The sequence below is a fragment of the Asparagus officinalis genome, chromosome 2 (assembly GCF_001876935.1).
Source record: "Asparagus officinalis chromosome 2, Aspof.V1, whole genome shotgun sequence".
In the NCBI taxonomy this organism is placed as follows: Eukaryota; Viridiplantae; Streptophyta; class Magnoliopsida; order Asparagales; family Asparagaceae; genus Asparagus; species Asparagus officinalis.
In genome coordinates this window covers 21614263-21686351 of record NC_033795.1, presented here as the reverse complement: position 1 = coordinate 21686351, position 72089 = coordinate 21614263, and the positions used below count along the sequence as shown (strand labels likewise).

General features: G+C 38.8%; 2 long non-coding RNA genes across 2 annotated transcripts; both read right to left on the bottom strand.

Moving 5' to 3' along the window:
* Window positions 57213-64609, bottom strand: LOC109830496. The gene is made up of 2 exons (XR_002244319.1): window positions 64371-64609; window positions 57213-57567 (listed from the first exon to the last, which is right to left on the bottom strand). It is a non-coding gene; the product is annotated as an uncharacterized LOC109830496 (long non-coding RNA).
* Window positions 65973-66619, bottom strand: LOC109830497. Its single transcript, XR_002244320.1, has 3 exons — window positions 66479-66619; window positions 66283-66379; window positions 65973-66180 (listed from the first exon to the last, which is right to left on the bottom strand). It is a non-coding gene; the product is annotated as an uncharacterized LOC109830497 (long non-coding RNA).

The following is a 72089-nucleotide window of genomic DNA, read 5'->3' as shown; positions in this document are numbered from 1 at the left end:
GGCACCTAGGTCTTCATATTTCCCCCATAGCCGAGAGGCGACTGTGAGAGTCGGCCAAAGGGTTGTGTCTTGGATTTATTCCTGATAAGGTACAAAGGGCTTTTAATCCGACTGATGAGTCGGACGCCTAGAACCCTTGACAGTTGACTAGGTCTTTGGGGCTGTAGGTTATCTAAACTTGGCTTGTTAACCGATTTTTAGGTTCAAATCAACTCTTCTTACAAGAGTTTAAAGTTGTTCTGATAAGGTATGATGTGTAGTCAAACGCCTATAACCCATGAGAGTTGACTAGGTCTTTGGGGCCCTAGTGGGCTTGATGACAACCCGTGGGTTAGGTGCCTAGGTCTTACATAGGCACCTAGGTCTTCATATTTCCCCCATAGCCGAGAGGCGACTGTGAGAGTCGGCCAAAGGGTTGTGTCTTGGATTTATTCCTGATAAGGTACAAAGGGCTTTTAATCCGACTGATGAGTCGGACGCCTAGAACCCTTGACAGTTGACTAGGTCTTTGGGGCTGTAGGTTATCTAAAAATTACTACAGATAGATGATCCCCATTAAACACCGATGATGGAAGTTATAATTTGACGGCTTTCAGAAGGCTATAATTTAAGAATTTTTACATAGATCGAGAAAGGTTACAATTCAATGGCCTTCACAATGACTGATGAAAGCTCTAATTCAATAGCCTTCACAATTAATATCGGGAGTTACAATCTGATGACTCTCATATGTCAAGGAGCCAAGGCAAAGATTACAAAACGACGATCTTTGTAATGCTCTAGCAAAAGAGACTATAAATTGACGGTCTCTTCAAAACAAATTGCAGAGGTCCTCCCTGTGTTGCAACACCAAAATGTGGAGGTCCTCCCTGTGTGTCAACAACAAAACACAGAGGTTTTCCTTTTGTTACAATATCAAAACGCAGAGGTCGGTCCTACGTCGTAACAACAAAACGCAGAGTTCATCCCTAATGTTCCAGTTGAAAATGCATAGTTCATGGACTCAAAACACAGAGTTCATCTGTGCATCCTAACTCTGTATTTCAGATTTACAACGCTGTGCGAACATGGTGTTTTCAGCCTAAAACAGGCCTAACTTTGTGTTTCAAATCTAAAACGCAGAGTTCGGGCCCAGAATGCCATTTTTGGCATTTGACTCGTTCAAGCTCAAGCTGAACGGTTCCAAAAACCATTTTTCCCCATGATTGGAGGGATTTCTGCTCTACTTAGGAGTAGATTAAGGAGGCAGTTACACCCCCTTAATCCCCCTATAAATATGGGTAAACTCAACTAAGTTTGAGACTAGAATTTTTAGAGATCAAATCACCAGGAGATCGGCTAGAGAGATTTTTCTTGGCAACAAAGAGATCTTGAAGCATCCTTCAACAACAGCAAACTTACTTGGCTTGTTAACCGATTTTTAGGTTCAAATCAAATCTTTTTACAAGAGTTTAAAGTTGTTCTGAGATATAAACTCGTCAAGAGTTTTTTTTCATACTTACCACGCAAGTTAATTGTTCCAGTGAGTTGAGACGTGCGGAGAGTCAAGGAAAAGCAAACTCGACGCGAGCATTCGAGAAAAGCATTCCATCGCTACCATGAAGAACTCAATTTTAAACAAAGGGGAGGATTTGCATCAATTCTCTTCTTTTTTGTAACCAAGAATTTAAATGGTAATCGAGATTGAGAGCGTTGTAAACATTCTTTTTCTAAACACTTAGAGAAAATAAATCAAATTCAATTCTTTTATTTTCTAAATTGCAAATTTTCCAACAGAGGTGCATTTCTCAAACATAATGTATCTCTCAAGAGTGCGTTCCTAGTTCCAAATGCAGGTTTTAGGAATGCGTTTCACTAGCAAAACACAGACCTTAGGCATGCGTAGCGCGAGACCCCCGAATACTCTGCATAGCGCGACTAGATTGATGGGCGAATATAAGAAGTCTATAGATTCAAGGCATCTCAATCAGATCCATATTCACTAAGAGAGAGTCATGTCCAATTATGGACTGGGGGTTCCAAATCAAACCTCGCAATCAGCGAGTAACTCTTCTCGAGTTTCTGCAACAGATTTGAGAGAGTTCATATCGGGAGAAAGGCTGATACAACAAGTTGCTTGTTCATGCCAATGCAAATGATTGATTTTTGCGATTCTCTCAGGAGGCCAGTGCTGCTCATGCGCAGCCAATTTGTAGATGTTCAACCGACTAACGAACGTTACTTTGCCCAACCAACAACGACGTTTTCACAGGAAGAAGACTTTAGTGGATGAATACCTGGAGTTACTTCCAACATGATCGATAGAGGGAAGTCATCCCTAGTCCTGATGAGTCAGAGACAAACCGGTCTCCAAATTTCAAAGAGACCGTGAATGAGTTCGAGGGAATCTACCAACATACCCAAACTCGAAGGGGAGTCATACCTCCTGTCGATTATCAAAAGCTGGCTAAATGAATTGGGTCTGATGACAAGCATTCAGCCATTGCAAAATCCCAATCCTCCAGTTCTTTTACAGAACATGAGAGCTCTGCTCTTATGAAGGGAAACCCTAAAGATCTGGTATGGAGAATTGATGAGCAGTAAGCCATGATCAAAGCATAGCAGGAGGCTATCGATGAACTATGATCTTGATGACTCAATTCGTCGCAGACAGGGTCAAATCTTAGAAGACATATTCGCCACCTAGGCAAGAATCTTCCCGAAGAGGAAGAACGTCTTCATCCCGACCCCTCACAAGCAAAGGGAAGGAAAAAGTGATCAAGACTTCTGATCAAGAAACTCATCACATAGAATCCTCTTCTGAAGATGGGAAAGAGACTAAGAACAAGCAGAATCTCGAGTCCACTAAAATGAAAGAGCTGGAAGCCCTCCTTAATGCTATAACCCACAGAAGCGAGCTCCAAGATGAGGGAGTTGTTAGGTCCTATCTTGCTGAATGGAATGTAGCCCCTTATCCTCCAAAGTTCGAAGTCCCGATGCTACAAACTTTTGATGGCACGAGATTGCCAAACCAACATATCTATCATTTCAAGTCACAGACTAGGTATGTGATAACGAACGACGCTATACTATCTTGTTTGTTCATTGGAACCCTCAAGGGGGTTGCCTTTGAATGGTTTATAAAACTGCCTGCGGGATGTATCCGAAAGTGGGCAGATCTAGAGAGACTCTTCCTGTTAAGATTCTTTAAAGATGATATAGAAGTATCCATCCATGCCCTTCTCGCCACTAAGTAGAAGAAGAGGGAGTCCGTCAAAGCCTTCGTTAAGAGGTTCCGAAGCATGGCTCTCCGATGTTTGTCAGGTATGACACAGTCTACCCTGGTGAAAACCTGTCAACACAATTTACAAACCAAACTCCTAGCCCGAATGGGGGTTGCAGAATGCCATTCCTGGAGATAACTAATCTCTCAAGGTGAACAGGATCAAAAAATTATTGTCAGGATTAAAGCTGAAGAGCAAAGTAAGTAAGATCAACCTGAGCAATGGGACCAAGCAATCTTCCCAATCATAAAGAGAAGATACTACGGCCACTAAAGTCAATCCACTTCAGTAGGATGGTGGGTCCACATAACTATCAAGTTAACAATACACCTCTGATAGTTCATTTTCTCCAAATTCCCCTTCTAATCCTTTTTAGTAGGATGGAGGGTCCACAAAACTATCAAGTTAATAATACACCTTTGATAGTCTATTTTCTCCAAATTCCTTTGTCGGTCCTCTTCAATAGGATGACAGGTCTACAAAACTATCAAGTTAATAATACCTCTGATAGTCCATTCCCTCCAAATTCTTCTGCTAATTCTCTTCAATAGGATGACGGGTCTACAAAGATATCACGTTAACAGTTACCTTTGATAGCCAATCTCCTCAGATAACGGCCTACAGCGTGACGTGCCTCTATTTCAATCATAGTCGTTATACTCCAATATCACTGAATGACTTAACGGATAGTGGCCCACTAGGCACTGTGCCCTGTCTACCCTTCCCCCTGCACTTGTAGTCCACTAGATTATGAGTAATAAATCTTCTAAGTTGTCATGTTCAACAAAACACCTCTGTCAACTGCAAAATTCTTCCCCAGCTATGTCTTAATCAATACTAGGGGTTGGTTACTTGAAATCCACTGGGTTAAGAGTAATAAATCTTCCTATCAATCTTCTTCAATAGGATGACAGGTCTACAAATATTTTCCTGTCATGTTAACACCACACCTCTGACAATCAACTTATCGACTCTCTTCAATAGAGCGATAGGTCCACAATATTGTCACGTTAACAAAACACCTCTGACAATCAACTTATAGACTCTTTTCAATAGAGCGATAGGTCCAAAAAAATCCGTCAAGTCAACATTACACCTCTGACGACCAAATCAACTTATCAACTCTCTTCAATAGAACGATATGTCTATAAAATACTGTTAGGTTAACATCACACCTCTAACAGTCAAACCTCCCAATGTTAACTTGTTAATCCTTTTTCAACAAGAAGAGCAAGTTTTCATTATAAATCCCCAGCGGATTAAAGGTCTTCTGGAATTATCGTAGTGATAATAAAGAAAATTTCTGAATTTCACTACGATAATTCCAGAATCTATACTTCGCACGTATGAGAAATTTTATCCTAAATTCTAAGTAGGGATAAGTCAACGCCTAATACGCGTTGCCGGTTAGTCTTCTACCACAAAAGGACAAAGTCTATGTATTCAAAATCATAGCACTAAGTCTAAGAGAGTTTATTCTCTTAGCACAACACTACATACAAAACGGATTTAAACAATCCGCATGCTGGCCCGATTTAAATGGTAATCGGTAAAGGCATATCAAATCTGTTTATGGCTGATGATTAGCTAAAAATCCTAAGTCAGCGCCTAATACGCGTTGTCGGTTAGTCTTTGACCATAAAAAGGACAAAAGATCACGTATTCAACATCGTGGTAGGTCGTTATTAATAACCCCGAAATCCATATCTTACACGCATGGGGATTTTATCTTGATCCCTAAATAGAGATAAGTCTGCATATGACACATGCTACCGAGTGGTCTATTCTCGTAATAATGGTGAAATCTACGTATTCAATATCGTAGCACTAAGAGAGTTAACTCTCTTAGCATAATGTCACATGTAGAACAGACTTAGACAATCCGCAGGCTAGCCCGACTTAAACGGTAGTCGGTAAAGGTTTATCAAATCCATTGATGATTGAGGGTTTGCTAAAAATTCTATGCGTGTTTGTAGGCCCATCAGCTTAATGGATGTGAGTAGAGACTTGAAATAGATGAGCTAAAGACAAATCTCAAAGACTTAGTCAAAAATACATGAAAGACACCTCCGTGTATCAAGTCAAAACGCCGAGGTCAGACCCGTGTTGCAAAAACCACAATGCGGAGGTCACACCCGGGTTCCAAATTTAAAACACAAGGGTAAGACCTGCGTCTCAAGTTCAAAACGCAGGGGTCTACCCCCACATTCCAAAAGCAGGATTATGACGCATACCCTCAAACGTGTCATGCATAGTAAATCCCTTTAACCAAGACGCCTTCGAAGCGGGTGCAGAGAACAACTCTTTTTTGACAAGGAATTAACAGCTCCAAGATCAGAGTTGAGATTTAAAATATTCTAAAATTTTATCCTAGTCAACGATGAACTTTCAAAAACTTTAGAGGGGGTTCTGTAGGCTGTCTAAAAATTACTGTAGATAGCTGATCCTCATTAAACACTGATGATGGAAGTTACAATTTGACAGCTTACAGAAGGCTACAATTTAAGGATTTTCACGTAGATCAAGAAAGGTTATAATTCAACAACCTTCACAATGACTGAAGAAAGTTCTAATTCAATACCATTTATAATTAACATCAGGAGTTATAATCAGACGACTCTCATCTGTTAAGGAGCCAAGGCGAAGATTACAAGACGACGAACTTTGTAATGCTCTAGCAAAAGAGACTATAAATTGATGCTCTCTTCAAAACAAAACGCAGAAGTCCTCCCTGCATTGCAACACCAAAATGTGGAGGTCCTCCCTGTATGTCAGCAACAAAACACAGAGGTTCTGCCTACGTTACAATTATCAAAACACAGAGGTCGGTCCTACGTCGTAACAACAAAACGCAGAGTTCATCCCTAACGTTCCAGTTGAAAATGCATAGTTCGTGGACTCAAAACACAGAGTTGATCTCTGTATCCTAACTCTGTATTTTAGATTTACAACGCTGTGCGAACACGGTGTTTTCATCCTAAAACAGGCCTAACTCTGTGTTTCAAATCTAAAACGCAGAGTTCGGGCCCAGAATGCCATTTTCAGCGTTTGACTCTATAGACGGTAAAAAATACCTCCGTGAGCTTGTAAGAAATTCACCTGCAAGGGGAAGTTGCCCAAAGCCACGGGAATTCACCTCGCCCGACCGATTCTGTATTCAAATCCGCCAAAAAACCTCAAGGCCGCCAATATGGCCGGGTATCTGCTGCACCACGTGCTGAGATGGGCTTTCCCACCCCTCTCGACTCGAAGGGAGAGGGCACAGTACTCCAAGACCGTCAGGCGGCCGCTCACAGTATGAATGATTGGCCAGGTGTCGAGTCGACCTGAACGTTCATAAATGCAGCTCACCTCGGCTGTCCGAGTCAAGAGCTGGATCCGCCGGCATTCGGCGAGCTGTCCAAGCCCACTCGAGTACCAGGAACCCGCTTTCCCACCTCTCTCGGCCTGAAGAGAGAAGACACGGTATTCTAGGCCCGCCGAATGGCCGCTCACAGTACAAGTGGTCAGACAAACACCAAATCAGCCAGCACCCTCATAAATGCGGCTTACCTCACTTGTCCAAGCAAGAGGCGAGAACCGCTGGCACTCGGTGAGTGGGTCAGATCCACTCGAGTATCCGATAGCCGTTGTCACGCATACGAGGAGGGGTTTTCCCACTCCTACGTGACGTGATGCAAAATACGGCCCCTCGAATGACCACTCATGGTATAGGTGGACAACAGGCTATCCCTGAACAGTGTATGGTCACATCCCATAATTCAAGGAACAGCCAAACTGTCTCTCTTCCATTTAAAAGCCTCTTCCAGCAACCTTTAAAAGAGGTCGAAAATTTTTGGAAAAGGGATCGAGACCAAGCTCTCTGCATAACTTTTGCATTGCAGCACCACTTCTTAGTTCTGAGCCCCGATCGCTGGTGAACTAGAAGATCCGAACTCTATCGACTTGAGCTTCTACTGTGTACTAAAGCTCCCCAGCAACCTCGGTCGAATGATCCAAGGGAAGCAGACTCGACACGAGCATCGAGCGAATCATCCTGTAGCCACCGAAAGTCCCCACACTAAACAAAGAGGGCATTCCCTCTGCTTCTGTTGTAATTTTGATTTATTAGTTTGTAATAAGCCTTCTTATCAATACAAACGAAGTTCCCTATTTTCGGGAGATCAAAATTTACACCTACAGACTCGTTCAAGCTCGAGCTGAATGATTCTAGAAACCATTTTTCTCCATGATTAGAGAGATTTTCGCCCCACTTAGGAGCGGATTAAGGGGATAGTTACACCCCCTTAATCCCCTATAAATATAGGTAAACTCAACTTAGTTCGGGGCTAGAATTTTTGGAGATCAAATCACCAGCATATCAGCTAAAGAGATTTTTCTTCACAACAAAAAGATCCTGAAGCATTCTTCAGCAATAGCAAACTCATTTGGCTTGTTAACCAATTTTTTGGTTCAAATCAACTCTTTTTACAAGAGTTTAAACTCGTTCTAAGATATAAGCTCATCAAGAGTTCTTTTTCATACTTTCCACGCAAGTTAATTGTTCTAGTGAATTGAGACGTACGAATCGTCAATGGAAAGCAGACTCAACGTGAGCATTCGAGTGAAGTATTCTATCACTACCGTGAAGAACCCAGTTTTAAACAAAGAAGAGAATTTGCATCAATTCTCTTCTCTTTTGTATTGTAATCGAGATTGAGTTGTAAACATTCTTTTTCTAAACATTTAGAGGGAATAAATCAAATTCAATTCTTTTATTTTCTTAATTGCAAATTTTCCACCAAACAGGGGCCCTAGTGGGTTAGATGACAACTCGTGGGTTGGGCACCTAGGTCTTACGTAGGCGCCTAGGTCTTCATATTTACCCCATGGCCGAGAGGCAATTATAAGAGTCGGCCAAAGGGTTGTGCCTTGGGTTTATTCTTGATAAGGTACCAAGGGATTTTAATCCGACTGAGGAGTCGAATGCCTAGAACCCTTTAGAGTTGACTAGGTTTTTGGGGCCCTAGTGGGCTAGATGACAACTCGTGGGCTGGGTGCCAAGGTCTTACGTAGGCACCTAGATCTTCATATTCCCCCATGGCCGAGAGGTGATTGTGGGAGTCGGCCAAAGGGTTGTGCCTTGGGTTTATTCTTGATAAGGTACCAAGGGCTTTTAATCTGACTAAGGAGTCGAACGTCTAGAACCCTTGAGAGTTGACTAGGTATTTGGGGTCCTAGTTTTGATTTCCTTTTGTCCATCTTTTTGGTGGAAAATTTCATTGGTTATTAAAATTTGTACATCATGGGGTACGAATCACCGATGTTGATGCTTGAGGGCGTCAAATTCTTGATCTTCTCTTATATGTGTACTGAAGGAAGCTTTTATAGGGGACGAGGCTGCCGAAACAGAATTTCCTTGATTGTTTCTTGCTGCCTTTATATTTGTAAACAAGGATGAGCCATAGCTTTGTTGGCCATCTTCGTTACTGCTCTTTTTTTTTAGGGTGAGCAGTTTGGATTTAGATGTCGTTGAGTTGTCAGCACATTCAGCATTTCATCAGCCAGGGCCTTTCTAAACTTGAGTCTTTGTTGAGGTTTTGCAGGCCGATGGTGGATGTGTTGGTTTTCAACAGAGCTTTCTTCGCCATTGTAAGTTCCCCTGAATGGCCATCGTCCTGTTGATTGAGATTTTGGAGGATGGTGCTTAACAAAAGGAGGCCAGGCAACTTTTGTGATGGGTGCATCCATGGATGAAACACCAGACGGTGATGCCTTGTTTCCTAGAAGTTGACAAAATCATGGTTTCCCCATGGGGACTCCAGGAATAGCAACGGCAGGACCATCCTGTTGGTGGAGGAATCATCCTTTTGCAGGGATATTGCGGGTCGCATGCTTTGACCACCAGTGCTTGCTTCGACTTTTGTGGGTCAAATATCTTTTTAGGGGGCCAGGGCTGTTAATCTTCCTGAGAAGACCAGATGGTGAGCCCCCGAGTTTTTCCCGCAATCTCATCCCTGGCAAATAAGAGCTCTCCTCTGAAGGCGGTTATGGTCTGAGGAGGCTGCCATAGATTTGATCACTGCTTCTGAGCTCAAATAAACTATTGCCAATAGGAGCTTAAGAGATATTGGATCTGGTCATAACCCTCATAGGAGGTAGGGTTCTAGTTTGTGATCCATCTCTAGGCTTCTTGGCTGTCCAGAAGGTGGAGTTCATCTGTGGCGACGATAAGAAGCATGTGATGCATGTTCAAGCCAGACAATCACCATAGTGGTGTGTCTTCTCCAAGAGGGCTTTCAGGATTCTGGAAGCGGTTCCATCCTCTGGTGGATGGCCTGCTTGGCAAATACTCCCTGAAAAGATGTAAGGGCCCTTGAGGGCTATGCCTATGTTGGCTCCTCATAGCCATAGGCTAATCCCCCTTAGCTTGAATGATGCGATTCTCGACTTCATTTAGCTTAAATGATGCAATTCCAGTGGTGTTCTTCAGGGATGAACATAATCAGGCCCTTATTCAGAATTGGGCATGTATTCTCAGAAAATAAAGTGGGTCCCACGATAGACGCCAAATTGTTGATGTCGAATATCTCAAAGCCAATAAGAGCTATCCACAGATGAATGCAGCTCGGGTCTTCGTGCCGATGACGAAGAGGGAGCAGATGAGAGATGGAGCTGACTCCTCCTCCGACTTTATGCCTGATTTTTGAACTGGGATGTCTGATTCTACTACACAAACAAGAAGAAGAAACCCGTAAGAGGGCGGGGACTTATTCCCCCGTTGTACCTCTGACGGTTAAGTCAACTTGTGAGCTTGAGTGGAGTATGAGGGAAAGTCCTAGGACCATTGAGGTCCTTGTAAGGAGCATTTTTTGAATGAGGAGTTTTTAGTTTACTCTTACTAATCGATGAAGAAGAAGAGGTGGCCAAAGAAAAAGATCCAGCCTCCCTCCTTTTTGCGAGGGAGCCCTTTTTATATTGGATCCTCCTGAGGTGTTGTACCCTTGCTTTGATTATGCACAGGAGGGCGGTTGTAGGATGAGCAAGCTGGCTGCTGAATCATCCTCTGCTTTACAGATATCGGGAGGCGACTGGAGGGGAAGTCATTCGAGCACGGGAGAGGATGTCTTTGTAATATCCGGGAAGTGATAGATGGGCATGGCAAAAGGCATGCTGGGAGCTGAGTCATCCTTCCCTTTACAGGTGTCTGCTGGAGACTAGAGGGGAAGTCATTCAAGCACGGGAGAGGATGTCTTCACAATATCCGGGAAGAGACTTGTGAGTGAAGTATGAGCAGGCTGGCTGCTGAGTCACAAAGATTGTTAGAGCTGTGGTCTTTGTTATGAGATGTCGACTGACTCCGCATTTCGTGTTGACACATATGACACATCATTTTAACGGGTCAACATAGTTGTCCTTGGTTGGGCTTTGGGCCATTAAGGTGGTTAGGGTCGTGCCTTTTAGGCCTACGATGACATTATTTCACCAATATCTTTATTTTCATATGGTGAATTACCATAAAATTGCTGGAAATTTCAAACTCCTTCATGTTAAAGTCCTTGCAACTTGACACCAGAAACTCTCACTATATTGACACAACATTTTTACAAATTAGCACTCCCACTGTTATTTGTATCACTCCACTCCCACTTGGTCAAACCTTTAAACAGTTGGGACCACAACCAAAATCCCCTCTCGATTCCTTCCACGAACGAGAGGTCTACCAAATATTGAATGGTCAAACTTTTAAACAGTTAGGGTGAAAGTCAAAATCCCCTCTCGATTCCTTTCACGAACAAGAGGTCCCCTTTTGAAATTGGATAATTAAACCTTTAAACAGTTAGAGTCGTTCCAAATCTCATTCGGTTAAACCTTTAAACAATTAGAACTGCAACCAAAATCCCCTCTCGATTCCTTCCATGAACGAGAGATCCACTTCCAAATTGAGTGATCAAATCTTTAAACAGATAGGGTTGTCTCGAACTTCCACTTCGTCAAACCTTTAAACAGTTAGGACCAAAGTTGGAATTCCATCTCGATAAACGAGAAATCCACTTTCAGATTGGATAATCAGACCTTTAAATAATTAGGGTCATCTAAATCTTTTTGATTCTCAGAGTGGAGATCTCTCTCTTAGTTTTACCTTTCAAGATTCTCGAAATGAAGATCTCACTTTGAGTTTTTTTATTTGCAGCAGGAGATAGAATATAAAATTCTTCCTTTGCAGCATCGGGTTTGTCTTTGCCCCAAGAGAAGACACAATCTTTCCACCATAAAAATCCATGCCTTTCATACATGGGGTACTTTATCTCGATCCCTAAATAGAGATAAGTTTGTATCTAACACATGCTGTCGGGTAGCACATTCATAAAAATGGCAAAGCCCGTGTATTCGATATCGTGGCAGGTTGTTATTAATAACACTGAAATCTATGTCTTACACACATGGAAGACTTTATCTCAATGCCTAAATTGAGATAAGTCAACGCGTAACACGCGTTATGGGTTAGTCTTTTTCCATAAAAAGACACCAGAATTCATGTATGGGTGACATTATCTTGATCCCTTATCAGAGATAAGTCTACGCCTAACACGCATTGTCGGGTGGTCTGTTCCCGCGAAAACGACCAAGCCTATGTATTTTGTTGGCCTTTATGTTTTGATGATGTTTTAACAAATAATTTATAACTAATGTTATTTGTCTAGTGTTTGTGTTTTCCTATTTATTATAGACAAACAATGTGTTGGAGGTTGGATGGAATTGCGCTTCAACAATCATATCCAATTGAGGTTGGCGACATAGTAGTTGAAGCCTTGCAATTCAAGTTGAAGATCCAAGTTCAAGCTTTATCCGTAAAGTTTACCAAGAAGAGCTCAATGAAGATCAATCAAGCTTGGGTAATTTAGTTTAGGAGTTTATACTTGTGTGTTGATACTTTAAGCTCAATCATATACACACATACACGTTTTAGTTATATATATATATATAGTTTTGGTTTTTAGTTTTCAAGTTTAAATATGAAAAAATTGAATATAATTGGAAAATATATTCTTGTTTCATGTTTATATGCCTACACATGATTTCATCAATATCAAGTTTATGTAATTCAATAAAATCATGTTTTATTGCATAATATATGTATTTTGATAAAACAATGTGTTTTTGGTTTATAGACTTAACAACTATAGTTTATACCTTTTATCAAGTTTATAAAGTCATACAAGAGTTTTCAAAACTTTGGTTTATGTCAAAACATCAAAATTCAAGTACCTCATGTTTTCATGTTTTGGATATTTTTGAAAAATAATGATATTTCTCAAATGGGAAGTGCTTTTTGAAAACCAATTTTTGTAACATGTTCATTTTCATGTTTACAATCATTTCCTAAAGTTTTATATTTTTCTAAATTTATTTGCTATATTTAAAGGTAGTTTAAAATTTAGTTTTACTATTTAAAACAGGCTGATAACATGTTATCAATCGACTGATGCAAATGTTCATTCGACTGAAGAAAACGTCTGGAATAATCAAAACTATCTGTTTTTATATTGGTCGACTGATAAGTCGACTGATGAGTTTATTAGTCGACCGACCATGTTTATCAGTCGACCGATGAGCTGCCAGTTGCCTAAATGGTCAGCTCATCAGTCGACTGATCAGTCGACCGACGACATAACGGTTAGTTTTTTTAGATTTTTATGTTTCCATTATTTTGTCTTTTTACTGAGATTTCTTGGGTTTTTGGGCTTTTTCTTATGATCCTATATATACCCCTTACCCTCTAACTTCTGAAAAAACTAGGAAATTTGTTTATACAAGTTTGCAAAAGTTTAAACAAGGGTTTAAGTTTGTTTAGTGCTTGTTTCAAGTTTGTGAATAAATTTTCACAAGAGCTAAAAGAGATCATCATTTGGTGTTTGAGCTTCAACTCATATCTCTCTCTCTCTCTCTCTCTCTCTCTCTCTCTCTCTCCCTCTCTTGTCATCATAGAGAAGTTTCATTAAACTCAATTCTAGCTATTTATCATTTTGATCTTAATTTCCATAAGCTAGTTTTCAATATTGAGTTTAATTATTTTATTGACACTCTTTGTTCACACACAACCTATTGAGCTTATTGTATTTCTCTCTCTCTCTCTCTCTCTCTCTCTCTCTCTCTCTCTCTCTCTCTCTCTCTCTCTCTCCCTCTCTTGTCATCATAGAGAAGTTTCATTAAACTCAATTCTAGCTATTTATCATTTTGATCTTAATTTCCATAAGCTAGTTTTCAATATTGAGTTTAATTATTTTATTGACACTCTTTGTTCACACACAACCTATTGAGCTTATTGTATTTGCATACATAGTATAATTTAGGGTTGTGGATTTGTGACTGAGAGAAAGCCTACATTGTGTTCGCATCCATTGTAGAGAACAAATTTGTCGTATTCATATTTAATTGTGATAATCACTTTGTAATACACTTGTACACCGAGAGGAGTGTGTGGTGAGAGATGGGATCGTGCCAAGAGGAGTGGGGTAGGTGGTAATGCCTAGAGGTAGGTTGTAATTTCTAACACTTGAGGGAGATACGGGCTAGAGACCAACACTTAAAGGGTGTAAAGTGGGATTGCAAGAGTGTGAGATTGTAAATCTTCGGTAAACTAGAAAACCGAGTGTGAGGTGTAAACGTTATTCGGGTGAGCGTATAAAACCCGGTTGTGATAGTGGAGATCTCCTCAAGGTGAGGAGCGGAGATGTAAGTCAAGTGGTTGACCGAACTCCGTGATCATATCGCTTATTTGCATTTGTCTTTGGCGTATTTTTCTATTTGTGCTCTTTGTTTATTTTGCCATTGCTTATTGTTTATATTTTCCACTATCTAGTTTATTTTGTTTTTGTTTATTTTACCCTTGTGTTATTTGTATATCCTTGCACATATATTGTTCATATCTCATTTGCTAGGATATATTTGTAAATAGTTTTTAATTTGGCATTAAATCGGACTAGATTAGCATAAACCTTATTAACCCCCCCCCTCTATGGTGCTTTCAATTGGTATCAGAGCGCTTCCTAGTGGCATTAGGGTTTTTCATATTCAACATCATAGCATCAAGTCTAAGAAATTTTATTCTCTTAGCACAACGTTACATGTAAAACGGGTTTAACAATTCACATGTTAGCTCGATTCAAACAGTAATCGGTAAAGACGCATCAAATATGTTGATGGCTGAGGGTTTGCCAAAAATCCTATGAGCATCTCGTGAGGGATGAATAAGTCTATGTATTTAAAATTATAGCACTAAGTCTAAAAGAGTTTATTCTTTTAGCACAACGTTACATGTAGGATGAACTTAAGCAATCTACATGCTAGTCCTCAAATGGTAGTCGGTAAAGGCACATCAAACCCGTTGAGGGTTGAGGGTTTACCAAAAATCCTATGAGTATTATGCTTATCTGTTCTAAATAGAATGGGTAACATAATAAGGTACAAAAGTCATTGACATATCAGCTTATTCAGTTGGTCTCGTGACTTGAACAGGCGAGCTAACCTCAACTCTAGCCAAAATTTCTGTAACTACGGAGAGGAAGGCTTGAAAACTCTATTCCTTGGGTTTTGAAGAAGTTTCAAACTCAAAGAGGGACAAAGATGATCAAGAGGACGCAAGTTTCAGACTTAAACAAGTTCAGTCTGATTGCAACATCATTGACATTTGTACCTGTTTCGCTCATGCGACGCAAAAGAAACTGTCTCCCACAAAGAACTCAACCTGGCGGGCCTCCGATGTATTCCCAGCTTGCTCTTCCCAAACTCCGAGAAGTATATGAGTATAAACTACTCCTTCACGCTCCAACGCCTTAAGAGTTTAAACTGTGTAGGCTCTAGTTAACGTATAAACTGTGTTCACACCGGTCAATGCATGACGATGAGAGTCGATGCCGATCAACGCGTTGCACGCGTGACGATGAGAGCCAACGCCAGTCAACGCATTACAATGGAAGTCAACACCAGTCAATGCCAATCAACGTGTTGCGATGATGCTCAACGCCAATCAATGCGTCGAAAATTTTGTCAAAATAAGGCTCAGGAAAAATTCCAGGTCAAAGGATAATCCCCGAGAGTTCAATCGTGATTCAAATCCAAACTCCCAATGAAGATGATCAGTTCAACGTCGATTCAACGACATGAGCTAATTCAGAAATTAACTCACCAGTTTCAGTTTAAGACTGAGATAATGGTCATACGATAAACATAGCATTGGATGAATTTTAGCTATTCGACAAAATACTGAATAGAATGAAAACTAAAGAAGTTAATGAATTAAAGACTGGGCGTATCATATCCAAAGTATTCCAGCCTCCTCTATAAAAGAATAAGGTTGAAACACTTTGGATGGGGTATCTGTAGGCATAAAAAATTACCTATAGATTCTCGTACAGAGCTCGAGATAGAGAAAAGACGATGAACATCAGTTATCCGAGTCAAGGAGGATCATCCAAGTCCAAGAGGATCATCCAGTGTTGTAAAAAAGTTAACAAGCACACAAAGCGAGTCGGCAAAGTGTATGAGTCAACAGAACATCGAAATGCATAAAACGGCTAAACAAGACCAAACTGGAAAGTTCAGAGAAGCCCCTGGTAGCCGAGTCGCATCAAAACAACTTGGCCAAGGTCAGGTGCTAGGGTGGCTCACGCCCAGAAACGTCCAAAACGCATTTTCGATGATTTTTTCAGGATCTTTCATTCTAGAACCTCCCTAACTACATTGATATCATCCTTAAACATGGTTAAGTAGTTATTAACTGAAGATAACACCAAATCATTAATTCTTCTCCGAAAACACTATAACCGAAGCCTATAAATACAAGCCTAAGGCCCCTATTCAAGGAGATCTGAAATAGAGATGAGGTGTTGTCAAATTGGAGAATGAACTACGAATTTCAGAGGATGGCTAGCAGATCTTGGTGAACTCCAGCATAAAAAGGGAGCTATTTGAAGGATCTGAGGCTCGTTTCATCATTCCTTGATATCAGACTTTGTTTTGATCTCGAGAAGAGTAGAAATCTCATTTTGTTAAGATTATTTACTTCTGTGATTATTTTCTTTGTAAAGCAAGAGCATTGATCTTTTATTCCGATCAACCGAATCTGATCCACGATGGTCCACGGATAAACCCCGGCACATGCAAAGATCTCACGCAAGCAGCAGGTGATAAACGTCCTCTACGTGTATTTCTAGAGAGTTATAATTTTTGTTTTATTCATGTAAGAAAAGTCTTATAAAAAGACCGACTCTTTTGAACTTGTTGTAAACGATTAAAGTTGTAATAAGTTCCATGAATAAACCAACTTTCGACGCAAAAAGCTATCACATAGCTGTAGTCCAAGGTGAACCTAGAGTCGCCGTCAAAATTAGTATCAGAGCTAAAGCTCCAAAAAATGCACAGCTCCCGTCAATCTCTGGCTTAAAATCAAACTGCCTGAGTGTATGAAGATCCTGGTATAATGAGCATCTCGAAGCTAAAATCTGATGACGATGCTTCCTACTCAATGCGTCCGTTATGATGTTCACCTTTCCCGAATGATACTAAATCACGAACTCGTAATCCTTGATGAACTCGACCCATCGTCGTTGCCTCTGGTTGAGTTCCTTCTGAGAGAAAAAATACTTCAGACTCTGGTGGTCTGTGAACAGCTCAAACTACACTCCATAAAGGTAATATCTCCAAGTCTTCAATGCGAATCTGATCCATTCATCCCAGAATGATCGTAAATCATAATAAAGCTTATTTATTATCATTTATGATTATTTCTCAAAGTTTTAGGGTTTTACTGTGAAGTGGATATTGTAATACTTGAGAGGGACTATTGATATGCCACTATGTTTCAGGAAGAAGGAGTTGATAATGCGAGGATACGTGGATGCAGATTTCGCCAGTGATCATGATACGAGGCGAAGTACCACAGGGTATATTTATATCTTAGTGTCGACAGTAGTGAGCTCGGTCTCACGTCTGTAGAAGATAGTAATACTGTCCACGACTGAGACAGAGTATGTTGTAGTGATTGAAGCCAGTAGTGGGTGCTTGGAAGAGTTAGGTTTGAAGCATGGGAACGATGTTCTTTATTGTGATAGCCAGAGTGCTACACACCTTACTAAGAATCTAGTATATCATGCCAGAATGAAGCACATCGACGTACATTATCACTTCATACGCTCGCTGATTGAGGAGAAAAGTTACAGTTGGAGAAGATTTTGGGGAGCCAAAATCCTATGGATATGTTGACTAAAGCAGAAACCATCAAGAAACTAGACTTGTGCATAACTTTAGTTAGCCTTCATGCGTAGGAGATGAAGGTGGAGCCACACTAGGAGGATATGCGGGATCGTCGAGATGATGATGATTGAAGAATGGATTTTTACGGGTAGGAGAAGATGCTTGTGAAGAAGGCAGAGTTCAGGAGAGCTCGTTAATGGTGGTTTGGTCTCCAGGTGGGAGATTGTTGGTCACGAGAGTGGAGACCCAAACCTAGAACAAAAATCAACAAAAAATATGAAAATTCAGCAGCGGCAAGTGTGGTGCGTACCACACCCGGGTGTGGTAGAAACTATTTCTGTATTCTGAAGACAAGGATAGGTGATAATCACATTTTATTATAATTTATACCCTCATTATCTATTTTTAATAAATAAATATACCACTAATAATTGTTTTTATATTTAATTACAGGTTAATAAAGAATAAAGCCCAAAAATCTCATCTCTCAACAAAAGCCCATTGATTAAATATTTAATTACAGGTTAATAAAGAATAAAGCCCAAAAATCTCATCTCTCAACAAAAGCCCATTGATTAAATGAAGAACTCAAGCATGAGCCAAAAAGCCGCCCAAAAATCTCATCTCTCAACAAAAGCCCATTGATTAAATGAAGAACTCAAGCATGAGCCAAAAAGCCCAAGCCTAAAGCCAATAAAAGAAGAACAAATGTCCAAAAACCCAAGCCAAGAACAAATACAAGAGCAATCTTCGGACAACAACCAGAGAGAAGCAAGCATCGATGCCAGCATCAATGGCGTCATCGATACCCTTATCGATACTGGTATCGATACCATCGGCAGGCAGTTACGAATCTAAGGCTGAAATTCATGGTTTTTGGATAAGATTTCAATCTAAGGGTTCTCATTCACTGATGTTTACTATAAATAGGGGTAGAGAGTGAGGGGTTAGAGGGTGAAAAAATTTTATAACTCTATTTGGAGATGGGAGTTACTCTTAATTGAGAAGACCTTCCAAAAATTATAACTTTTTATTGTAATCAATAAAAAGAATTTTTTACCACTTTAAATTTTCTTCTCTTTATTTGATAATGATGATGGAGATGAAGATCAATTTGAAGGTTTGCTTTTATTTTATTTTTCTCTTTTATTTTTTATTTCTTTTTAGTAATTTCTTTCTTATTGCTTGTTAGTTTAGATTTACATTCATGTCTTGTAGAGTAGATTTATTTTCTTGTCTTTATTTTATGCATTTTTAATTTGTAGAGTAGATTTATTTTTTTGTATTTTTATTTCTTTTGCAAGTTAGTTAGATTTATTTCTTCATAGTGTGAAGTTCCTTGTTCTTATTTTTTTCTTTGTAATTAGTTCTTATTCTTTTCATTTCATTTATTGTTTTTATTTCTTAAGATGTGGAACTAATTCTTATAGGAATATTAGAATTGCATGAAATTAGCTTTGTTTCCTTTATATTGTATGAATTATTCTTAAAATAATCATGTATAGGCTAATCAACTAGAGAACTAATTGGTAAAAGAAGAATTTGATAATCTATGTTTATCTTGAGTGGTTTGATAGGTTATGCTTATGAATTCTAGAATTATTATCTAGTCATTTTTCTTATCATAAATATTAATTTTGCTTAGATGATAATTTGATAGGTTATACTTTCCTTAAATGGTTTGATAGTCTATGCTTAATAAATCTAAAGTAAAACATGATAAAAAGATAATAGTTCATATTTTATAATTAAAATTAGCTAGTGGATTCAATTCTAGATTCCTCGTATCTTTATTTGAATCCTCCATCTTTTCTTTCTTGAACTTTCCTTAGTTCTTGATTTTCTCTTATTTGTTTTTTAATTTTTATTTCATTTATTTTTCTTTCCTTATGATTCCATTTATTCTTTATCACATCCACTCTCAATCATCTTTTATGCTTATTTACACATATTCACAACACTACTCATATCTCTCCATAATCATAATTTTTATCACTCCTAATTGTCACATACAAAATATAAGAACCAAATCTAATTTTCTCCTACAAACACCTTTCTCGTAGGATCGATAACTTTTTATACTATAACTTGATTAGTTGTGCACTTGCAACTTCTGGTACATATTTATGCCTCCATCAAGTTTTTAACATTGTTGCCGGGGATGGTGTTAAGTAGGGTTTTATTATTTTGGTTCTTTAACTTGTGTGTTTTTTTGTGAAGAAACCGCTTGGAGCTTAAAAATCTTGGATTGTAGATTAAGAACTTAAAGAATTGCAATTCGGGTAACTCTTCTTTCTAGAATTTTCAATTCTACCCTTTAGCTACTTTTTCACAATTAGAGACAATTAGGATTTAAGAAAAAATTATTTTTGTCGACCATAATAAAATCCACCCTCTACTTGGACATTTACTAACAAGATAATAAATTCAAACAATATTCCTCATTCTCACAATTGTTTGATTATTAACCCTAATTAAAAAAAAGTTTTTTTTCATCCTTTTTAGTTGCTTTTAATTTATAGGGTTGCATGGCATATAGTTAGTAGGAATTCACCAAAGTGATTTGAGCATCTTTGTAAAACCCTGTATTTTTGTTAGAAGTATATGTGAATTATTGGTGATAGATAATTCTATTATGGTAAATGACTTGAGGTCATAGATATACTTGATAACAAGTTATCAGATATGTATGAGTGTATTTTTATAGAGTTTTGTGCATTAGTTTTGGCAAATTAGTAAAACATGCAAGAATCTAGAAAATGTCGGCTTAGTCGACTCATGAGTCGACCTATGAGTCGACTTACGGGCAGATTTCCAGATTTTTCAGTTGCGGGTTTGGGTGAGTTTTCTTTCGAATTTTAATCGTATTATATATATTTTCTTTTACCCGAAACCAACCCCAAACCCATCAGAATCCCAGAGAAACCCTAGCCCCTCTCTCCCCTCAAACCTTAGTTCGTTTTTGGTGATTTTGGAGGGATTTTCGGAGGATTTCAACGGGTTTTGGCGAGGTGCAGCGAAGGGAATCATCCTCTCTCGGATTCAGGAGTTGTTCTAGCATACCAGAGGCGAGTAACATCTCACCCAGCCCTCGCCCACTATTTGTATAGTTTTCTTTAAGATTTATTTCGAATTCTTGAGCCTAAAACGTATTTTTATGCATAAAGATAAATGCTTTGTATTATGAGTTGCAAGATCTACATTTTTAGTTTAATAAAAACTCACCAACGTTTTTGTAATGTAGATCCAGATCTGGAGTTAGTTTTAAACATGTGTTTCTTTGTGATTTCTTTGTTTTTAAACGTTTTTAAACATGGATAAATATGTTTAGGGTTTTAATATAAGTTATTACATGCAAATCTTTCGTTTCTGTTGATACACATGTGTTAGAATCGGAAATATTTTGTTGGACATGATGAAGAAGAACTTTAGATTTAATTTTTTTTTCATATAAATCATCGTATGCAGAAAAACTGAGAATTTTCTGCTCAGTCGAGTAATGAGTCGACTGATGAGTCGACCAATGAGTCGACTGACGGGAAAATTTATAGTTTTGTGTTTTGTTCTTCTCGACCAATGAGTCGACCAATCCAGTCGACTGATGAGGAATTTTCCAGTTTCCTCATTTGGATCTGTTTGGGTTGTTTCAGTTTAACTGAAACTGTTTATACTTGTTTATTGTTGTTGCATGCTTTAATATAAACGAGGAGTCACCTCGAATAATGGGTATTATAAATTATTGTTTAACCTGTATCTTTACATGTGAGATGACATGCGGACACGAGTTTAGGTTTGCATACCGAGACACGTGAGAATTTAGGGTATATGCATCTGTTCATATATTTCATCTTGTCCATGTGCTGGGCAATTATGAGGTGTAGTCAATGTGTTGGACATTTATCACATTCAGTCCATGTGTTGGACAATTTTCATATGCAGTCCATGTGTTGGACATCCACTATATCTAGTTTTAGTCCATGTGTTGGACATCAGTTTAGACATTGAGATTGACACTGATACTTGCATAGGCAGGACATGACACTTATGTGAGTTACGACATGACACCGGATTTAAGTTCTGAGATGGGTTTGTCTTCTTTTTGAGTTACGACATGACACCGGATTTAAGTTCTGAGATGGGTTTGTCTTCTTTTATTATTGTTCCTGTATTAGATTTCGGGTTTGGTATTTAGGGATTTACAATTTGAGATACAAGGTATATACATGAGGGTTTCCTTGTTTGGATTATTTCGCTCGACGTACCTATGCTCGTGTTATAATTTCCTAAGTACTAAAACTCTCTTATCATTAGGGATCTAAAATTTGAGCTACGAGGTATATACATGAGGGTTTTATTGTTTGGATTTTTTCGCTCGACGTACTTAAGCTCATGTTGTAAGTTCCTAAATAAGATCGGTGATTTTATACATATATGTATTAACTATATTTTCTATTTACGATGAGCCCTTTCCCTTAGGGTTGATTGTGATGTTGCTCACTAGCGCTTTGACGCTTGTTGTTCCTCCCCCTTTTAGGTAACTAGCCAGGAGCCCGAAGAGTCGCAGGTTGATGGCGATACACTTTAGCTTCAGCTATCTATTTTAGTTATATTTTTCTTTTGAGCTCCACTGTAGACTTCTGTTTAGACATTTGAGGATTTTATTTCTAGAAGTTGTAAAGGCTGTGTGCCTTATTTTCTCTTATTCAGACATTTTATATTTGAGACTTGTTGAGAACTCCAGTTCATTTATTTCAGACATTGACTTGTACTTTAGTATGTTAGCTGATGAAATATTAATTTGATCTCTATTATTTCATCAGTTGATTCTTGTATTATCTTTTACTTGCTTTTGTACCTATACCTGTTATTGACTCTACTAGAGAGATAGTAATTGTGATGGTGAAACATGTTATTACACAGTGTGGTGCATGGCAGGTTTGACATTCTTGGTTTCACCTTGGACTGTAGCCTTGTTGTAGGCTATCTAAAAATCAAAATAGATAGTTGATCCCCCATCAAACACCGATGATGGAAGTTACAATCTGACGACTTCCAGAAGGCTATAATTCGAAGACTTTCACGTAGATCAATGAAGGATACAATCTGACGACCTTCACAACAACCGATGAAAGCTCTAGTTCAACAACCTTCACAATCAACATCGGGAGTTACAATCTGACAACTCTCGTATTTTCAAGCAGCCAAGGTGAAGATTATTCAACAATGGTCTTTACAACGCTCTACAGAAGAGGCTACAAGTCAACTAGTCACTTCTAAACGTAGAAGTCATCTCCACGTTCCAATTCTTGAAATGTAGGCGACCCCCGTGTTTTAATTCTTGAAACGCAGGCGACCCACGTGTTTCCAAGCTTCAACAAGCAAAACGTAAGCGACCCCCACATTTTCAATCCTCGGCAAACCAAATGCGGGCGGCCCTCGTGTTTTTCAACACCCAACGAGTACCCAACTCTGCGTCTCCATTCTAAAACGCGGAGTTAGGATCCTGAACGCTAACATGGGCGTTTGACTCGTTCAAACATAAGCTGAACGGTTGCAGGAACCGTTTTCCCTTCACAATTTGAGGGATTTTCGCCCTACTTTGGAGCGGATTAAGGGGGTGGTTACACCCCTCTCACCCCATTATGGAGAGAATTAAGGGGGTGGTTACACCCCTTAATTTTCTATAAATATGGGTAAACTCAACCGAGTTCAGGCGGGCTTTTTGGATCTGAGACTTGGCAGCGAGGAGGAGATCTTTGGCTTCTTCTTGGGGATCTTTGATTTAGAGTTTTGAAGATCAAAACTGCATAAAAGAGAGACCGACGTTCATCTTTTGGGAGCAGTCCTGAGAGCTTTCGGCCTTAGCGGATTAACCGACTTTCAGTTCAAATCAACTCTTTTACAAAGTTCTTCGAAACTCATTCAGAGTTCTAAAACTTGCTTTGCAAGTTCTCCACAGCGTCAAACCATGAGGAGAAGACATCGTTCTAGTGAAGCAAAATGTCAGATCATTAACGGAGAGCAAACTCGACGTGAGCATTCGAGGGAGGCACTCCATCGCCACCGTGAAGAACCTAGTTTTAAACAAAGGGGAGAATCCAGATTAATTCTCCTCTCTTTTGTAATCAGGAAATCCAATTGTAATCAAGATCAAAGGAATACAAGTTAATTTTTCTTTCGTTTCTTTCACTACAAATTTTTCACCAAACAAAAGATGGCGACTCCGCTAGGGACTAGCTTCTCTGATGAAGAAGTGGTGGCGCAATCCGATGTTCATCTCACTGGAACAATCGTCGAATAGCTTCTCTGATGAAGAAGTGGTGGCGCAATCCGATGTTCATCTCACTGGAACAATCGTCGAAACTCTCATGGTAGAGTTTGATCAAGCCAAGTTTGAGATGTTCATCTCACTGGAACAATCGTCGAAACTCTCATGGTAGAGTTTGATCAAGCCAAGTTTGAGGAGGCCATCTCCTTCAGATCCCTTAGCCCCAAGGCTATGCACAAGATCCGCAAAGTCTTCAAGGAGGCTAAAGCTCCAATTGTCGCTCTTATGCCGAAAGAAGCCCTCTCCTTTAGCCAAGATTGCTCGGACAGCCCTCCTCCGATGGAGTGGGCTCATCTTTAGCCAAACCCGTGCCAGAGCGACGAGTATCGGGTCACAAAAAGCCCATCGCGGAGACCAACTCCGTTAACGCCGACGACATCATTGCAAAAGCTTTAAAACAGGCCAAGAAGAACGCTGCTCATCGAAGTAGAAGGTCTCAACGACGGGCACAACTTCGAGAAAGTCGATCCCTCAACAAACGCAAGCTTCGCGTTCGTGAGCCTAAACGCGACCCTGAGCTCCGCGTTTATGAGCCCGAACAGGAGCTTCGTGAGGACCAGATTGAACGTAGCCCTCAATGGCATGTTTTACAGCCAAAACTCGGACCTCAAGCCTTCGTTGAACGCGAACTTCAACTTTGCGTTTCCCAGTCAAAACACGACCCTCACGTCGATAATGAAGAATGCGACCCTCATGTTGCCAAACCAAAATGCGACCTTCGCGTTTCAAGTGCCAAACGCGACCTTCGCGTCTCAAGTGCCAAACGCGACCCTCGCGTCCCAAGTTCCAACTCTAATACAAAACCTGGTGTATACCGAGTGAAAGACTCCCGAATACTCTACGTAGCGCGACTAGATTGAGAGGCGGATATAAGAAGTTCATGGATCCAAGGCATCTAAACCAGATTCATGTCCACCAAGAGCCAGTCCTGTCCAATCATAGACAGGGGGTTCCAGTTCAAACCTCACGATCAGTGAGTAATTCTCCTCGAATCTTTACAACAGATTTGAGAGAGTTCATATCGAGTGAAAGACCGATGCAACAAATTATTCGTTCATTCTAATATGAACGACCGATCCCTACGGTCCTCTCGGGATGCCAATGCTGCTCATATGCGGCCAAACCGTCGATATTCAACCGACCAACGAACATTGTTTTGCCTAACCAACGATGACGTTCGCACAGGAAGAAGTCTCCAGAGACTGAGTATCTTGGGGTCACTATCAATATGATCGGCAGAGGGAAACCCTCAGGTCCTAGTTCCAATGACTCTGAGACAAGTCATTCAACGACCGTTAGAGAAATCAGTAACGAGTTTGAAGGAGTCTACCGACACACTTGAACTCGAACGAGAGCCATTCCCCCTGTCAACTATCGGAGGTTAGCCAGAGGAACCAATTCCAATGATGAACACTCAGCCATTGCAGAGTCCTAATCATCAAGTTCTTTTGTTGAACATGAGAGCTCCGCTTATATGACGAAAAACCATGAAGATCTCGCAAAGAGACTTGATGAGCAGGAGGCCATACTCAAATCTCAGCAGGAGGCCATCAATGAACTATTAGTCCTGTTGACTCAAATCGTCGCAGACAAGGCCAAATCTCAGAAGACAGATTCGCCACCCAGGCAAGAATCTTCCCGAAGAGGAAGAAGCCAAATCTCAGAAGACAGATTCGCCACCCAGGCAAGAATCTTCCCGAAGAGGAAGAACGTCTTCATCCCAACTTCACACAAGCAAAGGGAAGGCAGGCAAGAATCTTCCCGAAGAGGAAGAACGTCTTCATCCCAACTTCACACAAGCAAAGGGAAGGAAAAACGGTTGATGACGCTGCTTCTGACCAAGAAACCCATAATCTGGAATCTTCCTCTGATGAAGGAAGAGAGACGGAGAACGAGCAGAATCTCCGGTCTGCCAAAATAGAAGAATTGGAAGCCCGCCTCAATGCCATTGCTGACAGAAGCGAGCTCCAAGATGAGGGAGTTGTCAGGCCCTATCCTGTCGAATGGGATGCAACCCCTTATCCTCCAAAATTTGAGGTCCCGACGCTACAAACTTTTGATGGTACGGGATCACCGAACCAACATATCTATTATTTTAAGTCACAGACTGGGAATATGATATCAAACGATGCTATACTGGCTCGATTGTTTATTGGCACCCTCAAGAGAGTTGCCTTTGAATGGTTCAGGAAACTGCCTGTCGGATGTATCCGAAAGTGGGCGGATTTAGAGAGACTCTTCCTGTCAAGATTCTTTGAAGAGAATACAGAAGTCTCCATCCATACCCTTCTCACCACTTAGCAGAAAAAGAGGTAGTCCGTCAAAGCCTTCGTCAAGAGGTTCTGAACCATGACTCTCCGGTGTTCATCAGGTATGACACAATCTACCTTAGTAGAGACCTGTCGACACAATTTGTAGACCAACCTCCTAGCCCGAATAGGAGTTACAGAATGCCGTTCTTGGAGACAACTAATCTCTCAAGGTGAACTGGCTCAAAAGATTATTGTCAGGATCAAAGCTGAAGATCAAAATAGGCAGGATCAGCCTGAGCAATCGGATGCCAGGGTCTCCAATAACTGTCACGTTAATAATTACCTCTGATTCTCAGTCAGAAAGGGAAGATGCTACGGCCACTGAAGCTAATCCTCTTTAGTAGGATGCCAGGGTCTCCAATAACTGTCACGTTAATAATTACCTCTGATAGTCAAACTCGTTAGATAGTGGCCCATTAGGCTATGTGTCATGTCTGCTCCTTTTTCCCCTACACTTGTTCAAGACTGGGGGTTGGTTTATTTGTAGTTCATCGGATTATGAATAATAAATTTTCTGAGTTGTCATGTTCAATAGAATACCTCTGTTAACCACAAAGTCTATAAAAACTATCACGTTAATGATCACCTTTGATAGTCTATTAATCTGCCAATCCGCTTTAATAGGATGGCAGATCCATAAAACTATCACGATAACATTTACCTCTGATAGTCCATCGGCTTGCTAATCCTCTTCAATAGGATAGCAGGTCCACAAAACTATCACATTAACAGTTACCTCTGATACGAGTTATCGTGCGAGCACCTTTGATCACGGAATTATCAAAGGTGGGTTGAGGAGAAAATAATAAGAATATAGGAATAACTCAGATTTTGGGCGAAGGAAAATACCTTCTCTAGATTATGAGTACGCAATTTACAATCTCTCACAATCTCACTCTAGAATTGAAGAACAAGCTCTCCAAATCACAATTACAAGTTAATCTCTCTTGATTTAACTCTCTGATTGTTTAGAAACCCTAAAACAATCCCTTATATAGGTGTACAAACGTGGATGGTAATTTGGTAAATAACCAGACCCAAAACCAACAGGAATTCGTGTGAACAGAATCCCAAGCGAACCAGGAAACCCTCGATGAGTCGACTCATGCCTGAGATGAGTCGACTCGACAGGAACTGGATAAAACTTAACAACCAGCGATGAGTCGACTCATGACAGTCATGAGTCGACTCAACCTGATGAGTCGACTCATGACTGTAATGAGTCGACTCACAGGCTGAAAACTGGGTACTTCGATTCTTCTGCTCATCATCTCGTTCCACGCTTTCTCCTGTGTTCCCTTATACTGTTTGACACCTCTATTCTCATTCTAGCATGAGAATCATCTATCCTCAAGCTCCCATGAGGATCGCTAAGTTTCGAAGAGAAGATACACCTGTATCATGTGTCCCCTCTTTAAGAACTTGAAGTCCCGTTCAAGTTAGAACTTCAGCTGAGGAAACTCGCGAGCCCCTCCTTCCTTATTGAACCACTTAGCCTTGCTAGGAACTTGACCTTGACGTCCAATGAGAAACGACTCCTTCATTCCCCTTCTTGTCGTGGTCGTCTTTCGCTCCAAAATGCAGTCCTCCTTCAGCGGCTCCTCTCTATCAAACCATAAGTCATCAACATGCGGTAAGATCACATTGTCATCACCTTCATCATCCAGTAATGGAGGCTCAAACAACTTCAAGTACTCGGCATTGATCACCGAATAAATGCCTAAGTAAGGCGGCAAATCCAGCCTAAAAGCGTTGTCGCCAATCTGATCGAGAATCCGAAACGGACCATAACGAATAGGCTTCAACTTCTTGCCTTCTCCTTTTAGCCTCTCCTTACTCAATTTCAGCCATACCATATCGCTCACGCCAAAGTTACAAGGAACCCGATGTTGATCATGCTTCGCCTTGTATTTTGCTTGTGACTTCAATTGTGTTTCAACCGTGGCATGAATCTGTGCAATCTTCTCAAGAAATCGCTAAGCCTGTTGTCTTTCATTCCCCTCCTTGCCGTCCATCGTAGCTTCACTTGAAAACACGAGATCAAACGGACTCGACGGTAAGAATCCATAACAAGTCTCAAACGGTGACTTTCCCGAAGATCCATGAATCGCCCGATTAAAAGCAAACTGCAAATATGGTAAGCTCTCATCCCAAGTCTTGGGATGCCTGGAATTATACCCCCGCAACATATGCACCATAGTCCGGTTGACTACCTCCGTTTGCCCGTCTGTTTGTGGATGAAAGGTTGTGCTCTTCTTTAATCTAGTGTCCATCAGACTCCACAAAGAATCCCAAAAATGCCCGAGAAACTGGCTGTCCCGATCCAAAATGATCGAACTCGGCAACCCAAAATGCTTCCACACATGCTCGAAGAACAATTGTGCTGCACCCGCTCCCGTCACGGTCTTCTTACAAGGAATCAAAAACACCATCTTACTGAACCGGTCCACCACAACGTACAAATAGTCATGCCCACACTTGGTAGTCGGCAATCCTCCTAGAAATTCCATAGATATGCTCTCTCACGGCCTAGAAGGAACCGGTAGTGGTAGTTACAATCCCCTCTTTCTGTTAGAAGGCTTCGAAATACAGCATAACCTAAACCCTCCAACATACTTGGTCACATCATCAAGCATCCGTGGCCAAAACACATATCGCCGTAAATTGAGAAGCGTCTTCTGAATTCCAAAATGCCCTTGCACACGTGAGGTATGTGCTTCCCGAATCCATTGCAACCTATCACCATCCTCCGGAATACATAGTGATGTTCCACGATACAACAAGACATCTTCTCCAAGTGCATACTCCCCCTTTTGACCAGCCTTCACCTGCTCAAACACACTTCCGAAGTCTCTACTGGATGCGTAAAGCTGTACATACTCCAAAGGAACCAATGGCTGAATGTGCGTTGCCACCAATAAAGCCCTTACCGGCGGACGAGATAACATATCGGCCAACTTGTTTGTCGCCCCCTTCTTGTACCTAATAATGATGTTGAAAGCCATCAAATATGACATCCACTTCATGTGCTGTGCCTGCTATAGCTTCGTCTGGGCATGTAAGAACTCCAACGGTTTGTGATCCGAGTGCACAACCACCTCCTTCCCTAACAAGTACACCCTCCAATGCTTAATCGCTTGATACAATGCATAGAACTCCTTGTCATAGGTCGAGTAGTTCGCAATAGCACCCGAAAACAACTCAGAATGATATTCCACCGGCTTCCCATCCTGAATCAACACCACGCCCATCGCATAACTAGATGCGTCGGTCTCCACCTCGAAAGTCCGCTGCAAATTCGGCAACGCCAATACTGGTGCCTCCGAGATCTTTCTCTTTAGCAACTGAAAAGCCTCATCATGCGTCCTTCCCACTCGAACTGAACATTAGCCTTTGTGAGGCCATGTAACGGTGTCGCATAAGTCGAAAAATGTCGAATGGACTTGCGCAAATACTGGCAAGCCCCCATGAAGCTTCTCACTTCAGTCATTGTCTTCCGTGTCGGCCACTTCGTGATCACCGCCACCTTACCCGGATCTATCCTCCTCTGGCCCTTCCCCACGATAAAGCCAAGGTACACCAACTCGTCCTTCCCAAACTCATACTTCTTCCCATTGAGCTTCAGCTGTCCATCCTGCAATACTCTAAACACTTTTTCTACATGAACAAGATGCTCCTCCCAGGTCCTGCTGTACACCAAAATATCATCAAGGTACACAATCACAAAATCCTCTATGAAAGGTCGCAACAAATCATTCATGAGCCTCATAAAAGTCGCCGGAGCATTGCATAATCCAAACGGCATCACCAACCACTCGAACAGGCCCTGTTTGGTCTTGAACGTCGTCTTCCAAGTGTCTTCCTCCCGAATCCTTACCTAATGATAGCCAGACTTCAGATCCAACTTCGTGAAGAACCTCGCTCCCTCTAACTGGTCCATAAGATCATTGATCCGTGGTAGTGGGTAATGATTCTTGATCGTTATCTTGTTGAGCGCCCGGTAATCCACGCACATGCGCCAACCTCCATCCTTTTTGGGCACCAATAACACCGGCGACCCGCAAGGTGAACAACTCGGCACTATCACTCCCACCTCCAAGAGCTCCTGAACTTTCTTCTTGATCTCTTCGGACTCCTGTATTGATGTGCGGTATAGGCCTATGTTTGGCAAGGAACTCTTGCCAGTCAACATAATCTCGTGCTCTACACTTCGCCATGGTGGTAGTCCCGTGATTTCCGAAAACAAGTCCGCATACTTGGCCTTCAAGCTGTTAAGATCTCCCTCCTGAAGCTTGCTCAATGTGGACAAGCATATCCTACTCAGCTATTATTCATAAGGCCGAATGAACAATAACACGAACCTCCTGCCCGCATTCACCAATCTCTTAGCCTGAGTCACCGTCACCAAACTTGTCTCTTGCGGAAGAGATGCCGAACGAAAAATAAATTGTGAGTCATCTTTGGTGAACGTATACTTTTGGGCCCGCCGATCATATACCGCGTGTCTATCCCACAAGTAAGGATTGCCCAAAATAACCTGGCAAACATCAAACGGAACCACGTCGCATGTGACCTCATCAATATACGACTCATGGAGTGCAAATCGGAACGTACACTGGTTCACCACACTCAATCCCGCTTCCTTCTGAATCCACCCTAATGGATAGGGCTTCGGATGCCTCACCGTCTTCAATCCCAGCTTTTGTACCAATGCTTCAGATATCAGGTTCTTCTGACTCCCTGTGTCTACAATGGTATCCACCAAGCTAGTCTTGACCTGCAACTTCAGAACAAAGAGCTGCTCTCTCGGGTCGTCGTCTTGCCCCCCCGCCATAAGGTTGAGGCTGTTGTTGTGTTCTGTCATCCCAGGAACCTCTTTCGGACCCTGTGCTATCACGTACGCCTTTTTCTCCTCCTTCTTCTTCAACCCTTTCGGCTTCAGATGAGGGTACTTATCCCAGCAACGATCAACCACGTGCCCTGTCTGTTTCCAGTGATTGCATGTTAATCCTGCCTTCCCCGAATCACCCTTCTTCTTATCTTCCTTATGTTGAGAGCTACTAGACTTGCCTCCCGACTGTTTGGAATCACTCTTCATTTCGTTGCCCTTCTTCTGTTTGCCCTCAATGGCTATTGCCTTCACGCTCACTTCTGCAATCGTCTCGACCGTGAACAGCTTCATCTCCTTATGGATGTAATCATTCAGTCCCACCATGTACTTCATGAACATGGAGTACTCGTCCGTTGCGATGTTTAGAACCATCGCCTGATGCTGGAACTCCGTCGTGTACTCTTGAACGGTCTGATTGAACCTTTGGCGCAAGCCGTACCACTTGTACCAACGCTCCTCAAGGAACCCCACCGGATAGAACTGTTTCCTGAGTAGCTCCTTGAATTTGTTCCACGACGCTGCCTTCTTCTCCTATTTGCAATAGGATTTCCACCACGTCAACGGATGTCCTGAAAGCTTCAATGTCGCGAACACGATCTTCTCCTTGGATGAATATCCGTAGAGGGTGAAGTACATCTCCATACGCTCAATCCAATCATCGAGCTTCTCTACATTGACACTCCCATCATAGACAGGAATCTCCACTTTAAAATCTATCTTCAAATTTTGGTAATTATTTTTACCCCCTCCGAATCAGACTTCTCGCTCTCTTCATCGGACTCGATGATTTTCTTCTTACCCTTCGAAGAAGATTCCTCTCTTTTGTCCCCTTTGTTAATGAGACCCACAAGCTGACTGAGCGTCGAACCGATCGTCTCGATCTGCTTCTCCATGGCATCAAGTCTTGTTGAGTTATCTGTTTCAGACATATTCTCCTTCCTTAACTCTTGGGCTCCTTCCAAGGAAGTAAGGATCTCGCCAAGCTTCTTGTATTGCGATCGAGTCAGGACCATGCACAGGATGCCACCTTCGTAGGATCTGATCGCTCTGATACCAACTTGATACGAGTTGCCGTGCGAGCACCTTTGATCCCGGAATTATCAAAGGTGGGTTGAGGAGAAAATAATAAGAATACAGGAATAACTTAGATTTTGGGCGAAGGAAAATACCTTCTCTAGATTATGAGTACGCAATTTATAATCTCTCACAATCTCACTCTAGAATTGAAGAACAAGCTCTCCAAATCTCAATTACAAGTTAATCTCTCTTGATTTAACTCTCTGATTGTTTAGAAACCTTAAAACAATCCATTATATAGGTGTACAAACGTGGATGGTAATTTGGTAAATAACCAGACCCAAAACCAACAGGAATTCGTGTGAACAGAATCCCAAGCGAACCAGGAAACCCTCAATGAGTTGACTCATGCCTGAGATGAGTCGACTCGATAGAAACTGGACAAAACTTAACAACCAGCGATGAGTCGACTCATGACAGTCATGAGTCGACTCAACCTGATGAGTCGACTCATGACTGTAATGAGTCGACTCACAGGCTAAACACTGGGTACTTCGATTCTTCTGCTCGTCGTCTCGTTCCACGCTTTCTCCTGTGTTCCCTTATACTGTTTGATAGTCCATTCCCTCCAAATTCTCTTGTCAATCCTCTTCAAGTAGGATGGCGGGTCCACAAAACTATCACGTTAACAGTTACCTCTGATAGTCAAACTCATCAAATAATGGCCTACCTGGTGATGTGACTCTACTCCGACTTCATGGATAGTGCCCCACTAGGCGATGTGCCTTGTCTACCTCTTTTTATTCCCCTGCTAAGTCTTAATCAAGACTGGGGTTGGTTACTTAGAATTCATTGGATTAAGAGTAACGAATCTTTCACATCGTCGAGTTAACATTACACTTCTGACAATCGTCATCCCCACAGAGTATGCAATAACCTCACATTACTCCCAATTTGTCACGTTAACAACATACACCTCTGACAATCAACTTATCAATCCTTACCAATAGGATGATAGGTCCTCAAAATTACGCAAATCGCAATCTTCCCCAGCAAGACACTAAGTCTTCAAAATCTTATTCAAATCACAAGCATCAAAATTCATCACTCCTGATGATAAACTCACCTAGCAAGTTTCCCCAGCGAGACGCTAATTCCCAAAATCTTGTGCAAGTCACAAGTACACATTCCTGTCACGTTAACAGCAAACCTCTGATAACCCACTTATCAATCCTCTTCAATAGGATGATAAGTCCACAAAGTTACTCCGATCGCAACATATTCCTGTCGCGTTAACATCATACCTCTGATAATCTACTTATCAATCCTCATCAGTAGGATGATAAGTCTCCAAAGTTGCTCCAATCGCAACAAAAATTTTCATCATGTTAACACCAAACCTCTGACAATCCACATATCGACTCTCGTCAATAGAGCGATAGGTTCTTAAAATTGCCCCGATCGTAATATTCTTCTTGTCACATTAATATCACACCTCTGACAAAATTAACTTATCGACTCTCCTTAATAAAGCGATAGGTCCATAAATTTTAGTCAAGTTAACATCACACCTTTGACGATCAAACCAACTTATCAACTCTCTTCAATAGAGCGATAGGCTCATAAAATACTGTTAGGTTAACATCACACCTCTAACAGTCAAACCCCCTAATGAACTTGTTAATCCTTTTTCAACAAGAGTAATAAGTTTTCATTATAAAATCCCCAGCGGATTAAAATTTTTTTGGAATTATCCAAGTGATAATAAAGAAATTTTTTGAATTTTACTCTAAGTAAAAATTCAGGCTAAGTTAATACTACACCTCTGGCACTTCCAACTTTCTTTCAGTGTTTCAAGTAACATAGGAAGAAACATTGACAAAGTCTACGTATTCAATATCATAGCCAGTGATTATCATTAAATTAATAATCTCGGAATCCATACCTTACATGTATGGGGAATTTTATCCTGAATCCTAAGTAGGGATAAGTCAACGCCTAATACGCGTTGCCGGTTAAATCTTTGACCGTAAGAAGGACAAAAGCTCACGTATTCAACATCGTGACAGGTCGTTATTAATAACGCTAAAATCCATGCCTTAAACGCATGGGGGACTTTATCTCGATCCCTAATTAGAGATAAGTCTACGTCTAACACGCGTTGCCGGTTGATCTTTTCTCGTAAAAATAACAAAGTCTATGTATTCAAAATCATAGCATCAAGTCTAAGAGGGTTCATTCTCTTAGCACAACGTTATATGTGAAACGGATTTAAATAATTCACATGCTAATCTGACTCAAACGGTAGTCGGTAAAGGCTTATCAAATTTGTTGATGGCTGAGGGTTTGCCAAAAATCCTATGCATATTTGTAGGCCCATTAGCTTAATAGATGTGAGTTGAGACCTGAAACAGATGAGCTAAAGACAAGTTTTAAAGAGTTAGTCAAAAATGCATGAAAGCCACTTCCGAGTCTCAAGTCAAAACGCCGAGGTCACACCCGTGTTCCAAATTCAAAATGCAAGGGTGAGACCCGCGCCCCAAATTCAAAATGCAAGGGTGAGACCCGCGTCTCAAGTTCAAAACACAGGAGTCCACCCCTGCATTCCAGAAGCAGGATTATGACGCATACCTTCACACAGGTCCTGCGTGGTAAATCCCTTTAACCAAGATGCCTTTGAAGCGAGTGCAGAGAACGACTCCTTTACGAAAAGGAATCAACAGCTCCAAGACCAAAGTTAAGATCCAAAGTATTCCGAAAATTCATCCAAGTCAACCGCGAACTTTCGAAAACTTTGGAGGGGGTTCTGTAGGTTGTCTAAAAATCAAAATAGATAGCTGATCCTCCATCAAACACTGATGATGGAAGTTACAATCTGACGACTTCCAGAAGGCTATAATTTGAAGACTTTCACGTAGATCAATGAAGGTTATAATCTGATAACCTTCATAATAACCGATAAAAGCTCTAGTTCAACAGCCTTCACAATCAACATCGGGAGTTACAATCTGACAACTCTTGTATTTTCGAGCAGCTAAGGCAAAGATTATTCAACAATGGTCTTTACAACGCTCTACAGAAGAGGCTACAAGTCAACTAGTCCCTTCTAAACGCAAAAGTCATCTCCGCGTTCCAATTCTTGAAACGTAGGCGACCCCCGCGTTTCAATTTTTGAAACGCAGGCGACCCCCGCGTTAAGCTTCAACAAGCAAAACACAGGCGACCCCCGTGTTTTCAATCCTCGGTAAACCAAACGCGGGTGGCCCTCGCGTTTTTCAACACCCAACGAGTACCCAACTCCGCGTCTCCATTCTAAAACGTGGAGTTAGGATCCTGAACGCAAACATGGGCGTTTGACTCGTTCAAACATAAGCTGAACGGTTGCAGGAACCGTTTTCCCTTCACAATTTGAGGGATTTTTGCCCCACTTAGGAGCGGATTAAGGGGGCGGTTACACCCCTCTCAACCCCATTATGGAGAGAATTAAGGGGGTGGTTACACCCCTTAATTTTCTATAAATATGGGTAAACTCAACCGAGTTCAGGCGGGCTTTTTGGATCTGAGACTTGGCTGCTAGGAGGAGATCTTTGGCTTCTTCTTGGGGATCTTTGATTTGGAGTTTTGAAGATCAAAACTGCACAAAAGAGAGACCGACATTCATCTTTTGGGAGCAGTCCTGGGAGCTTTCGGCCTTGGCAGATTAACTGACTTTTGGTTCAAATCAACTCTTTTACAGAGTTCTTCGAAACTCGTTCAGAGTTCTAAAACTTGCTTTGTAAGTTCTCTACAGCGTCAAACCATGAGGAGAAGACATCGTTCCAGTGAAGCAAAACATCAGATCATTAATGGAGAGCAAACTTGACGTGAGCATTCGAGGGAGGCACTCCATCGCCGTCGTGAAGAACCCAGTTTTAAACAAAGGGGAGAATCCAGATTAATTCTCCTCTCTTTTGTAATCAGGAAATCCAATTGTAATTGAGATCAAAGGAATACAAGTCAATTTTTCTTTCGTTTCTTTCACTACAAATTTTCCACTAAACACTTGTGTGAACCCAGGGGCGTCACAGTTGGTATCAGAGCTCTAGTTCCAGTATCCTTAGGTTCATCCTGTGTCGAGTCGTGGAGCTAGGATAGAATTTCTTAGGATTCATGTATAGAGTCCGTAAGGATTCCCTAGTATGAGTGAGGATGATATATGCGTATATCTAAAAATTTGAGGATATTTTTTTATGACAACTATTTTTGTGTAAATTTAAAGTATTTGTGTGAATACTAAATTGTTGTGAAAATCATATTGTGATATGCTATGTATGTGTATATGTCTATTTTGACTCATAAACTCTTATTTTCTTATGATCAGAGAGATGACAGGACGTGGTAGACCTCGTACTCAGAGAGCTGGACAGGCAGAGTTGTAGCAGGCTCCACCTAGGCAACAACAAGCTCAGCCCGAGCCACAGCAGGCACCACCTGAGCCGCAACAAGCTCCCCATTACCTGATAGATCTTATGGCTCCCATCGTAGCTAGGATGGCAGTAATTGAGGAGCTTGTGGCGAATCATATCGCACCACCAATGCCACCACCACTACCAGCAGATTAGCCACAGGGAATACCAACCATTCCTATCAACGAGAGACCCCCAGAGATCGCATCTGCAGCTATTCCACCAGCAGTTCCGGATAGAGCCACAGAGCAGGAGGCTTGGCTCCATATGGTAGAGAGGTACCAGAAGATGAGGGCACCAGAGTTTCAGGGGTCATCAGACCCTCTTGCAGTCCATAAGTGGAAGGAGGATGTGAATAACACCATCGACATACTTAATATGGATTCGGTCCAGAAGCAAAGATTGGTATCCTACAGTCTGAAGGGAGACATCGGGAGATGGTATCGACTCTAGTTCACTCCAAAGCACCGAATGACCCTCACATGGGAGGACTTCATCTACTTCTTTGATGGATAGTATATTTCTTCTGCAGCACGGACTGGGAAGGAGCTTGAGTTGTCCCGGTTGACTCAGAGGGACATGTCAGTGGTAGACTTTGAGAGCAGATTTATGGAGTTGCTGCACTTCACGAGTTTGTGGCAGATAGGAGAGCGACAGGCTCAGATGTTCCTAGCAGGGCTCTGCCATAATCTTCATGGATACCTCGTCTCGAGGAAGTTCTTTTCAGTTCGAGAGGTAGCAAAGGCCGCCACCTCATAGGAGATTGAGACTGCCATGTTCTAGAAAGATAAGGAAGGGAAGACTAAGGTAGGACAGAATGGGGAAAAGGGTAAGAACAAGAGACCTTTTTCGGGACCTCAGCAGCAGCATCAGGGCCCTCCTAAGAAGGGACCTCAACAGGATCAGAGAGCGCATCAGTAGCGCAAGTTTTAAGGAGTTTGCTATAACTGTCGCATGGTCAGACATAAGGCATCGGAGTGTCGCAGCGCACTAGTAGGAGCTCAGCAGGGCAAGGGCCCGAACCAAGAGCAGTAGAGAGTTCAGGGCAGAGGTCAGGGTCAGTATATGAGGCTAGAGGCACCGCCAGTAGCTCAGAAGACTGAGGGACAGATTCGTGCAGTTCAGGAGGATCCTCAGGGGCAGATAGTTCCGTATTCTCCAGCACTAGCAGCAAAGCAGACGTCAGCCAGAGGCAGAGTATATGTGATAGTACCGCGTGATCATGGAGCTAACGGAGCAGTGGTGGAGGGTACGTTCCTTGTGAATTCTTTTCCCGCCCGTATTCTCTTCGATTCGGGAGTTTCGTATTCTTTCATTTCGTATGATTTTATGTCTAGAGTCCAGCTCGTAGCTCAGCCATTAGATACCCCTTTATCAGTTTCCACCCCTTTAGGTGAGATATCGCTTCTGAAGAGCGTTTATAGGAGGTGTACTATCAGTTTAGATGAGTCGGAGTTCATTGTCGATTTGATAGTGTTGCATATGTTCGAGTTTGATGTTATCCTTGGTATGGATTGGTTGTCTTCCTACCATGTTAGTATTGACTGCTTTGTGAAGACAGTCAATTTACGAGCGTCCGATGGATCCGAGATGATTGTGGCAACCTCTTAGGACAACCGTTTTGCGGAGTCATTTCTAATGTACATCGAGGAGGTGATGCGACGGGATCAGGGTGTTGATTTATTGGAGACTAGAGTTGTCTCAGAGTATCAGGATGTCTTTCAGGACATACCTGGACTACCTCCTGTGAGAGAGGTTGAGTTCTGTATTGAGTTGCAGCCAGGCAAAGCCCCGATATCCCGTGCACCCTAACGTATGGCACCAGCTGAGATGAGGGAGCTTCAAACCCAGTTGAACGAGTTGTTAGCTTAGGGTTTTATTCGTCGGAGTTATTCTCCGTGGGGTGCACTGGTCCTCTTTGTGAAGAAGAAGGACGGTAGTATGAGATTGTGCATTGATTATAGAGAGTTGAACAAGGTCACTATCCGGAATAGGTACCCATTACCTAGGATTGATGGCTTATTCGACCAGTTACAGGGAACGCAGTATTTCTTGAAGATTGATCTTCGTTCTGGTTATCATCAGCTGCGGGTTCGGGAGATGGATATTCCCAAGACCGCTTTTCTTACTCGATATGGATCATTCGAGTTCATGATCATGCCATTTGGGTTGATAAATGCACCCGCTGTATTCATGGATTTGATGAACCGGGTTTTTCGTCCCTTCTTGGATTAGTTCGTGATTGTTTTTATTGACGATATCCTCATTTATTCGAGATCGGAGGCAGAACACGAGCAGCACCTACGGTTAGCTTTGAGGACTCTACAGGAGTATCAGTTATATGTCAAGTTCAGCAAGTGTGAATTTTGGGTTTCAGAAGTTAGATTTCTTGGCCACATCATCAGTAAAGAGGGCATAGCAATGGATCCGGCTAAGGTTATAGCAGTTCTTGATTGGGAACCGCCGAGGATGGTGACAGAGATTCATAGTTTTTTGGACTTAGCCGGCTATTACAGGAAGTTTATCCAGGACTTCTCGAAGATTTCGATGCCACTTACACACCTTACGAAGAAGGGTGTACAGTTCATTTGGAGTGTGGAGTGCCAGAAGGCCTTTGATATCTTAAAGACTAAGTTGACTTCAGCGCCAGTTTTGACTATTCCGAGCAGCGACAGGATATTTGTGATCTACACAGATGTATCATTGGCAGGTTTAGGAGGCGTCTTGATGCAGACTCAGAAGGTAGTAGCATCTATCTCCCGGCAGTTGCGGGTACATGAGCAGAACTATCCCACTCATGATTTGGAGTTAGCAGTAGTGGTATTTGTACTGAAGTCTTGGAGACACTACTTGTATGGAGTGCAGTTTGAGCTGTTCACAGACCACCAGAGTCTGAAGTATCTTTTCTCTCAGAAAGAACTCAACCAGAGACAGAGAAGGTGGATTAAATTTATCAAGGATTATGAGTTCGCGATCCAGTATCATCTGGGAAAGGCGAACGTCGTAGCAGATGCTTTAAGCAGGAAGCGTCGACATCGGGTTTCGGCTTTGAGGTGTTCATTGTATAGAGATCTTCTTACTCTTAGTCAGTTTGATTTCAGACCCGAGATTGGTGGAACCAGTGCATTTTTAAGAACTGTGTCAGTGTAGCCATCTTGGAGTGTCAGAGTTGTTAGAGCTCAGCTGGAAGACTCTTGGATTCAAATCCGAAAGGAGGAGATTTCCAAAGAACCTAAAGCTGATTGGGCCATTGGAGAAGATGGAGGTCTACGGATGAAGGGTAGATTGGTTATGCCATCCAATGCAGAGCTGAAGAGGGAGCTATTTGATGTAGCTTATCGCACTCGGTATACAGTGCATCCAAGAACCACCAAGATGTACAAGGACTTGAAGAGACACTTCTGGTGGAGTGGTATGCGTAGAGAGGTTACAGAGTATGTGGCTAAGTGTTTTACCTGTCAGCAGGTGAAGGCAGAGCATTAGAGACTAGCAGAAACACTTCAGCCTTTACCCATCCCAAATTGGAAATGGGCGGATATTTCTATGGACTTCATTATAGGGTTGCCAAAGTCAAAGAAGGGGAATGATTCAGTTTGGGTAATTATGGATCGGTTGACGAAGTCAGCGCATTTTATTCTAGTGAAGACTACATATACAGCTGAGGCGTTTGCGATGATATTTATTCGGGAGATAGTCCGACTTCATGGAGTTCCTGATATGATTGTGTCGGATCAAGGTTCAGTGTTCACTTCACATTTTTGGAGGAGTTTTCAGGATTCGTTCGGCAGCAGATTATCTTACAGAAGTGTATTCCACCCACAGATAGATGGTCAAACGGAGAGGGTGAATCAGGTGTTGGAAGACATGTTGCGGGTGTGTTATAGACTTTCAAGGTAGCTGGGAGGAGCATATTCCACTGATAGAGTTCGGTTATAAAAATAGTTATCAAGCGACGATCGGTATGGACCCATATGAGGCATTGTACGGGAGACCTTGTAGATCATCGATATGCTGAGCAGAGCCGAATGATAGCTTAATGCTTGGGCCAGAGCTTGTGAGGCAGACTACTGAGAAGGTAGCATTGATTAGAGAGAGGATTTTAGCCGTACAGAGTCGACAAAAGAGCTATGCAGATAAGAGACGAAGACCCTTGGAGTTTCAGGTTGGAGATTCGGTTATACTGAAGGTATCGCCTATGAAAGGTGTTCAACGGTTCGGAAGACGGGGAAAGCTTGCACCGAGGTATATTGGACCCTTCCGGATTTTGGAGCGCATTGGAGCTGTGTCATACAGACTAGATCTTCCAGCATCGATGTCTAGTATACACAATGTATTTCATGTTTCTATGCTCAAGAAGCACTTGCATGATGAGGAGCAACAGAGATTGTTGGATGCACCAGAGATTGAGCTTCAGGAGGATTTAACTACTATTGAGATTCCGGTTTATATACTTGTCAGAGAGGATAAGAGGCTTAGAAACAAGGTAATTCCTTTGGTAAAAGTGCAGTGGAACCGACGAGGCGTTGAGGAGATTTCTTGGGAGAGAGAAGAGGACATGCGTCACGATTATCCACACATGTTTGAACAGGTTAATTAAATCTTTTTGTATGACTTATATATAGCTTATAGATTCAATTATGGCGATGTTTATACTTAACACTAAAATGAGTGTATTACCACTTATCTCCTAAGTACTCGGAACATATAGTATATATATAAGGGGTTCTTTGTTTGGATTTTTCGCTCGATGTACTTGTTCCATTTAATTAGGGGTTAAGTGGGGGTATTTACATTTTAAATGGTTAAGTGTTGACATCGAAGATGATTTTCGAGAGCGCGAAGATGCTATGTAGCGCTACTTCCTGCATTTATTGAGGAAGTGGATTGATTTATATTTATGATTATTAGTGTGATTATATTTAGATTTACGCTAGAATGAGGATATTTCCGCTCAATTCTTAATCTTTTTGAATACATGGTATATATATGGGGGGTTCCTTGTTTGGATTTTTCGCCCGACGTACTAGTTCCACTTGATTAAGGGTTAAGTGGGAATATAGTCATCCTAGATTGTTAAATATAAATATTGCTATATGCTTGTCTAGAGTAATATTATTTGTTTGAGTATGATTTCTGAATTTCGAGGACGAAATTCTTTTAAGGGGGAAGAATGTAAAACCTCGTATTTTTGTTAGAAGTATATGTGAATTATTGGTGATAGATAATTCTATTATGGTAAATGACTTGAGGTCATAGATATACTTGATAACAAGTTATCAGATATGTATGAGTGTATTTTTATAGAGTTTTGTGTATTGGTTTTGGCAAATTAGCAAAACATGCATGAATCTAGAAAACGTCGGCTTAGTCGACTCATGAGTCGACTTATGAGTCGACCTATGAGTCGACTTACGGGCAGATTTCTAGATTTTTCAGTTGCGGGTTTGGGTGAGTTTTCTTTCGGGTTTTAACCATATTATATTTTTTTTTTACCCGAAACCAACCCCAAACCCATCAGAATCCCAGAGAAACCCTAGCCCCTCTCTCCCCTCAAACCCTAGTTCGTTTTTGGTGATTTTTGGGGGATTTTCGGAGGATTTCAGCGGGTTTTGGCGAGGTGCAGTGAAGGGAATCATCCTCTCTCGGATTCAGGAGTTGTTCTAGCATACCAGAGGCGAGTAACATCTCGCCCAGCCCTCACTCACTGTTTGTATAGTTTTCTTTGAGATTTATTTTAAATTCTTGAGCCTAAAACATATTTTTGTGCATAAAGATAAATGCTTTATATTATGAGTTGCAAGATCTATATTTTTAGTTTAATAAAAAATCACCAATGTTTTTGTAATGTAGATCCAGATCTGGAGTTAGTTTTTAAACATGTGTTTCTTTGTGATTTCTTTGTTTTTAAACGTTTTTAAACATGGATAAATATGTTTAGCTTTGTTTTTAAACGTTTTTAAACATGGATAAATATGTTTAGGGTTTTAATGTAAGTTATTACATGCAAATCTTTCGTTTCTATTGATACACATGTGTTAGAATCGGAAATATTTTGTTGGACATGATGAAGAAGAACTTTAGATTTAATTTTTTTTTTCATATAAATCATCGTATGCAGAAAAACTGGGAATTTTCTACTCAGTCGAATGATAGTCGACTGATGAGTCGACTAATGAGTTGACTGACGGGAAAATTTATAGTTTTGTGTTTTGTTCTGCTCGACCAATGAGTCGACCAATCCCAGTCAACTCATAAGTCGACTGATGAGGAATTTTCCAGTTTCCTCGGTTTGGATCTGTTTGGATTGTTTCAGTTTAACTAAAACTGTTTATGCTTGTTTATTGTTGTTGCATACTTTAATATGAACGAGGAGTTACCTCGAATAACGGGTATTATAAATTATTGTTTAACCTGTATCTTTACATGTGAGATGACATGCGGACACGAGTTTAGGTTTGCATACCGAGACACGTGAGAAATTAGGGTATATGCATCTGTTCATATATTTCATCTAGTCCATGTGATGGGTAATTATGACGTGTAGTCCATATGTTGGACATTTATCACATTCAGTCTATGTGTTGGACTATTTTCATATGTAGTCCATGTGTTGGACATCCACTATATCTAGTTTTAGTTCATGTGTTGGATATCAGTTTAGACCTTGAGATTGACACTGATACTTGCATAGGCAGGACATGACACTTATGTGAGTTACGATATGACACCAGATTTAAGTTCTAAGATGGGTTTGTCTTCTTTTATTATTGTTCCTGTATTAGATTTCGGGTTTGGTATTTAGGGATTTACAATTTGAGATACAAGGTATATACATGAGTGTTTCCTTGTTTGGATTATTTCGCTCGACGTACCTATGCTCGTGTTGTAATTTCCTAAGTACTAAAACCCTCTTATCATTAGGGATCTACAATTTGAGCTACAAGGTATATACATGAGGGTTTCCTTGTTTGGATTATTTCATTCGACGTACTTAAGCTCATGTTGTAAGTTCCTAAATAGGATCGATGATTTTATATATATATGTATTAACTGTATTTTCTGTTTACGATGAGCCCTTTCCCTTGGGGTTGGTTGTGATGTTGCTCGCTAGCGCTTTGACGCTTGTTGTTCCTCCCCCTTTTAGGTAACGAGCCAGGAGCCCGGAGAGTCGCAGGTTGATGGCGATGCACTTTAGCTTCAGCTATCTGTTTTAGTTATATTTTTCTTTTGAGCTCCACTGTAGACTTCTGTTTAGATATTTGAGGATTTTATTTCTAGAAGTTGTAAAGGCTGTGTGCCTTATTTCCTCTTATTCATACATTTTATATTTGAGACTTGTTGAGAACTCCAGTTCATTTATTTCAGACATTAACTTGTACTTCAGTATGTTAGCTGATGAAATATTAATTTAATCTCTATTATTTCATCAGTTGATTCTTGTATTTTCTTTTACTTGCTTTTGTACCTACACCTGTTATTGACTCTACTAGAGAGATACAGTTGATTCTTGTATTTTCTTTTACTTGCTTTTGTACCTACACCTGTTATTGACTCTACTAGAGAGATAGTAATTGTGATGGTGAATTATTGACTCTACTAGAGAGATAGTAATTGTGATGGTGAAACATGTTATTACACGGTGTGGTGCATGACATGTTTGACATTCTTGGTTTCACCTTGGGCTACAGCCATGTGTGAACCCAGGGGCGTCACAATTTTGATTTGTCACACACTTAAAAAATATTTTTATGGGCAAAACCCCATAATTAAGATAAGATGAGGGATTTTATCACCCTTTCCTTAGCCCACAAATCATTAATTCCTCACTACACAAACCCAAGCCTTCTTAAAACTCATTAGACATTGGCCCCTAAGGACTCGAGCTCAATAAGGAACAAGAAATCTCTAAGTGAATCGGTTCAAGTTTTCTTGGATTAGTTGGTATCTAAGGCAAGGTTTAAGGGTTGCGTAAAGCGTTCCACAAGAAACGAGGTACTTAATTGATCTCTGATCACCCTCTAGTATTATCCTTACCTGGCTAACTACCCAGGTAAAACTTTAATCTTTTCATTTTGGGAGTTTTTGGTTAGGAGCTGGTCTAGTTGAGTTAGGCTTAATCCTAGAGTTAGAGTGATTAAAAAGTGATTGCTTTTGATTTATTTTAGTTATGATTTTCCTTTATTTCTTTTTACTTCTCATAATCTTAAAAAACTAATTTTTTTCTTAAAAAATAATAAAAAGAAGTTGTTTTGATTTATGCAAACGTGGATTAAGGATAATACTCATCGTTTAATTCGTGTTGAACTAATTGAAGAAATGGCTAATCAATCCGTTCTCCAAGATTTGTGTTATCCCACTAGAAATACAATCCCTTCTTGCATTAGGCTTCCCGAAGCAAATGTAATAAATTTTGAGCTTAGACCGCACTACATAAACATGCTTCCTAAATTTCTCAAAAATGAAACAGAAGATGCATATATTTTTATCTCGGAATTTAAGGAAGTGTGTATTATGATTAAAATGAGAGAATTAACTGAAGATGCGATCAAACTCAGATTTATCCCATTTGCTCTCAAGAACAAGGCAAACAAATGGTTGTATAGCTTGCCCACAAATTCCATCTCAACTTAGGATGAATTTGTTACCGTTTTTCTCAAGAATTTTTTTCCAATTTATAAAACAGTAAAGCTTAGAAACCACATTCAAAACTTCAAAATTGTCCAGGGGGAGCCATTCTGGAAGTACGTTGATAGGTTTAAGGATCTTTTCATCCAATATCCTCACCATGGTCTCGAGAAATGGCGATTATGCCAAATAATCTATGAAGAATTAGACTATTTTTCAAAGACTTCCTTAGAATCCATGTGCTAAGGAGATTTTATGAAAAAGAACACCGGCGAAGCTTAGGAATTTCTAGAGAGTCTATCCAAAAAAACCATGCAGTGGGAACACTATGATGACAGAGTTACATCAGTTCCCTAACCTAAGTCTAGTGATCTTTCCTTAGAGTCGAACATTGCCTCCGAAGCAAAGATGGTGACAATTCTGCAAGTTAGAAGCCTTAGAAATTAAGGAATGAGCTCCAGCTCAAATCAATTAAATTTCTACCCCAGGTTGTCATAACTGTCATTCTCCTACCCACATTTCAGAGTAATGCCCTCTCCAAGGAAACCCCCATTCATTAGAACAGATGAACGCTGCATTCTAACGTCCTAGAAATGAGCCATTTTCTCTAACCTACAATCCAGGTTGGAGAAATTATCCCAATTTTGCATGGAATCAAGGTAATCCCTCCAGAAATCAAACTTTCTTTTCCGCTTCAAACCAACAATTTCCTAGGGCAAACACAGTTCCGTTCAACTCACCAAACAATTTTCAACAAGCCAACCTATATTTTCCAACCCAACATCCTCATCCTCATCAGCCTGTGAATCCTTCAAATTCTGATCATGACAAACGTCTAAGTGTCTTAGAAAAGGTTTAGAGACTATAATCAAAGCTTCTACACAAACCACCAACATGTTGACCCAGTCATTCACCACTCTATATTCCTTCACGCAAACAACTGGCCAAGTGCTCAACTCGAACACTCAAGCCATAGCCTGATTAGAAACCCAACTTGGGTAACTAGCCACTGCCGTGAGTGAAAGAGAGAAAGGGAAATTTTTAAGTCAACATGTTGCTAACCCTAAAGATAATGGATCCAGTTCAACCTAACCAGCCCATGTGAACGCAATTCACACTTTACGATCAGGAAAACAGATAGACAACCAAGTTAGAATGCTACCGGATCAAACATCTTCTCCCATCCAACACACTCCTTCTGATGGAGTAATTTCTTCCGATGACCAAGAAGCTGAACATTAGATTGAGCCTAATCTAGATAGATATAAGCCCGTTGCCCCCTTTCCAGACATACACAAACCTAAGAAAAACTCCCCACAGGTTGAGAAAATCCTAGAAACTTTTAAACAGGTCAAGATCAATATCCCTCTTTTAGACGCAATTGAACAAACCCCCTCTTATGCAAAGTTCTTGAAAGACTTATGCACTAAGAAAAGAACCATGAATGTCCCTAAGAAAGTCTTTTTAGCTACCAACATCAGTGAATTTTTTTTGAAACCCATGCCGTTAAAGTATAAGGACCCTGGTTGTCCCACAATTCCATGTGTCATTGGTAATACTCACATTGATAAGACACTTTTAGACTTAGGAGCCAGCGTCAACCTCCTTCCTTATCTAGTCTATCAATAGCTAGGTGTAGGGGAACTTAAACCGACCAGATGCACTCTACAATTAGCTGACAGATCCGTGAAATTTTCCAAAGGAGAGGTAGAGGATGTTCTGATTAAGGTTAGAGAGTTTATTTTTCTTGTTGATTTTATTACACTGGAAACGCAACTCGTTTCAAATCTCAAAAGTCAAATCCCAGTCATTCTAGGAAGATCATTCTTAGCCACCTTAAATGCTTTGATCAATTGTAGGACGAGTCAGATGAAACTATCTTTTAGGAACATGACTGTTGACCTCAATATCTTCAACCTAAGAAGGTAGCCTAGTGATCCATCTGATCAATCCATGGAAGTGAACTTCATTTAGGGAATATCCAAAGAGCAACAAGAGGGAGAGTGTGAGTCAGATTCTTGTGTATCTGACTTAGTGTTTGAATAGTCTTCTGAGGATGAAATAGAGTTAGATCCGCTGGACAATCATGTATCTACAATTGGCTAGCAACGAGAACCTTTGGAGATAGAACCTCGAGTCTAACTTCGCCCATCTGTGGAAGAACCCCCTAAATTAGAGCTCAAACATCTACCTGAAAATCTAGAGTATGCCTACTTAAGGGAGAGCGAGACTTTACCAGTTATCATTTCTTCTGACTTGACTACCGGTCAAAAGGAAGCTCTCTTAGATGTTTTAAGAGAGAATAGGGATGCCAATGGATGGACCATAGCTGATATCAAAGGGATTAGTCCAACCATTGTTCAACACCAAATCCATTTGATAGATGATGCCAAACCTACTAGAGATCTTCAACGTAGGTTAAACCCAGTGATGAAAGATGCTGTTAGGAAAGACATTCTGAAATGTCTTGATCATGGGATCATTCATCCCATTTCTGATAGTTCATTGGTGAGTGCGATCCAAATTGTTGCAAAGAAATCTGGGATCACTATGATCCAAAATGAGGCTAATGAGCTAATTCTCACTCTGATCCAAACTGGATGGCGAGTTTGCATTGACTACCAAAAACTCAACTTAGCCACTCGGAAAGATCACTTCCCTCTTCCATTCATTGACCAAATGTTAAAGCGCTTAGCAGGACATGAGTTCTATTATTTCCTGGATGGATATTCAGGTTACAATCAAATCTCTATCGCTCTCGAAGATCAGAAGAAAACCACCTACACTTGTCCGTATGGAACATTTGCATACCGACGCATACCTTTTGGGCTGTGTAACACACCTGCCACTTTACAATGTTGCATGATCAGTATTTTGTCCGATATGGTAGAGAGATTTTTAGAAATTTTCATGGACGACTTTTTCATTTTTGGTGACACATTTTCCCAATGTTTGCATCATCTTAAACTGGTCCTAGAACGGTGTAGAGAGAAAAATCTTACTCTCAATTGGGAGAAATATCACTTCATGGTCAAGCAAGGCATTGTCTTAGGACATGTAGTTTCTAACAAGTGAATCGAAGTAGACAAATCTAAGGTAGATCTCATTTCTAACCTTTCTCCTCCCAAAACTGTCAAAGATGTTAGATCATTTCTTGGTTATGTTGGTTTTTACCGATGTTTCATCAAAGATTTTAGTAAAATTACTAGACCTTTGACCAATCTCTTAGCCAAGGATACATCATTTATCTTCTCTCCCGAATGCCTCAAAGCTTTTGAATTTCTAAAAAAGGAGCTAACCACAGCTCCTATCATTCATACACCAGACTAGACTTTACCCCTCGAACTGATGTGTGATGCATCCGATTCTGCGATTGGTGCTGTTTTAGGACAACAGTTTGATGGGAAACCATATGTGATCTACTACGCCAGTAGGACTCTGAACGATGCTCAGCAAAATTACTCTGTCACGAAAAAAGAGTTTTAAACTGTAGTCTTTGCCTTAGAAAAATTCAGATCCTACCTCATTGGGTCTTTAACCAAAGTTTTCACAGATCATGCCATACTAAAGTATCTTTTGATCAAAAAGGATGCTAAAACACGACTCATTAGATTGATTCTCCTACTTTAAGAGTTTGATATTCAAATTCTTGACAGAAGAGGAGCAGAAAACCCCGTAGTAAATCACCTCTCTAGACTCCCAAATGCACCAACATCAACCGTCCTAATCAACGAACATTTTCCAGATGAATAACTCCTACAAATTCAATCTGTTCCATGGTTTGCCGACATTGTGAATTGCTTAGTCATGAAACAGATTCCCTCTTATTGGTCTAAACAGGATAGATCCCATTTTCTCTCCCAGGTAAAATACTTTTACTGGAACGATCCATATCTATTCAAATACTATCCTAATCAGATCTTTAGGTGGTGTGTTCCCACTGAAGAAATTAGGAGTGTTCTATCCTTTTGTCATGAGCAAGTATGTGGGGGCCATTTTAGCCTAAGAAAAACAACCAAAAAAATTCTCTAATGTGGACTATACTGGCCCACTTTTTTCAAGAATTCATACGAGTTTTGCAAAACTTGTAAGGCTGTCAGCTTTTAGGGAAAGTTACTAGAAGAAATATAATACCCTTACAATCTATCTTATCTATTGAACTCTTTGATTTGTGGGGTATCGATTTTATGGGTCCATTTCTAAATTCCTTTTAAAATATTTATATTCTAGTAGTCGTCGAATACATGTCAAAATGGGTTGAGGTGGTAGCTTGCAAAACTAACGACAACAAGGTTTTGTCAAGTTTCTGAAGGAAAATGTTTTTGCATGTTTTGGAGTCCCTCGAGCAATCATTAGCGATAACGGTACACATTTCTGTAACTGTTCTTTTGAGGCTTTGATAAGAAAATATTCAATCATACACAAATTGTTAACTCCTTATCAACCCCAAACCAGTGGTTAAGTAGAAGTCACAAACAGACAGATCAAACAAATCTTAGAAAAAATAGTTAATCATAATAGAAAAGATTGGTCTGTAAAATTATGTGATGCTCTATGGGTATATCGGACAGCATTCAAAGCAAATCTGGGGATGTCACCATACAGACTCATGTTTGGGAAAGCTTTGCATCTACCAGTGGAGTTAGAACACCGAGCAAGGTGGGCTATCAAACAGTTGAATTTTGACTTAGACTCGACAGGTAAAACCAGGTTGCTCCAAATAAATGAGTTGGAAGAAATTTGAAACGATGCATATATAAACTCAAAATTTTATTAAGAGAAAATAAAGATTTTTCATGACAATTCGATCTTAAGAAAAAATTTCATCCCGGGACAAAAGGTCTTACTCTACAATTCAAAATTACATATTTTTCCAAGAAAATTAAGATCGAGATGGTCAGGTCCATTTATTGTAAAACAAGTTTTCTCACATGGGGCTGTCGAGATAGAAAATCCTAAAAATGGTGACATTTCCAAAATTAATGGTCAACGTCTTAAACCATTTTTAGAATTTTCTACGCTCGGAGAGGAGGAGGTGTTGGTTCTCTTGAATAAGTAACATGCGCTTTGAAAAAAAAAATTAAATATATATAAGTTTGGCCCATATTCAATAGCCCATAAGAAAAAAATGGTGATTGGCCCGGTTGGCCCAAACGCCAACACCTTTGGGCATCGATGCTAGCATCGATGCCCGCATTGATGCCAGCATCCAGCATCGATGCCCAGTGTCCGCCACTTCAAACCCGACCCACTTTCTTCCCCCTTCACTATTTTTATTCCTCTTCTCTTCCCCAACCCAAAAATTCATTCTCAAAAACCCTAAAATTAACCCAACAATAGATCCAACCTATTGGAGGCAATTTCTTCACGGTTTTTGGGCTTTTACCACCTCTACACATCTCCCCAATGTATAATTTCTATCTTGATCTTGTAATTTCATTATTTTGAATGTGTACATGGATGATCTAGTGGTTGAATCATGAGTAGTTTTGCATTATTTTGTGATAAAAATTGATCAAGTTAACAAATTGAGGGTTTAAAGTGCGGATTTTGTACAAAATCCAAAATTTTTGGGGATTTTATGCAAACCCAAAAATTCTTAGGGGTTTTGTGCAAAAACACATAATTTTCGAACATTCAATTGGGTGAGTGATTTCAAATTGAGAATATGATCTTAACAAATTTATGGAGGCGTTTTGTGCAAAAATCTAAATTTCAATATGGGGTGATTTATGCAAATCCAAAAAATCTTGGGGGTTTTGTGCAAAAATGAAAAAATTCAGACCTTCAACTTGGGTAAAGAATGATTGATTTACAAATAAATTCCAATTGAAGTTTGAAGTTGGGGGAGTTTTATGCAAAATATGAAACTTGAATTTGGGGTGTTTTGTGCAATAATTCAAAATTCAAAAATTAATCGGATGAAAAATGATCAATTTGCCAATCATTTCGGATTGAATTTTGAGTAAGGAATTTGGGGTGTTTTGTGTAAATTTTGAAAATTTAAAAATTCAAATTTTAACTTTTGTAAAAAGTGAATAATTAGTCAAATTGAAGTTTGAATTGAGTACACTTTTCACATTTGAAATTTTAAAAAAAAAGAAAAAAAATAGATTGGGTAATTGAGGATGTTTTATTAAATTCAGCATTTTTTAGCTTATTATTGTCATATCAACATGCATGTTTCACCGATCAAGTTATCAAAATTTGACATTTTTCCAAAATAATAGTTTTAAGGAAATTTTAATAACTTGAAATTAACTCATGTTGAATAATTTGTAGATAAATTATCAATAAAAATAAAAAAAATTAGAATTTTGTTATTAAAATATCATTTTTTTCTTTCTTTTTCTGTAGATGCCCCCCAGAAAGAGATCCCGAGCTAGTTCATCATCTTCTCAAGAACCTTCTGATACCGACATAAATAGACCCATAATTTTGGCCAGAATTGTGGGTCTAAATGTTCACTTTGAGAGAGAATTTTAGATTAGTGCACTGCAGACATATCAATCTATACTCACCATGTTAACTGCAGTAGGACTTCAAGGCATGATGAATAAACCCCTAGAAAAAGCAAATATTTCATTAGTCTATGAGTTCTATTCTGGATGGGAAATTGATCCAGATAGAGAATTTTTAGTTTTTTCTGTAGTGAGGGGTGTTAGGGTTGTTTTTTATCTTCCCACTATCCGTGCTACCCTTGATCTTGCAGAATCACCGACTGATGCACCAGATTATTTCCACTCAGCCTCCACATTACAGCTTGATACACCAGAATATAATAACATGTCCATGACTTTGCGTGGGAGGATCTTCACATCTAGTTTCGGTTCAGAAAATCTCAAACCAGAATACAGATTACTTAATCTTTTTCTAAACTTTGATTTGAAACCCACCACTGCATACTCTGTCATTACCACCCATAATATACTCCTCCTTTTTTGGATAGCCAATGGTCAGCATTTTGATATAACGAGGATTATATTTGTGTAGATGTGCTCATCAGTGGAGGGTGTGTTGGGTTGGGTCAGGACACAGTCTGCATCACGAGCTCAGCTCATTTATCCCTATTTTATTACTAGACTCTGCCATAGATTTCATGTTCCAATATTTGCAGAGGATAGACTAGAAGCAGGGAAGGGGTTATTAAATGATCAGACTGTGAGGAGGAGCATTTCAGGGCGAGATCAGTCTAATTCTTCAAGTAGAGATCCTCCTCAGCACCAACCAATTACACATGACCCCATTCGTGAAGAGTCGGAAAGGATGCGGATTTGTATGGACATGATGCAGATTCATATGCACAAGATGCAGGGTCAGATGAACTACACCACCGAAACCTTGGCATATTTGGCAAGAGAATGACAGAGGAAGAGAATGACAGAGGGAACATGGAGATATAGCTGGACCTCCACCTGAGCTTTAGAGTTTTATCACACCGCTTCAGGCTAATAATTTCCCAGGAGAGGATGAGGCGGGACCGAGTTCAGCAGCTGCCGCTGATGATGTGGATGACGATCTATCTGGAGATGAGCAGTGAGGGATGTTCTTTTTACCCAGACTTTGATTTTTATTTCGGCATGTACTTATAAACCGTGATATATTGTTAGTATTTTCTTTGAGGACAATGCAAAATCTGGGTGTGGGGGTGTAAGCTAGTTAGCTTTTTCTTTGTATTTTGCTAGTTAGTACTTTGTTTCAGTAAAAAAAAATTTAGCATTTGTCTTGTGTTAGTTAAATTTTAAAAAAAAAGTCATTTGCCAAATTAATAGAGTTAAGTAATAATTGATCTAATTGGTAGCTTTTAAATTTTCTAATTCCTTGTTAGTGATATACTCAAGTTCACCTTTTATGATAACTCCAAATAAATTTCTTAAGAAATAATTTTTTAAAGTAGTATACAAAAAACTCTTAAATTCAAGGTGATTCTATCTTATAAAGCCTAAGTTGACTGAGTAATTAAGCCCAAGGAGTATCTCTATACTTAATGACCTAAGCCCAATTAGGTTGGGATTCATTAGCCCAAAACTCGTCAAATAGTCACTTAGAAAGCCCAATTAAATAGAAAAAAATCACCAAGAATTAAAGAGTGAAAAAATATATATAAATAGATAACACTAACCTTTTTTTTATATATTGTTATTTTGTATATATGATCTTGAAAAATAATTTTTGATCAAGAGACTTGAAAGTTATTTAAAACAGAGAATTAGCATGTTCTTTTCAAAACTTTTAAATTAAATTTCTAAGATTTGACTTGGTTTTGTATTGCTATAATGAAAAGATTTTCTAGGAGATTTACCTTGGAATTATATATAAGAACGTTCTCTTGAGTATTTACTAGTTTCAATTAGAATGTCTAAATATATCAAAGAAAATTAGTTATTTACTAACTTCTTTAAATTGGCAAGTTGACCGAATTTTATGGATATATTCACTGCAAACTCTCACGAGACTACAACTCGCCCACTAGGATAACCTAGGGGTTTAAAGGCTTGTTGTATGCGTTAAATACAATCGCGATTCCTACGAAAGTGAATTAGATTTTCTTTTCTCTTTCTTTCTTTGCTAGAGGACTAGCAAGAATTTAGGTGTAGGGGTATTTGATAATCATATTTTATTATAATTTTATACCATCATTATTTATTTTTAATGAATAAATATACCTCTACTAATTTTTTTATCTTTAATTACAGGTTAATAAAGAATAAAGCCCAAAAATCTCATCTCTCAACAAAAGCCCATTGATTAAATGAAGAACTCAAGCATGAGCCAAAAAGCCTAAGCCCAAAGCCAAAAAAAGAAGAAGAAATGTCCAAAACCCAAGCCCAAGAACAAATACAAGAGCAATTTTCGGATAACAACCAGAGAGAAGAAAGCGTTGATGCCAGCATCGATGCCAGCATCGATGGCCGTATCGATGCCAGCATCGATGGCCGTATCGATGCCAGCATCGATACCCCTATCAAAGCATCGATGGCCGTATCGATGCCAGCATCGATGGCCGTATCGATGCCAGCATCGATACCCCTATCAATGCTGGTATCAATACCATCGGCAGGCAGTTACGAACCTGAGGCTGAAATTCATGGTTTTTGGATAAGATTTCAATCCAAATGCAATCATTCACTGATGTTTACTATAAATAGGGGTAGAGAGTGAGGAGTTAGAGGGTGAAAAAAATTTTATAACTCTATTTGGAGAGGAGGGTTACTCTTAATTGAGAAGACCTTTTAAAAATTATAACTTTTTGCTGCAATCAATAAAAAGAAATTTTTCACCACTTTAATTTTCTTCTCTTTGTTTGATGATGATGATGGAGATGAAGATCAATTTGAAGGTTTACTTTTATTTTATTTTTCTCTTTTATTTTTTATTTCTTTTTAGTAATTTCTTTCTTATTGCTTGTTAGTTTAGATTTACATTCATGTCTTGTAGAGTAGATTTATTTTCTTGTCTTTATTTTATACATTTTTAATTTATAATGTAGATTTATTTTCTTGTATTTTTATTTCTTTGCAATTTAGTTAGATTTATTTCTTGTTCATAGCGTAAAGTTCCTTGTTCTTATTTCTTTTCTTTGTAATTAGTTCTTATTCTTTTCATTTCATTCATTGTTTTTATTTCTTAAGATGTGGAACTAATTCTTGTAGGAATCTTAGAATTGTATAAAATTATCTTTATTTCCTTTATATTGTATGAATTATTCTTAAAATAATCATGTATAGGATAATCAACTAGAGAACTAATTGGTAGAAGAAGAATTTAATAATCTATGCTTATCTTGAGTGATTTGATAGGTTATGCTTATGAATTCTAGAATTATTATCTAGTCGTTTTTCTTGTCATGAATATTAATTTTGCTTAGATGATAATTTTATAGGTTATACTTTCTTTAAATGGTTTGATAGTCTATGCTTAATAAATCTAAAGTAAAACATGATAAAAAGAGAATAGTTCATATTTTGTAATTAAAATTAGCTAGTGGATTCAATTCTAGATTCCTGATATCTTTAATTGAATCCTCCATCTTTTCTTTCTTGATCTTTTCTTAGTTCTTGATTTTCTCTTATTTGTTTTTTGATTTTTATTTCCTTTATTTTTCTTTCCTTATGATTTATTTATTCTTTATCACATCCACTCTCAATCACCTTTTATGCTTATTTACACATATTCACAACACTACTCATATCTCTTCACAATCATAATTTTTATCACTCCTAATTGTCACGCACAAAATATAAGAATCGAATCTAATTTTCTCCTACAAACACCTTCCTCGTGGGATCAATAACTTTTTATACTATAACTTGATTAGTTATGCACTTGTAACTTTTGGTACATATTTATGCCCCATCAGCAGGTGTGGTGCATACCACACTCGGGTGTGGCAGACTTCAGTTTCCTAATCTGTTTTAGATTGAGTTTTGATATAAATAGAAACACGTTCCTCTAAGGTTTAGGAGAGAAAAAGAACACGAAAAAAGAGGGTTTTAACGGCTCTTTGAGATCAGAAATATTAGAGAGAGAGAGAGAGAGAGAGAGAGAGCTATTGTGAGCATTGTAATTCTTCAATTAATCAAAGTTTTCTGGTGTGGCTCCCGAGGACGTAGGCACGTTTGCCGAACCTCGTTAAATTTGGTGTTCTCTGGTTTGATTATTCTTCCTGCAAGTTTTTTTATTTGTTGTGATTTCTTGCTTGCTTACTCTTAGCACAAGATCCGGAAGGGCACGAGTTGTGTGTTCAACCCCAACACATGCTCTGTTGGATGGGCATTATATCTTCAAATACAGCTATTTATGTGCAAGAGGAGAGGAAAGCATTTATTCTCTAATTGTGAATTCTCTGTAGCAGGCAGCTGGTTTCAAGTTCAGAACTTGTACTCCGGCGGCAAGTTTGTTGGAATGGTTTACGGCAAACCTCGAGGGGGGGGGATACAAGAAGTTAGTTAAAAGGGTTTTTTCCTAGAAATCACCTTAACAATAGGACAATTATATAGAAACCACCTTTTTCAATTTGTACAAAACCCACCTTCAAAGTTGTTTTATTGCAATCAACAACCTCCTAGTCAAATTTCACTAAAAAACCACTCCTAGTCAAATTTCACTAAAAAACCAAATAGAAGCTTAAAAATTCAAGTTCCAGATACAAAGATACTTGACTTGTATCGTAACAGGACCTAAATACTACAAAAATGAGTCATGTACATTTAATGTGAGTTTTTAAGGGTAATTTCGGTTTTTAAGTGCAAATTTTGATTAGGATGCGGTTGATCAACAAAAGCCAACTTTAAATTTGGATGAGATGGGGTTTTGTACATGCTAAATTATAGCGAATGCCTACAATCATATAGATGGATAAATAAGATGGTTAATACAATGGCCAAATAATTAAGAGAGTTTTTGTATAATTTATTTAAATAAAATTATATATGGTGTCCATTAGATGTGAGAATGCTACTAATGATTTGTAGGCATCCGTTACAATCTGAGATGTAAAGGATCCCAAGGCAGATTAAATGCAACGGTATATTTAAGCGAGAATGACGATATTTGGTCCTCTCGCAGATATCCTTCATATTAAATCTTTTCGAAACGAAAAAACTAATTAATACAGATTCGGACAACATTTGTGACCTTGTATTTTTGTCGTACATTTTCTCTATATATTTGATATGTATTGAGTATTGCCCTACTTTCATTCGAAATAGACATTGGTCAATCACTTGATATACAAAAGTTTTATCAGAATAAAGTAACAAGTAAGGTTCTGTTTTATCCTAGAAATGATATAAATTAAGAAATTTGTTTTTTCACTTGAAACTCACAATTTTTTATCAGAGGAAGTCCAAGTTTAGCTCATTGGAACAACATTTCTTGGACTGTCAAACTGGTTGGAAGAATTAACCCCGTTGAGTTATGTTTACATAGTCAAAACAGTAAAAATAGTAAGAGTGTTTTCTGCAAGACCAGAAAAATTAAAGAGAACTTTTTGCCAAATTCATAAAATAGAAACATGTATTATCAAACCTTGTGATCAATAATAGTTAAGAAAGTTACGAAATTAAAGCACAATGGTACAATCTGATCCATGAATACAACACTTAATAGTTCGAATATCAACTTCCATAATTAAGTTCAACCATAGCAAATGCAAACAATGCAAAATAGAAATAACATTACCCATCCATGAGACTCAACATCATGAAGGTGATGAGCCCAACACGTAAGTCTTAAAGTAGTACGAAGGGAGTAACTTTACGATAAATCATACAACTTGTATTTAATTGATGATGATCGTCCCTCCTGATTGAACAACTATTTGGTAAATTCCGGATCCACCGCCGCCGCCAGCACCGCCACCGCCGCCACCACCGCCTCCACCTCCTATGTAGATGTTCTGGCAACCATATGAGCCACATGGACGGCATGAACTACATGTTGTGTGGCACTGATAACACCATGAAAAAAATGAATCAAGAGATCATATGAATAATTAGATATACATTATTTTGAAATATTCTAAAATTAGACCATCAAATTAATCATTGAAATCTCTATTAATTCTTAGTCTATTTTTTGAATAATCCCTCAAATAATTAAAATTGCTATTAGGTCTCCCAGTTCTTAGATTATTTTGAAATTAATCCTTCAAATCATGAAATTGCTATTAGGTCCCTCACTTCTTTATTTTGAAATGAGCCCCTTCAATCAAGAGTTGAAGTAGTAATTAGCAATTAGAGAAATTAAACTGAGACAGCGTATGAAAATTGGGGGACTGATCGAAGCAATTTCAATGATTTGAGAGACTAATTTTAGAATAACTTAAGAATAGGGTACCTAATAATTTCAATGATTTGAGAGGCTAATTTCAAAATATGAAAGATTTAAGGGATTAAGTATCTAGAAAAATATTATATAATAATTAGATTCAATTACATAAAACCCCAAAGAACTTTTGGGGAGTTTCCGCAATCAATTTTTTATTAGACTAAACTCCCCAAAATGCTAGGAGATATTGTACATAACGCCCATGAATTATTTTAAGTCACTACATCTGATCGAAAAAATTTTATCTTTTAGTTCTCATATAGACACTGTCAACTATAACACGTTATTTGTAAGCACAAGACAAAAAAATTGATAAAAATTTACTTAGTCCCAAAAAAACCCTTCTATCAAAAAAAAAAGGTAACTTTTTTGAGATTAAAAAATTATTTCAACTTATTTAGGCACATGCATGCTTGCAACATGAAATGTTAAAGTCGATGGATCGTAGTTCTCACGCATGTCTCCACAAAAGAACAAGGTAAAAGAGGGGCAAAATGAATTAAGACTTTCTCATGGTTTTCAGAAAAATCATCACCAGCAAGTGTGCATCTTTAGTGAGTTGAATAATTATAAACTAATATAAGTAACAAATAATGTACATATGTATGTATGGAATAAAGTTATGATACATTAGATTGAAAGACGTTTTACATCTACTCGATAGAAAGTGACCATCTGTAATGATGATGTTACCGTTCATTATGGTGTATACATTTTGAAACACATGCTGGATTCCAAAAAAATGATCATATATTATTTGAAGATTTCTAATTATACATCTTACGATCTAAAATTTCAATCATAAAAGTCGGCTATTGTAAGTTGCTTGCATGATTAGTGATAATTATATTAGACTGTACGTTTTAAAACTACTCTCAAACTACTACATCAAATGTTGTGGGCTCTTAATGACTCATTAAATTTGAAGAGTAAGTATTTTATGAGAACATCCCTTATCCCTTAGAAGGGATGATCTATAGCATTCACGGGCGGTTAGAAAGATATTCTAATTCAAATCCGAATTCGAATGTCCATATTTGGATTTTCTCGAATTTGAACTTAAATATTTAGTAAATGATAAATATTTATGAATATTTTTTGAATATCAAAGTTTATTCATTCCACCAAAGAATTCGATTTTCATATAATATTCAATTTTATAAATGAAAAAGTATTCGTTCATAACTATGATGCATTCCCTCGACCTCTATGACTTCATTCTCGGTCGTAGACCCCGCCGCCACCATCGCGCCGCCTCTTCTTCCGCTGGAATCGCTAGATCTGGAGGAATCTAGGGATAGGGTGGGGTCGCTGGAATCGCTGGGATTGGCCGAGTTTGGTGGTGGTAGGGTCGGTGGTGGGGTGGTCGGAGGTGGTGGAAGGGGGGGGCGAAATAAGGCAGATATTCGGCACCCCTTGTTTTTTGAAAAGCTGAAGTCTTTTGGGTTCAAATTTATCCTATCTGCATGTGTGCATCCATTTGAGTTGCTTTCTATCCTTTTTTTTCTCTCATTTTGTGTTGATTTTTGCTGGACGTCGTTTTTAGAAAGTTGTGAGCTATAAGTGAAAAAAAACATGTAGAAAACAGAGATTGGAGCTGGTTTGCTCTCTTTGGTGATGGTTTTTTCGGTGGGTTATAACAATTTGTGAGCATACAGTGTACAAATAAAAGAAGAGCAGAGATTGGGTCTGATCCCCCCCTGGTGATTTATTTTTGGTGGGTTTTAGCAATTTGTGAGCTTTAGTGGGTAAACAAAGAAAATAGAGATTTTGGTTTCTTTCTTTGAGAGTTATGAGGAGATTGTACGTGATACTGGGTTTAGCTATTTCATGGATCTGATGGTGAGCTCAGTTATGAGGAGTTATGAGGAGTTGCAAGATGCCGCGATATCTGTTGATTTCAGAAGGTGGAGGAGAAGAAGGCTAGGGTGGAGGAGAGCTTGATTGTGGAGAATGTAGGTTTGGTTTTATGCCATTGCTTTATGATTTGAACGGAAGTATTTAAGAATAAAGTGAATTTATGTTAGTTCAATTTTTATGGTGGTGTATCATGTTTTGCAGTGTTAGTAATGTAAACTATAGAAAATTAACTGTTAACGTTTATTTATTCCATGTTAAGTATAGTGGAGTAAATGTTAACTTTTTTCTTTTAAATGTTAAGTTTTGTTAATTAGCTGTTAAGTTTTACCTATTACATGTGAACTATAGCCGATTAACTATTAATGTTTAGTTGTTCTATATAAGTATAATTGAATAATTGTTATCTTTATTCTTTTAAGTATTAAGTTTTGTAGATTAACTATTATGTTTTACCTAATATATGTAAATTATAGTTGACTGACTGTTAACATTTACCTAATCCCTAAATATAATTGAGAATCATAGTGTACCAAAAGATGAGATTAGGATATTACCACCAAATCTGTTGATTGTTTCACAAACGATTTTGTTGCTTCTTTACAGTAAAGTGACCAACTATATCATGGCGAATAATTGGGAATAGAGTGAATGCTGTTATACAAAATTAAGACATTAAGGAAGAGCGATCTTTAACATATGAACATGGTTCAAATTCAAATAGTTAATATTTTAACCATAATATTTATCATGTTAACTATTGTAGTTAGCGTGTTAACTCTTATGTTTTAACATGTTAACTGTTATGGCTAACATGTTAACTCTTGTGGATAACATGTTAACTCTTGTGGATAACATGTTAACTCTTGTGACTATATGTTAACTCTTGTGGATAACATGTTGACTCTTGTGGATAACATGTTAACTCTTGTGGTTATATGTTAACTTTTGTGGATAACATGTTAATTCTTGTGGATAACATGTTAACTTTTATGGCTAACATGTTCATTGTTGTAACTAACGGTTATTTTAACATGTTAACTATTATGGTTAACATGTTAATTATAAGAGCTTAGATGTTAACTAATTATATGAGGATTGGTCTTACGCAGAAATATGTAGATACAATCTCATAATGCTTATTTAAGGCAACGTTCTCCTGCAACTGCAACAATTGTCGTAATCTATCTAAGATGACTTCTATTACTTTGTCATCGAGTCTTCCCCCGCAGAGCAAATACAGTAGTTCCGAGTATGTAATTGTGCTGTTATCACTAACGATGACATAGCAAGCAATAAGTTACGGAGGGTTAAAATCTAAAACATGAAAGCTAACATCTAAACACGCAAACATAACAAGCAACTAACAGAGGTTCACAGTTAACATTAAAGAGAGTTAACATTAAATTACTAAACATGTTAACTCTTGTAGATAACATGTTAAAATCATCGAGCTCAATCCATGGCTAACATGTTAACTCTTGTAGATAACATGTTACTCTTGTGGCTAACATGTTAATTCTTGTGAATAACATGTTAACTCTTATGGCTAATTTGTTAACTCTTATAGCTAACATGTTAACTATTTTGGATAACATGTTAACTCTTGTGGATAACATGTTAACTCTTGTTGCTAACATGTTAACTCTTGTGACAAACATGTTAACTCTTGTGGATAACATGTTAACTCTTGTGAAGAAGAAGAATTAGCACATATTCACACTTATATTAAGTGATCCAGGTGGTTTTAACAACAATCACATCTATGTTAAGTGATCCAGGTGGTTTTAACAACAGCGTGGCTGAGAAACAAGTTTTAACAACAACATGTTAGATGCTACGTATTATAGTTATCAATTTACGTATTATAGTTATCAATTTACGTATTATAGTTCTATTTTAATGTATTAACGGATTATGTTAACATGCTACGTATTATAGTTAACATGTTAAATGAGAACTATATTAACGTGTATATGACCCGAAATAACAGTTAACGGATAATGGATTACAAATAACAGTTAACGGATAATGAATTATAGTTAACAGTTTACTGAATATAATTATCAATTTACCAATTAAAGTTAACATGCTACGTATTATAGTTAACAAGCGAACTATGAAAGTTAACATGTTACCAGTGTAACTTAACAAACGAACAAAGAAAGTTAACATGTTTCTGATGATATTTACCAAATAAATTACAAAATGGAACATGTTATCCTGATCTCATGCAAAAAGGAACATGTTACTCAATACAGACTAAAATACTAATATCTATGTATCATCACACTCACACGACACTACTAGAATAAACTTTTCTTTTGGAAAAAAAAGTTAAAAAAGTAACACATAATTATGAGTAATAACTTCAGTCTATTGTATAATTGGTGGTGCATCAGATACATTTGTGGCACAATGACTTCAAATCAGAGAACTAGAGGAGCGGTGATCTGATCTTCCATAGTCAACGAGACGCTGGCCCTCCAAAAAGTCAATCTATGAGTGGTTGTCTGCTTCTTGATCAGCTAAACTCAACACCGTCTCGTCCATGCCTTCACGACAGAGGAAGAATCACGTCTCCAGACCTTCCGCCGCTACCTCCAAATCCCAACCGCCCACGGCCCACCCCAACCCCGACTACACCCCCTCAGTCTCCTTCCTCTCCTCCCTCGCCTCCTCCCTCCCCTCCCTCCGCATCCAGACCTTGGAGCTCTCCCAATCCAAACCCTTCCTCCTCTCCCTCCCCGGCCTCGACCCCTCCCTCCTCAACTCCCACCTCGACTCCGTCCCCGTCGACCCCCTCCACTGGTCCCACCCCCTTCTCCGCCCACTACGAGCCCTCCGTCCCCGAATCCTAAACTCTCAAACTAATCCGTCAATCACCCAAAACAAAGCAAAAAAACACAAATTAGAACTCCTAAGATCTCCATCAACCTCATCAAAAACAACCGCACACTCGGTCGCGATCCCCTTAACCAACTCCAACGCCCGACGAATAGCCGCCAAAATCAGGATTCCCGACCCGCCAAGGATTTGACAACGTGGAGAGAGTGAACCGGGAGGGGCTGACATGGCGGATGGAGGCGGACGAGAGATACTGCTCTATCTCGGGGGGGGGGGTCGGGGGCGCGGACGGGCGGAGAGAACGGAGCCCTCAAAACTCAAGAGGGGGTAGACAGAGAAGGAGAAGAAGAAGAGGAAGAAGGGTAGCGATGGTGACGGCGGGGGCTACAACTGAGGATGGAGTCGACGAGGTCGAGGGGAGGCGGAGGTGGCGACGGTGTTGGAGGTATCCAGCGAGGTTGGAGAGAAGGTGGAAGAGGAGAAGGAGAAGATCTGAAGAAGAAGAAGAGGGTAGTTTGGGGTTTTTTGGGAATTAATTCTCTTGGGAATTGTAAAAAGGGCAGAATCACATTAACTTTTCATTTTTGGGGCTAATACACATAAAAAATAATACAGGGGGCTGGACCACATTGTATTTTCAATTTTGGGACCTTGAAGCAATTTTTCCTTGAATATAACCGAATAGTTATTTAAACAGTTAACAAACTATTTATTAATTATTTTGTTCATTTCCACCCTTGTCTAGGAGTAGTTTGAAGAGCGTAATTTAATTAGAATTATCGCTGCAAAGTTTAGAGTATTTTCATTCATAGTTGTAAGTTGCCATATATTGCCATATACGTACACAACTCATATATATACTTAAATACATTATTTACATAATACTACTTTACAGTTTCTCGATAAATATAATGATCTACGTCACACCAAACCAAATGTTGAAGGTGTTTTCCCCCGCCTCTTTAATTTAGTAAAAGGATTTTTTTTTCTATATATACCCTCCAAATGGATGATATTTTAAATTTACACCCAAATCATTATAATTCTCAATTTATCCCTCATTTGAGCAGGCTTCAGAGATAAATTACCTTTAGTGCTTCTTCAATTTATCCCGTCTTGTGCTGCCGAAAACAAAAACTGATAAAGATCATGCTACTCTCTCTTCCCAAAATACACCTCTTCCTAATCTCCTTTAAATACGTATGGAGGGAATTGGACCTCGATGACTATGATACCAACATAACACCTCTTCCTAATCTCCTTTAAATACGTATGGAGGGAATTGGACCTCGATGACTATGATACCAACATAACAGATCATTCCACCACATTGAGTGATATTATGGAGGGAATTGGACCTCGATGACTATGATACCAACATAACAGATCATTCCACCACATTGAGTGATATCGATTTGCTTTAAATGCGTGACCGGTGGAAATTGACTCTGGTCAACTGAGATACCAAACTAAAAAACCCCTTCCACTACACTAAAACTCCGAAGCCACTAATTATGATGCGGATTGAGGGCCATAATTTTACGTTCTACATCATCGATTGACACTATTTAATAGTTTGACAATCTAAACCCCTAATAGTTCCCAAATAAGCTTGGATATCCTTTCAGACGTATACACATATACATACACAAGAAATCTTTTATGCATCTATAGATACATAACTTAGGAAGGATATATAGGGATGTTAGTTGTACTTACATAAGGGCCGCGCATCTTTTTCCCTCTTCCTGCAGCTCAATCTCACTCCTCTATTTGAGATCTTAATGCGAATTGCAAAAAATGGTCAATTCGTTTCGGCTATTTGTAGCCAAGCGTATGAGAAGAAACTCCGGAGGAAATTAATGGCCATTGCTATTTGGTAATTTAAATTGACTTCAAGAGGGCTATGGACATGTATTATCTTATTCCAAGGACTTAATTAGAATAAGGTTGATACAGCTGTGCATGCACTATCAAAGATAGACTTAGCTATTAGCAAGTCAATTTATTATATGTGTGAACGGGTGGAACCCACCCACGTGGGTACGTGGGTCTGCCCACGAGAAAGCACCGCCCCCCTTCTGCTTTCTTGCGCGCGCACTTCACCTCGCCTCGAGCCCAGCACTCCTCGCCTCGAGCCCAGCACACTAACTATTTACACTTTCAAACAGTAACTTTGGGGGTGTAAATGGATTAAATTACCCTTCTCTTTGTGGGTAATTAGGGGCTGTTTGGTTCGCTATTATAAGGGGTGGAAAACTTAGAAAACCCCTCCACGTCAGATTTTTAGCCCTCCACGTCAGTTTTTTTGTTTCCGTCCATTTCTTTGTGCCGCTTTGGTTCGCTCGAATGGAAGAGGGAAAACTCTGCTGAAATCGCCGCCAACTAAGATTTTTTTCCCTCTCCGATTTCCTTCCCCAACCAAGTGAAATTGATGAAAACTCTGCCACGTCAGATTTTTTTCCTTCTCTGCTTTGTTTACAAAAGTTTTCCTTTTTTTTCTATGCGAACCAAACACAAGAAAAATAAATACATTGGTTTCCCACCATTTTTTATGTGCGAACCAAAGCAAAACAATCTATTTCTTGAAAAAGTTTGGAAAACTCAAAACTTGTGTTTCTTTACATGGAATTGCATTTCTCTATATCAAGGAAACGAACCAAACAGCACCTTAATGAAAGACGTCACGAGTTCATCAATAACGTTAGCTAGATCTTATCTCGCTGGTCAGTTGACTAAAAAGATCGTCCTCGATATTCATCACCGTTGGAGAGTTTCAATAACGTTAACTCTTGATCGGAGGATATTATGCAATGAAAGAGATGAAGTATACATTATTTTCTACTCTCACATAATTAATAATATACGGAAGAGATATTTACTTCTAAATCAGTACTCAAATTTTAATTCAAAATAATTTTTTAATGTATCATTAATGCATATTGAATCGGTATAACTAGCTCATAGTCATATTAGCTCGAGCGCCTTTTTAATAAAAAATATGTAGAGCCAAATATATATATGTGAAACTGATCACCTATTTATGTTCTCTGATGCGAGCCGATTGTTCTGATTTATATTAATTATACCCCATCTTTTCTATATATAGCACTCCCAAACAGTAACTTTGGGGGTGTAAATGGAATAAATTGCCCTTCTCTTTGTGGGTAATTAATTGCTCTGTCTTTTTTTGTGTCCCACCGGACACTTTTTTTTTTGTTGTTGCCCACCGGACACATAGTCTGACGCGCCTGTCGGCCACCGGACACCGTGTCCGGTGGGTTATAAATTAGAAAATCAAAGTATTAATCTACTCAACGAAATACATCAATTGTTTTTTCGATCCTAATTAATTGTTCTTTCTTCTTCTTGTTGCTGCTCGACGTTCTCCATCTTCATTGTGGAGACGGTTAAAGTGACCGATCGAGAATGCAAATTGTGCATCTAAACCATCTGCAGATTTGTCGTGATGGTCGTTCCAGTAAAATGCTATGGGTGGTACCGGATGATCCCCTGGTTTCATATGCAACTGGAAAAAAATGTACAAATATTGAAGTTATATTCTTATATAAAAAATTAAAGTTAAAATTCAACTTGTTTATATGATCGTCGACTAGTGTAATTTTCTTACCAAAATCCAATGATCATTGCTAAGATGTCCGCACACCACCTTTCGGGTTGGAGGTCCTTGTGTTTCATCTAATAGTTCCCAAATAAGCGTGTATGTCCTTTCAGACATATACACATAATACATACATAAGAAATCTTTTATGCATCTATAGATACATAATTTAGGAAGGATATATAGGCATGTTAGTTGTACTTACATAAGGGCCGCGCATCTTTTTCCCTCTTCCTGCAGCTCAATCTCACTCCTTTATTTGAGATCTTAATGCGAATTGCAAAAAATGGTCAATTCGTTTCGGCTATTTGTAGCCAACGTATGAGAAGAAACTCCGGAGGAAATTAATGGCCATTATTGCTATTTGGTAATTTAAATTGACTTCAAGAGGGCTATGGACATGTATTATCTTATTCTAAGGACTTAGAATAAGGTTGATACAGCTGTGCATGTACTATCAAAGATAGACTTAACTATTTATCAAGTCAATTTATATGCGTTTTGGGGTGATGACCGATCTAAAGACGAATAAGTCGTAAAATTAAATTTATAAAAAAAGAAAAAATACTTGTTTATCTCATACCTAACTTGGACCTCAAACATACATAGAGTCTTATTGTGCTAAATTATTACGAGAGGACAAAACAATGGCGTTAAGCAATTAAACCAATTGGTTTTAGATGACAACTCAGTCCTGTTTGACTAAGTTTATTTTGAAAAATATCTCATATTTAGTTTTTTCTAGCTTTTAAAGTTAAATATTTAGATAACTCCCTTAACTGTGGATGATTATCAAATAACCGCAATAACTTTCAAAATATCTGAAAACCCGCTTAAATTTAGGGGTTATAAAAAAAAACCGTTATCTTTAATATTTGATTAAAAACAACCCCTCTAATAGAGTTAATCTAATTTTTATGCGGGTAGGTAAAATAAAGCATGTGACATTTTTGTCAGTGAAGATTGTGACTCAACCCAACCCCCTCATCCCCCCCCNGCGGTGATGGGGTTGAGGGGGTGGAGTTCTTCTGAAAAACAATCTTAGAGTTAAAGGGAGTTTTCTAGTAATCCTTAATTTAAGGGTGGTTTTCCTGATACTTTGAAAGTTATGATAATATTATCTAATAATCGTCTAAAGTTAAGGATTGTTTTATGATTTTCAGCCACCTTTTATCTTTAATACAATATGTTCTTTAAATAGCTTGATACCCCGTATTTTATAATGTTCATACCAGAATGGAGATTAGAAAATCGTACTTATGTCCTCCCTATACTCAGGGATGCACGTGCCTTGCATGTGGACAAATATATTGATTTTTTCCTTTGAGTTTGTGTTTATTATAACTCAATTGCTAGATAATTATCTATGATGAATTCAATATGATCGTGGATGTGCATACTTCCATAACCATGATCTAATACATCTTAAGAATCACATCTTGCTAGAGATTTTCATCATTGCTTGATATATTTATGCATTACACTGAAAAACCGCGTGAAAGTTTATAAAACTATAAGAAAAACACCCAAGAGTTTTGAAAATTGCAGAAAATATCCTTTGAAATTCAAAAAATTATAAATGCACGTTGAAAATTTCAAAAGCTTTTAGACATTACACTAAAAATCAAGGAATTGTAAAAATGCGCCTTAAAAATTATAAATCTTTAAAGTTTTTTTTTGTAATTTTCAAAACTTTCACAGTTTTTTACAAATTTTAGTTTATAGATTTTCAATATACATTTTGTAGCTTTTTTTGTATATTTTAAATTTTTTAGATTGTTATTTATCATTTTAAAAACATTGAGGATGTTTTCTACAAATTTTAAATCTTCACGGAGTATTTATAATTCCTATATTATAAGTGTATTGTTTGTAGGTTTAAAATTCTTAGGGTATTTGGTTCGTAAAATTTGAGATTTGAGTGTTCTTTTGCATTTTTTTAAACTCTTAGGGTGTTTTCTATAGATTGCAAACCGTTTAACTATTTTACTTTGCTAAATGTGTTAATTGAATCCATCTCCACATAAAACCAAACTGCTATATAGATTGTCTAGTATTTTTGCTTACATAAACTACTATCTAGAATAACTGATGTGCATACATATACAATTGTGACCCCTTAAGAACCACTTCCTTTTAAAGATCTTCACCATTGCGTTTATCTATCACTACATTAAAACACACTAAAAATTTAGAAATCTATTCGAAAAAACATCCTCAAAAGATTCAAAAAGTTATAAAAATACCCTAGAAAATTAGAAAATGACAAATATATGATAAAACTTTCAATTGTTCGAAAATCAAAGAATTGCAAAAATCTCCATGAACATTTTTTTAATTCTGAGGGTGTTCAAAATTTTCTTAACTTTTAGGAAAAATTGTGTCATGGCCCCAAATTTTAAAAGACAATGTTCCCCAGCCCCTCATACTTTTTGTAATGTGCTGTAGGGCCATAAATTTGAAAATTTTGTGCCCCAGCCCCTCCAGCTCATTTAGCCTAATTTTATATGTATTTTACCCAAAAAAATCCAACTTTACCCCTCCCTAAAATCACTGTCATCTCTCCAAAACACAACTTCTTCTTCCTCCTGTTCTTCCTCTGTCATCATCTCAAAATCCAAATGCCCTCAACCGTCGGTGATCCCCTCTCCTCCGACAACCTCTTCACCTCGCCCTCCGACATATGCTACAAACTCGCATCCCTCATCGACCTCTCCTCCCGCGGCCAATGGCACTCTGTCACCGATAAGGTTGTCGTCGCCCGCTTCCTCAACCGTCTCTTGCTCCCCACGAACACATCGTCTACCTCGCCTTCAACCCCCTGGCGCTCTTCAAGCTCCGCAACTTCTCCACCTCCTCCCTCAAGATCGAAACTCTAGTCCCCTTCAACTCCCCTAAATACCGCTACGAAACTTACCCCGAAATGTACTCGAACCGATCTGGATCCATGATCTCGTTCGCGGTGCGGTATCTCTACGCTGAGCTCCTACAGCAGCTCAACAGTCATGTTGAGACTGTGGATTGGTTGTATGAGCTTCTTGATTTTTTTGAGGGCGAGGGTTCGAGAGGGATCAGAGAAGTCTAAGTATTGGAGGAGGAGGGAGGTTTTCGTTTTGAACTTGATCTATTGTAATCATTGGAGTTGGGGTATATTCAGCTTCAGATTAGGATTTGGATGGCGCAAAGGCGTCGTTTTTTAGAGTTGAAGGGTTGAAGAAAGGGGAGTTAGTGGAGTTTGAGAATTTGATAGGGAGGAATAAAACATTGGAGTTCGTAGTGGCGAAGGACTATGTTTCAGCTGTGAGGGAGCATGAGGAGTGCATTGAGAAGGACCCTAGAGATGTCATTGCTTTGAATAACAAGGCTTTGTGTTTGATGTATTTGAGAGATCTTTCGGATTCGATTAGAGATGTCATTGCTTTGAATAACAAGGCTTTGTGTTTGATGTATTTGAGAGATCTTTCGGATTCGATTAATCATTATCTGTTAACTGTTATATTTGAGAGATCTTTCGGATTCGATTAATCATTATCTGTTAACTGTTATTTGTAAACTGTTAACTATAATCAATTATTTGTTAACTGTTATTTGTAAATTGTTAACTATAATCCATTATCTATTAACTGATATTTGTAATATGTTAATTATTATCATTTAACGTGTATATGATCTAAAATTCTTATCTATATATATGAACTATAACCAGGGTGTCATCTATAAATGTTGTACAAATTTTTTGTCTGATTAATATGTTAACTGTGTTTCTTTAAAGCAAAATGTAAAATGCAGTGGTTCTATATCACGCTTATGTGTGAACGTTCTCATTTAACATGTTAACATGTTAACCTTAATGGGTAAATTGACAATTATATTTAGTAAACTGTTAACTATAATCCATTTGTTAGGTCTCATGTTATGAGCCTACATCTTCTAATCTTGTTTTGATGATTACAAAAAATTCCTAATATTGTTTTTCTAGTGTTTATGTTTTCTTATTAGGTATTATAGACAAACAATATGTTGGAGGTTGGATGGATTGAGCCTTCATGGTCATATTAAATGGAGGTTGGAGGAATATCGGTATGAAGCCATTACACATCAAGTCATATTCAAGATGAAGCTTCATCTGCAACCAAGTCAAGCATATTGAAGATCTATCAAGCTTGGGTAAATTAGTTTAGGGTTTGTATTTTGTGTGTTAATATCTTAAGCTCAATATTATACACACACAATTTAATGGTTTATGTGTTTTATCCACAAAATTTTTTGCAAACAAATAAATATATAATACTTATTTGTTTTCTATGTGGATAAGTTGTTTTGGTTTTGCTATATATATATGAAGCAATATATATTCACATTTATGTGCTTCATACTATATTAAATTTTCAAAATATTATGTTTATCGATTGAAGACTTACTTACACTATTTTCATATCTTGTATAAGTCTATAAATCCATTCTAAAGTGTTTCAAAGTTTTGTTTAAGTCATTTTGGCAAAATCAAGTTTTCAACATGTTCATACTTATGTGATTTTATAAAATGATGAGATTTTACAAATGGGAAATACAAATTGAAAAATTCTTTTTGTAACATGTTCATTATTATGTTTACAATCATTTTCCAAAGTTTTACATTTTTTGATTTTATTTGCTATTTTTAAAAGAGGTTTGAAATTTAGTTTCATTGTTCATGATAGGCTAAAAACCTATTATCAGTCGACTGGTCAGTCGACTGATGTGTCGACTGATGAAAGTGTCTGCAATTGTAAAAAGTTTCTGTTCTGTTTTGGTCGACTGACCAGTCGACTATTGATCCATGTCGACTGATAAAGGTCATCGGTCGACTGATAAGCTACTGATTGCCTACAATGGTCAGCTCATCAGTCGATTGATGAAACCCGTCAGTCGACTGATGGCCTGTAACAGCTATTTTCCAGTTTACGTTTGTTTGTCTTTGTAAAACCCTAAAAATTTGAATATTTTGTGATAAATAATAATAAATATGTTATATATTTATAAATAACATATTTTGATGTTTGAGTATACTAGAAATTGATTTCAGATCAATTTAATGTATATATGTATATATATATGAGCAAATGCACAAATCATGCTCGATGTATAAATCTGGAAATTTATGACTAGTGGAGAGATTTTATATTTTATACACTGATACATTGTGAATATGGAAAAGCTTAAAAGACCAAAGTTGTAGATATCTTCAGAAGCTTTCCAAAAAATCTTTAATCACCTCATTCCAAGATCATATATGAAAGTTATAGCCAAAATACCGAAGAGTATGTTTCTAGTCAGACTGGGTTTTTCAGTTTCGGGTTTCGGGTTTTGGGCTGTAGTTTTTCGGGTTTGCTGTCATATATACACATGTTTAAACACGAAAAACACATCTTTTCTGTTGTGTTCCAAACCCTAGCATCCCCTTTTCCCCTCTCTCAAGCCCTAGTTCTTTTCTTTGGTGATTTTGAGGGATTTCGGAGGATTTTTCAGCGGGTTTTGTGCAGTGCAGCGAAGGGGATTGGTTCTCTTTCACATGACAGGAGTTTTTCAGCATCTGAGGTGAGTAACATCTCACCCAACTCTGCACCCTTTTATTTTGCACGTTTTATTAAGTTTTATTCGGATTTTTCGAGCCTAAAATGTATTTTTAGTGTACAAAAGATGGATCTTTATAACTTATAAAGTAAGAATACATTATCATAATTTTCTAATTGATTACAACAGTAACATTAACAAATTTCAGATCTGAAATTTATTAATCATGAATTAAATCACAAGTTTTTTTCTTTTAAAACGTT